General features: G+C 39.4%; 2 protein-coding genes across 2 annotated transcripts; one reads left to right on the top strand and one right to left on the bottom strand.

Moving 5' to 3' along the window:
• Positions 1-6,378: 6,378 nt before the first annotated feature.
• Positions 6,379-16,039, top strand: mmp19 (matrix metallopeptidase 19). The gene is made up of 9 exons (XM_033966982.2): positions 6,379-6,585; positions 9,069-9,145; positions 9,223-9,353; positions 9,790-10,002; positions 11,636-11,881; positions 12,233-12,349; positions 12,979-13,143; positions 13,427-13,554; positions 14,419-16,039. Exons 1-9 carry the CDS (start codon positions 6,490-6,492, stop codon positions 14,647-14,649), a joined length of 1,404 nt encoding a protein of 467 aa, XP_033822873.1. The 5' UTR covers positions 6,379-6,489; the 3' UTR covers positions 14,650-16,039.
• Positions 16,040-19,967: 3,928 nt separating this feature from the next.
• Positions 19,968-51,616, bottom strand: LOC117371326 (transmembrane protein 198-like). The gene is made up of 6 exons (XM_033966983.2): positions 51,126-51,616; positions 25,880-26,172; positions 21,486-22,061; positions 20,978-21,126; positions 20,147-20,303; positions 19,968-20,017 (listed from the first exon to the last, which is right to left on the bottom strand). Exons 2-5 carry the CDS (start codon positions 26,022-26,024, stop codon positions 20,154-20,156), a joined length of 1,020 nt encoding a protein of 339 aa, XP_033822874.1. The 5' UTR covers positions 26,025-26,172; positions 51,126-51,616; the 3' UTR covers positions 19,968-20,017; positions 20,147-20,153.
• Positions 51,617-60,407: the final 8,791 nt, after the last annotated feature.

Consider the following 60,407-nt stretch of genomic DNA (forward strand, 5'->3'; position numbering starts at 1 on the left):
TTCAGTGAGTCGCTCTCACCTTTTTTTGTTGAAAATCAAACACCTAAACAGGACCATAAATGCTCATATTGATCACATAACATATCACATATTGATCAAAATCCATCCATTCTCTTTCTCTTATCCGGGGCCAGGTTGTGGGGGTAGCAGTCTAAGCAGGGACTCCCAGACTTTCCTCACCCCAGACACATCCTCCAGCTCCTCCGGTGGGATCCCAAGGCGTTCCCAGGCCAGTCCCGAGACATAATCCCTCCAGCGTGTCCTGGGTCTTCCTAAATAAATTTTGTATTTTTTCTTGAAAATCTTTGTTTTGGCAATGTTGGCTAATGTGTGCATTGAGTCTCCACGGCAACTGCTGAACATTCCTCCATAGACATATACGTAGAGCACACCCAACGTGATGTTTTGCTTCCTCAGTTCTTTGAAACAACAATCTTTAATTCTATGGGTCTTATCTGAGCAGTTCAATTCAATGCATTTTCAGATTCACACAGTCTATTACTGAAGCCACAGATACTCTGAGGCTGCTGCTGAGGTTGCCTGGGATACAGAATACACACTTCTTCAATCCTTCATAAAGATGTGAGTCTGGTCACCTGTGAATCTCCCAGATGGGCGTCACTGACTGATTGATTAGCCGATCAGGGACATGCACGGTCTGTCTGTATCAAAACAAATATGACTGCTTATGAGGAAAAAAGAAAGGGCAAAAGTATCACAGGTGACTGAAAAACATGGAGGATTTCTACAAAATGAGTGAGCAAAGCACGAGACTGTTAATCTGAGGTGAGGAAAAGTTTATTTTGTTCTAAATGACAGTGACCAATGAGCTCCTTTGTTTCACATGCAACGCTGAAATAAACAAATCTGATTGGACGATCATGGTCCTGGCTCGAGAGACGATGGAGCGAGTGGGGCCAGAATGTCCCTATGTATACAAAAGTATGAGTTAGTCTGAGTTACCATAGCAACAATTCAACTTAAGTTAGTTATTATTTTTGTGATTGATTTCAAACCAAGCTCGTTCCTCTCCTTCCTTCTCTCCATCTCTCATCTCTCTTCTCTCCCTCTGTTACTCTCTCTCTCTTTTGTCTGTCCCTCCCTTCTTCGCTCTCTTCTCTCCTCTCTCTCTTCTCTCTGTCTCTCTCTCTCCCTCTCTCATCTCTCTTCTCTTTTGTCTTTCTCCACCCTCTTTCTCTCTCTCTCATCTTTCTCTCGCTCTTCTCTCGCTCTTCTCTCATCTTTCTCTCTCTTCTCTCCCTCTCTCATCTCTCTTCTTTTCTCTTTCTTCTCTCTTCTCTCTCTCTATTTCTCCCTCTCTCATCTCTGTATGTCTCATATCTCTTCTCTTTGTCTTTCTCCATCCTCTGTCTCTCTATCTCCTTCCCTCTCTTCTCTCTCTCTTCTTTCTCTCTTCTCTCTCTCTTCCCCCTCTTATCTCTCTTCTTCTCGCTTTCTCCTCTCTTTTATCTCTCTCTCTTTATCTCTCCCTCTCCCATCTCTGTCTGTCAGAGGTGTTTGTCTGTCTCTTCTCTTTGTCTATTTCCTTCCCTATCAAGCTCTTTTCTCTGCCTCTCTCTTTTCTCTTCTCTTTCTCTTCTCTCCCTCTCCTCTACATCTCTCTCTTCCCTCTCGCTTCTTTCCCTTTCTCATCTCTCTGTCTCATCTGTCTTCTCTTTGTCTTTCTTCCCCTCTCATCTCTCTATCCTCCTCCCTCTCTCCTCTCTCTCTTCCCAATGTCTCTCTTCTCTCTCTCTATCTCCCTCCCTCTCTTCTCTATCTCTTCTCTGTCTCTCTTCTCTCTCTTCTCTCCCTTCTCTCCCTCTCCTTTCTCTCTCTTCTCTCTGTCTCTCTTCTCTCTCTCTATCTCCCTCCCTCGCTTCTCTATCTCTTCTCTCTGTCTCTCTTCTCTCCCTCTCCCTTCTCTCTCTTCTCTCTGTCTCTCTTCTCTCACTCTATCTCCCTCCCTCGCTTCTCTATCTCTTCTCTCTGTCTCTCTTCTCTCTCTTCTCTCCCTTCTCTCTGTCTCTCTTCTCTCTCTCTATCGCCCTCCCTCGCTTCTCTATCTCTTGTTTCCCTCTCCCTTCTCTCTTTTCTCTCCCTTCTCTCTCTTCTCTCCCTTCTCTCTCTTCTCTCCCTCTCTTCTCTCTCTCTGTCTCATATCAGTTTTGGTGTGTAAATCCGTAGGAAGCAGCTGAAGATGAGTGGCTGCCTGGTGTCAGCAGATAGTCGGATTTGTCACTGTGGTGGTAAGAACTAAACCAGCCAAGTTTATGGTTATTTATAGAAACATTAACCAAAAAGGAATGAGAACAGTGACCAGTAGTTCCTTCTTATATTTTTAAAGTTTTGGGGTTTTATAAACGTTAGCATCATCTTAAAACACTAATGTCCAAGACTATTCAAGTTCCTCATGTCAGGCTATTTTGACCTATCTGACCACGAGGACTGTTTCCATAGTGACTAACAAATTAAAACAAAATATCCTATCTTTTGAATAATAAATAAAGTTGAAACCCGTGATGGTAAATGGTTTCATGGTGGGTTAAGTGTGTTGCCCAAGAACACAGCAGTATTCAGTCATCGCACCACCAAGCTTCGGATAAGGGGACAAACGCTCTACCAACTGAGCCACTGTCGCTACTGATGAACAGGTTATAAGCATTTCGTAACATTGATATGTCTGAAACAAAATTACTACTACTATTACTACTACTACTACTACTACTACTACTACTACTACTACTACTGCTACTACTACTGCTACTACTACTGCTACTACTACTAGAACACTAACTACTACTGTTATCACTGGTACTTTTACTGGTATGCTACTCACTGGTACTACTGGACTACTCCTGATACTACTATTGCTATTGCTATGCTAATTAGTGATGCTAATAATAATGTTACGATGGTCTACTATACCTTCTCACCACTGTTACTACTACTTCTCAGGGGTGTAGTACCCTGTTCTGGGCGCTGGGTGTATATGATCTTGATGGGCCCGCACTACATGCTGTCTGATGAAAAATGCCCATTCCACACTTTGTCAAGACTACTACTGCTATTACTGCTTTTTTTCTATTCCAGATGCTGTAACGAGCACTAGGACTGTTACTATTACTTCTACTGCTACTAATACTATTTAAACCTACTGCAGCAACCACCATTTTAACTACTAAGAGAATCACTTTTATAGAGTAGGTTCAAATACAGTAGTTTATAGTAGTTCTTGCTCTGCTATTGGAAAATACAAGGAATCTTTACACAAACCCTGAGTTTAAGAGTGTCCTTAAAAACATCTGTTACCCATAATGCTTTGTTCATTGGCCCATCTTGACAGCAGATGTTAGCTCTCCATTAGGGTTCATCCAGCCATATCTGAGCGGGCGAAAGTTACAAGATAAGTAGGTCGGCTCCCTGTCTACTTGTCTCTAGTGTAGCATTTATTCAATTACACCTGTTTTTACTGCTAACAAAACGCATTGAAAACACTTCACCACAGATCTGACCTGTAAACTCGGCCTGATGGTGTCACTCGTCTGTTTCTATGGAGATGGATGGAGATGGATAAGTTGCATTTTAGGTAAAGCAGTAACATCTCCAAAAGGTCGAGCTCCCAACAGGAAAGTTACATAGTGTAGTTATGATAAGAATTCGAACCACAAACCTTCGAATCAGTGGACAAACGCTCTACTGTCACCTAAGTTATCTGAATAGTACATTTAAAACAATTATTTACAATGAAAACCACAACTATTACATATTTTTCTGCTTAAATCTTAACCAACTCAACTAATCCTACTCATCTTCACTCGCCTTATCTCAACATTTAACTATTTTCACTGCCAAATGCCAATCTTCACTTCCAACGCATTTTTATTTGTTTGTTGGAAGGGCATCTGATGCATTTTATAGACTCATCGTACAGACGTGAGTGTGTTTGAGTCCACTGCAGTTGCGTCGGAGCGTGGGTGAACAGGGGAATCTGGAGGTCTGGTGTGAGCTGTGGATCTGAGCCTGAGTTATTTCTGTCCAATCGACACAAACACAGAGTCTGGCTCTATAGACGCTGTTTTATCTCTGTCACAACTATGTGTCAATGTACAGCCTCCCTCAAAACTCATGGTGGGAAGGAACTATATATGTACTCCAAAAACCTAGCAGTAGCAGTGGTAGCAATAGTGGTGGTAGTAGTAGCTTGTGGTGTATAAGTCGCACTGGAGTATAAGTCGCACCAGCCAAAAAAATGCATAATAATGAAGAAAAAAACATATATTTGACATGTAAATCGCATCTGAGTATAAGTCACAACCCCGGCCAAACTATAAAAATGCCCATGTACCGCTATGGAACTTTGGACAATGTACAAATGGAAGATAACAGCTGCGTTCTGGCCATTTTAAGGCCACATTTCTTATCTACAGTCCCTTTCATCTCAGGAATGTGTAACCATCACTCTGGGGGTGGTTACACATTCCTGAGATGAGGGATATAAAACATTGTTTCAATCTCACCTTGTTTAGACTCTACTTCAGACACTGCTTAGAACACTACTAGACTCCTTTTTAGACTCTTCTTTGAATGTTGCTGGATGCTGCCTTTAAACCGACTGTATTGCTGTAACTGTCAGTAAAGATCTAGAGAACGATCCCTGTGCCTCTGCGCCTGCTCTTCATGCAACAGAACAGAAACCGACAGAACCTACCTAGACACTGAGGGATTACACAGATACAAAGCTACATGGGGATAGAAAAGAAAGTACTACCATTTAATGTGGAAAATCACATTGTATTGTCCAAATATTACCATTTATTATCATACTCGGTATTGATTGTCGAGTATGGAACCCCTTTGTATTGAACTCGAGTTTGAAATTTTAGTATTGTGACAACACTAAAATATATACTTATTACTGTCTCAGTGCAATCACAACACTAGTATGAAGTAAAAGCAGTAGAATAAGCACTGAATGCAATAATAGTACTTACCACTACTGCTTCTATAGGCCTGCTGCTACTAGTACTACTACGACTACTACTACTACTATCACTACTTTATTTACAACAGCTGAATTTTATCATCACTATCATCATAAATGTTTCTCCTGTCTGAAAAGGTGTATGGTGTTACTATGACTGCTACTACTACTACTACTGCTATAACTTAACTATTAAATCTATTGATACTTTGCAGCTGATGTCATCAACATCCCCTGGGGGTGTGATGCTAACTGTAGGCACAGCTCTGTCTAAGGCTTTGTAAGACTTTAATCTGAGTTTTTAACACAATCTAAGCAGAAAGAGCTGACTTCACTGGTCAGGCGAGATCATTTGTGCGCTCAAAAAAGCCCCTCTCGAATAATATCACGGTTACAAGTTAGCTAGCATTAGCCTACACCTACACAGGCCCATGAACGCTCGTATTGATCACAGGCTCCTGAAAATGTGCTGCTTGAATCCATTTTGTATATTTTCTGGGGTATTCAGATGATCTTAAAACTTTTTTGGCAGTGTTTACTAATGTGTGCATTGTTTCACCATGGTAACTGGTAAACATTCTGCCATAGACATACATGTAGAATATCCCCAGCCTGATGTCACGGCAAAGTATCATTAACTTAAAGGGCCCGTATTATATTATTTTCTGATCTGTTATAATGTTGTTTCCTCATCACAAACAGACCTGGAGTTGTGTTTTGTTTCATTTACACATGTTTAACGCACAAACCCTGTATATTTAGGCTGAGTTCTTCTCTCAAAACACTCTGTTCCACCTTGTGATGTCATCATGTGGTAATACAGGAAGTGCTCCACTGTGTTTTTAAACTCCACACACCTTCACTAAAATAATTTGGATCATTTCAGCTCTGGAACTGCCAATCTCTACTGAACTAAAGATAAAAGTAGCTGTTAACTTGAAAACTACCACTTCATGACATCACAAGGTGGAACAGAGCATTTTGAGGTTTGGAGATGTAGACAGACTAATAATAAAGTGTTACTCAAACATGTGTGAATGAAACAAAACACAACTCCAGGTGTGTTTTTGAGGAGGTAACACCATTATAACATGGTTTAAATCTCACAGAGTTAATTTTGCGTGATATGGGACCTTTAATACCAGAAGGCTGCTATGACTGCTGCCTAAATTTTACAAGTTCACAAGTAAACTACCACTGTAAAACTACTGTGACTACTACTAAGTACTACTATTTGAAAATACCCGTTATTTCTCAGGTTGACTTCACTCTGGTCTGAACAGCTGTATGATGTGTGGCCTGCGCTGTTTTGTGTTGTAAGCTCATTCTTCACACATGGGTCATCTCTGAGTCACAACTATGAGGTTTAAACTGGCCCCAATCTGTGTGAACAAACAGTCTAAGAGAGGGAGGGAACGAAAGAGGGGACCGGGAAGACAGAGAAACAGAGGAGAGCAAGAGAGAGTGAAGGAGAGACAGAGGAGACGAGCAGGTTGAAGGAAATCATGGACTCGTCTGGATTTTTGGGGCTGTTTTTGCTGCTTGGAGTCTCCGGGACGTTCTCAGCTGTCGTTCCATGGTTGGAGTTGGATGAAGCAAAGGTACTTGTGCGGTTTTATTATTTATATGCTAATGATGCACTGTGTAACTTCTCTGGTGCAAGGTCCATCACCTGCTTGCACGGGACCAGGTCAAATAGCAGGTCAGATCTGCGGACAAAAAAAAAAAAATCACAAAAACATATGTAGTTTAGTGAATGCAAGACAAATTCCGATGAAAAACAGGAACATTCCCTGGAATAACATCTAAGTGGAGAAAGTTGGCGTGCTCCCATTATAAAAACACAGTGCGCTTTTGAACTAGGCTTGCACAACAGAATGAAAAAGTACTTCAGTTGTTAATACTGCTAATATTAAAAAGCACTGCAGGTTTCACTTCTTCAACTTCTACAAAAAAATAAGTTAAAATAAAAAATCTAATTCAGAAATGTGGAATAATTGTAACCTGGATAGCAAAAAAAACAAAACAAAACCCCAAAACAAAACAAAAACAAAAAAACTGAGGCTTTTTACAATACTTTACTAGAACATAGGAAGGACAACCTGGTCAGACTCAACAACGTCGTGGCTGCAGACCTCCACCCAGAGGACCCAACCCCACAGACCTCCACCAGGACGCACCTCCACCCACACATCCCTCATCATTTTTATTAGTTTACTCTTTATAAGCAAGTTTTTGTTATACTTTTAGTTCATTATTAAATATTATTAAGAGCCTATATTACAAAAAATAAACTTGTGTGAGGTTTAAGCCATGTTATAATGTTGTTACTTCACTTCATCAAAAACAAGCCTGGAGTTGTGCTTTGTGTCATTCACACATGTTTGAGTGACACTGTATTATTAGTCTGTCCACATCTCCAAACCTCAAAATGCTCTGTTCTACCTTGTGATGTCATGAAGAGGTAGATTTCAAGTTAGCAGCTCCTTTTAGCCTGCCTTTTGTTCAGTAAAGATTGGTAATTCCAGGGCTGAAATCATCCAAATGATTCTGGAGAAGGAATGGAGTTTAAAAACACACTTCCTGTATTACCACATGACATCACAAGGTGGAGCAGAGTTTTTTCGGTTTCAGAGAAGAACTAAGTATACAGGGTTTGTGTGTTAAATATGTGTGAATGAAACAAAACACAACTCCAGGTCTGTTTGTGAGGAGGAAACAACCTTATAACATTATAGATCAGTAAAATAGCGTAATATGGAGCCTTTAAAAAAAGCTCACTGAAATGTTTGTATTTATTAGCACTTCAGAGATTGTACATTTAATCCCCAGTGCATTTTAAAAGGGTCCAAATCTGATTATGTTTGTGTTGTCTCTGCTCCAGTCTAATCGCATAGTGAAATTAGCAGTTTCAAACTCATTTAACTGTCAAAATGGAGCCTACAATGGAATAAATACAAAAAACAGAGGCATTTTGTCCGTGTTGTGTTGCCGTAGGCTCTGTGTCTGGTTCATGGATCTACTAAAATAACTGGTTAAGGTGTTAAGTTAAGATTTGGCAGTAGACACAAGTGTGTAATGGTGAAGGTTAAGGAAAGGGTTCGGCCTTGTCTTGAATATAAAACATTGTTACTTTTCATAACGTAACATTGAAAACAGAAGTCCAGAATCAGTGAACTCTTGCGATATTTTGGCATGGCCGCTGTTTGTGTACCTTTAGAGACGTCTGGATGGAGGTGAGTCTCATGAGGGTTGTCTGGGCGGAGGTCTGCAGTAAATCTCTCTTGTTCAGGCAACAATCTTTCATCCGTTCCTCATCAATGTGTTTTAGAATTTTTAAAATTTTTATTTTTATTTTTGAACTCTACTTTTCTTCACAGAGACATTTTACTGGCTATTTTGTACAGAGAGATACAGCAGAGAAAGAGTATTATGCTGTGGTGGATGAAATACTTGTAGTAGTTACTTACAGAGATAAAAAGTTACTCCAGTACAAGTAAAAGTATAACATGAAAAAATCTACTTACGTAAAAGTATTTAAGTACCTGTTTAAAAGTGTGCTTAAAGAGTAAAAAGTAAAAGTATTTCTGTTAAAGTGTTAAATATAATGATATTGATTAAAAAATGATACATATTTTGGTCAACGACAGCACAATTTTTCTTATGAATTTTGTGTATTTATTTTTATTTGCTCAAAAACGACGCTTGAACGTGAAAATTTTATTCAGGATGTTACCACGAACATGGTAAAAATACTCCCTCATATCATAAGAAAAGTACTTTTTACTTTTCAGTCCAGTTCAAAAATAGTAGAGTAGAAAGTACAGATACTGCCCTCAAATGTAGTGAAGTAAAAGTAAAAAGTACACACTTCAAAATCTACTTAAGTAAAGTATAGATACCTAAAAATTTACTACTTGTACTTCCTTACCTTCCACCACTGGCATTATCTCACCAAAAAAAGTCCTACTTAGAAAAACATGAAAAGTTTATATTTCAAGCCTAATCTTTCCCTTCTGTGGAACCACTTCATTCACTCTCGTGTTCAACGTTTATTACTTCTAAAGTGAGTTTTCTGCTCCAGGCGTATTTGAATAAATTTGGCTACATGGAAGACTCAGCCGACCCCAACAACCTGGAGGACATCATAGAAGCTCTCAAGTAAAACCACATGTGTTATCATTAGTGTCACTGGATACAGTTTAGGTGTACTGGTCTAAATATTGTGTTGTGTTCAGGGTGTTTCAGAGAGCGAACGACCTGCCCCCTACTGGAGAAGTGGATGAACAGACTCTGGAGGTGATGAGAAGCCCGCGCTGTGGCATTGAAGACCCATTCAACCAGAAACAGCACAAGTACAGGGTCATGGGTGAGACACACACTCTGTACTTGTGTTAAATGTGTCTGTGAATGTGGTTTTTTTGGACACACACAAAACACACTTCTTCACCCAACACGAAGAGGTGGTAAAGTACGTTTATTTGTAGAGCGCAATTTGAGGTGCAAGAAAGTATCATTAAAACAAAGAAATAAAAAATACTTCTCAGCAGCAAAGTACAGCAATGCTTCTTCTATAGCCACAGCTGCCATGGAGCAAACTGACCGAAACAAGACTGCTAATCTGTGCCAGTGGCCTCTCCAACCATCACCATCGTTCAGAATCACATATTAGATATTTATTTCCCTCACACAAAAGACACGCTGCCTCTATAACAACATTTTATAATCAATACTCAATCTTTTCTCTTCTTCCCCCTCTCCTCCTTTCTTCTAATTTCTCCTTCTCTCTCTCCCTCCCCCTTCAGGCCGTTGGAGGAAGCGTTCCCTGACGTACCGGATCATGTCCTGGACTCCGGACATGCCGAAGTCAGCGGTTCGCTCGGCTGTCCGCGCGGCATTCCAATACTGGAGCGATGTGGCTGCGCTGAACTTCCGGGAGGTGGATTTTGGACCCGCAGACATCCGGCTCTCCTTCCACAAGAACGACGCTCTCTGCCCCGTGCCCTTCGACGGACCAGGTCTGTGTCTTTACAATGAAATATGAACTTGAATCAATAATAAATATGTATAAAAAGTTCCTCTTGGTCCAATGACGGTGGAGCTGATGTCAGGAGCACTTAAGATGACTCCTGTCCAAGTGGAGGAGCAGCAGGTCTACGCCAAGCTCCTCTGTCTATCAGGGGACATTTCCCACAAAGAAGACCTCGAGTTACTTTACTTTCATTGGTCAGAAATGTATCAATATTGCTCATTAAAAACTATTCCACCTTTGCGTCTCCATGGAGATGTTCTTGCTTTGCCTACATTGTGGCATTAAACGCTTAAGAATATTCCTAAGTATGGTTTTAACTTTCTATTTTCATTTAGACTTAAAAACTCAAGAAAAAAGTACAAAATGGATTTAAATAACACATTTTCAGGAACCTGTGATTAGTATGAGCGTTCATGGGCCTGTTTAGGAGTTAGCTTGTTAGCTAGCTTGGGACTGTAATGTTATTTGAGATGGACTCGCCTGTTGTAGTTCCAACAAGTCCAAGTTCCAAGTCAGCTCTTTCTGGTCAGATTGTGTTCAAATAAAGCTCAAATGAAAGTCTAATAAAGCCTCAGACAGTGCAGTGCCTTTAGTTAGCATCGCACCCCCAGGGAATGTTGACGACACCAGCTGCAAAGTATCAGTAATTCCATAAGGTTAGAGTTCATTTATAACCTCTTCCTCTCGGGTGAATGTTTGTTTGTCAATATAAATTAATCTTAAATTATCTTAAATCTAATCTGATCTAATCCCCCCTCTCTTTCGCTCTCTCTCTCCCCCTTTCTCTCTCGCTCACTCCTGCCGCTCTCTTGCTCACTCTCCCACCTTCTCTCTTCCTCTCCGTCCCTTTCTCTCCAATCTTCTCTCATTCCTTCTTCCCCCCCCTCTCTCTCCTTCTCTCCTCCTCTCTCTCTGTCTCCCGGCCTCTCTTTCTCCCTCGCTCTCTGTTTCACCCCCCCCTCTCTCTCTGTCTCTGTCCTTTCCCCCTCCTCTTTCTCCCTCCCTCCCTAAATGTCCTCTCCCTCCCTCTCTCTCCCTCCATCTTCCCCTCCTCCCTCTCTCTCTCTCCCTCCTCCCTCTCCCTCCCCCTCTCTCCTCTTTCTTCCTCTCTCTCCCTCTCCCTCCCCTCTCTCCTCCTCTTTCTCCCTCTCTCTCCCTGTCCCTCCCCCTCTCTTCTCCTCTTTCTCCCTCTCTCTCTCCCTCACCCTCCTCCTCTCTCCTCCTCTTTCTCCCTCTCCCTCTCTCCTCCTCTTTCTCCCTCTCTTTCTCCCTCTCCCTCCCCCTCTCTCCTCCTCTTTCTCCCTCTCTTTCTCCCTCTCCCTCCCCCTCTCTCCTCCTCTTTCTCCCTCTCTCCCTCCCTCTCCCTCTCCCTCCCTCCCCCTCTCTTCTCCTCTTTCTCTCTCCCCCTCTCTCCTCCTCTTTCTTCCTCTCTCTCTCCCTCCCCCTCTCTCCTCCTCTTTCTCCCTCTCTCTCCCTCCCCCTCTCTTCTCCTCTTTCTCCCTCTCCTTCCCCCTCTCTTCTCCTCTTTCTCCCTCTCTCTCTCCCTCTCCCTCCCCCTCTCTTCTCCTCTTTCTCCCTCTCTCTCTCCCTCCCCCTCTCTCCTCCTCTTTCTCCCGTAGGTCGTGTCCTGGCTCACGCAGAGGCCCCAGAGTCTGGTGTGGTACATTTTGATGAAGACGAGCTCTGGACGGAGGGCATGTACTCGGGCACAAACCTCCGGATCGTGGCGGCTCATGAGGTGGGGCACGCGCTGGGACTGGCTCACTCTCAGTACAGGGGTGCGCTCATGGCCCCCGTGTACGCCGGATACAGGTCCAACTTTAAACTGCACCATGACGACATCAGAGGCATCCAGGCTCTGTACGGTACGACTCTTTATTAATAAACAAATGTTATTAACGTATCCAGGCCCGTAGACAGAAATTTCAGGGCCTGGGACAAGAAGCCTCACATGGGCCCCCCTCTAATATAAATGAATAAGGTAAAGTCTAGTCCTGGGCCCCTAAAACCCTGGTACCAACTTGGCCTGGGAGCTGAAAATGACCACTTCTGTAAATTGGATCTGTTTTATATTTGTCAAAAGTTTCATTAGTATCTTGCTCTGATGTTTGTATCTTTTTTCCAAGTTACAAGTTCCTCCCAAGTGACTTAGATCAAATGTACAACAGACAGTTCTCAGGTAAATAAAACTGACAACCCCACCCATAATGTTCCAGGTAAGAGGATCCCCAGCGCCTTGTCCAGCCCCTCTCCTCCGGTGCACCTTCCGCCCACCGCGAGCCCCAGCCGCATCCCCAACCCCTGCACGGCCAGACTGGACGCCATCATGCTCGGTAACCCACGGCAACAACACTACAACATGAGAGTGAAGACTTAATTAGTTTGTTAGTTCCAGTGTTTTATCTGTAGCTGTAACTTTTCGAGAGTCTACGCCACCTGCTAATCTACATGGGTCAAATATTTCTTTACCTGGAATGTTCCACAGTATGGCATTAAAGGGCCCGTATTACGCTATTTTCTGAGCTATGTTGTAATGTTTTCTCATCACAAATAGATCTGCAGTTGTGTTTTGTTTCATTTGCACATGTTTAACACATAAACTCTGCATATTTAGGCTGAGTTTTCAGACAGAAAACACTGTTCCACCTTGTGATGTCATGTGGTAAAACAGGAAGTGAAACGCTATATAATTTCACTAGAATCATCTAGTTGATTTGGTTGATTTCAGCCCTGGAATTGCCCATTTCTGCTGAACTAAAGGTAAAAAGTAGCTGTTAACTTGAAAACTACCACTTCATGACATCACAAGGTGGAACAGAGCATTTTGAGCTTTGAAGATGTAGAGAAAAAATAAAGTGTTACTCAAACATGTGTGAATGAAACAAAACACAACTCCAGGTCCGTTTTTGAGGAGTCCATTTTGCGTAACATAGAATCTTTAAACGTTTCTGCTTTGCGTCAGGTCCGTGGAGGAAGACCTTCGCCTTCAGTGGAGATTACGTTTGGACCATCTCCGATTTCGGACACAACATTCCCATTCGGATCGACCGTCTGTGGAAGGAGCTCCCTGGAAACCTGAACGCTGCCGTGCACTCACAACGAACAAACAAGACTTACTTCTTTAAAGGTGAAGTTATTTACAGTCGCATCTCAGTCATGTTTTAGATTGTATTTGATTGGGATGACTGTTGTTGTGTCCTTGGGCAAGACACTTCTCCACTTCCCTGTGTGGGACATGGTGCGTGTGAGTGTTTGGTTGGTTGTCAGTGGGGCTTTTGGTGCAAACTGGAAAAGCATTTTATAATTAGAGACAGTAGCTCAGTTGGTAAAGCGTTCATCCACTGATCCAAAAGGTTGTCAGTTTGAATCCCGCTCTCAATATAAACATCACTGATTCTCTTGGATCTCAGGTAATACTGTTTGGAGGTACACAAACTTCCTGTTGGATTATGGATACCCCAAAGCAGTGAAGAAGATCCCTGCCAACATCGACGCGGCGCTCTATCTCGAGAAGAACAAGAAGCTCGTATTCATCAAGGTAAGAAATGTGTCTATGGAAATTGTGGTAAATTTATGTACCACAAAAATAACTACTAAAACTACTACTACCTGTATTAGGTTACTAAATATATTACTACTACAATAACTCCAACTTTACAAGCACTTAATCATACAACGCCCAGTTTATCCAACATACAAGGCCTACTACTATTACTACCATTACTACTACTAGCCTTCTACTACTGTGGCTACAACTGCTACAACAACAACTACTACTACTACTGCTGCTACAGTTGCTTCTTATTACAACTTCTGTCTACAACTGTTAATACTACTACTACTACAAGGTCTACTACTACACAGTCACTCAAATCGTGTTTTTCCCCAATGCTCTACTACTACCAATGCAGTTTCTTATGTTACTATGGCTACAACAACAACAACAACAACTACTACTACTACTACTACTACTACTACTACTACTGCAGTACTACCAATGCAGTTTATTTTATTACTACTATATATTATTATTTTATTACTTACTACAATTATACCTACTATTAACTACTACTACTGCTTCTAAAACTACTACTACCTGTATTAGTTCTACTACCTGTATTAGTTCTACAATAAATTACTACTACAATAACTTTTGCTACTGCTATTACTACTACTACTACTACTACTACTACTAGGCTTACTACTTACTACTTACTTAATACTTCTGCTATTACTAGCCCTACTACTACAAAGTCACTCAAAAAAAATAAAAATAAAAAATAAATAAAAAATACTACAATTATACCTTTTGCTACTAAACTACTACTACTACTACTACTACAACAACTACTACTACTACTATTACTACTACTACAAAGTCACTCAAATATATTTTCCGCAGGGCTCTAATCACTGGCAGTGGGACGAGCTGAAGTACAATGACATGTCCCTTTACCCCAAACTGCTCTCTATGCTGGTCTCTGGAGTCCCGTCCAGTCCTGACGCAGCCTTCACGTGGACCAACGGCAAAATCTTCTTCTTCAAGGGCGACTCCTACTGGCGAGTCAACGACATGCTGCGCGTGGACCGAGGATATCCACTGAGTAAAAGAGAGCGGTGGATGCGATGCTAGACTTTCACCACAAGAGGGAGCCATAGACTGTGCGTAGAGTGGCAATGATGAGCACAGCCTGAAAACAGCAGTGACCAGAGGGACCTGTCTGGACATGTATTTGGTGGAAAGACACAACTGAGCTAATGTTTTGTTTTTTAAATGAAAGTATAACTTAGCGGCCAATTTAGATGTTTGGTCCTGAGTCAAACCTGCTTCAGTGTTTGAAGAAAAATCCCATAATGATGCAAATGTAGCTGCTGGATTATGGAAAAATAGTAGCTAAAACATAATTAAAATGACAATTGTTTGCTTAGAGAAAAGGTGGGACATCAAACTAAATGAATGTAAATGAAAAATCCTTCTTAGACGTTATAATCATTCTACATATTTTATATACATTTTATATGAAAATGAGTTGTGTACCTTCAGTTTCAGACCAAAGTTTAGTTTGTTTTCATACCTGACAGTTTCATCTGCTCACCAGCACTATTCCTGAAAGTGGTCACGTTAATGTGATGCATATGCTCAGCTGATTTATACAGGTTTTGAGGCTTCCTATGGTTGAGGCAGGACGACAGCGCCATCTGCAGTCTGACAGTATCCCGGGCATGTGACAGTAGAAAGGTTCCTTCATCCTGGTTTATAGTCCACTCCACTGGTATGAAAACAAACGAAAACAAACTTAAGCTAACTTGCACAGGTTTTGGGGCTGTCTTCCTTCTTTACAATGGCATTTAAAACTAACAGTGAATGAAATAAACCACAGATGTCGTCAGGAAGTGCACATTATAATATTGTTTCATACATATTTGCATACTTGATAATAGATGTACCTAATTAAGTGGCCAGAGGATATGGCATAGACTACAGTCAGAAGTTGGTAGTACTCACGATACATTTACTTCTACTTGTACTTCTCAGAGTAGTTTTCAGTCACCATACTTTTACAGTGGAACAGTACTGTTACTCAAGTAAAAGTTGTTGTTCCTCTTCCCTCTGTGACTAAGTCTACAAGCGACAAAAGTTTTATGTCGACAATATGAAATGATTTGAACGTTTGTGTTTCTTGCAGCGTTCCTTCAGATTACATTATATTTTTCTCATTTATGTGGTGATCCATCTCAGAATACCTCATTTTTTGTTCAATATTCAAGATTTTGTCCTTTAAAATCCAATAACTTCAAATTACTAAAGTTTCCCACTCACAAATGTTGATCTAAATGTTGTTGTTTTTTTTTTTATTTGTGACATGATTCAACATGGCTTCCTCCTCCTGAGTGAAATGTGCCTTTAATTATCTGAGCTAATTCCTTTGGTCAAATGTAATGTGTGTCTTAAAGGGGAGGTTGTATAGATGTTGACAAAATAATGTTCCACCCAAATAATAAAGATTGATTCACTTTTCCAGACCTCACCAGGGTAAAGCGTTCACTAACAAGGCTGTGTTCACAATTGGACTAAAGCTGAACTAAACCAGGACTAAGCCAGGTCTAAACTAGGTCTAAACTAGGCCTAAACTATGTCTAAACCAGGTCTAAACCAGGCCTAAACTAGGTCTAAACCAGGTTCAAACTAGGTCTAAACCAGGTTCAAACTAGGACTAAACCAGGTTCAAACTAGGTCTAAACCAGGTTCAAACTAGGTCTAAACCAGGTTCAAACTAGGTCTAAACCAGGGCTAGACCACGTTTAGACCAAGACTAACCAACAGTGCCATTTGTGACAATACAGAACCAGGAAAAAACCAGGACTAAACCCGGACTAAATCGGGACTAAACCAGGACTACACCAGGACTAAATTAGCAGTAAACCAGGACTACACCACATGACTTAACAAGGACTAAACCAGGACTAAACCAGCACTAACCTAGAACTTAACCAGGACTAAACCAGGACTAAATTGAGACTAAAGTATCTTTCAAACAGGAAGAAATCAGGTCTAAACTTCAGGACTTTACCAGAACTAAATCTGGACTAAACGAGCTTTCAAACAGAAAAAAATCAGGACTAGAACTAGATTGCTTGTGCCTATAGTAACTCACTTTGAGGTTAGCTTATCTCGCGTTAAAATCAGTTTGCAGAAATGGAGCAGAAATTTAAACTGCTCCAATATTGTGTAAATCAAATTAACCACAGAATTAAATTTCATCTCATAAACGACAGTGAGGCTAATTCAAAAAGACATCACAATCCATCACACCGTCTTAGAGCTGCATGTTCTGTGGTTATGATGAAGTAAGCTAGTTAACATTTGAGGCTAAATTGTTAGAAAGTATGTAGTATTATGACATAAGCCAGGCTCTGTTTGTTGACACTAATATTACCATAGAAACGAGGAGGAAACCCCAGCCTTGGCTTCAGCGCCGCGGGGCAAATGTGGTGAGTGACGCTGCGTAGAAACGGTTTGCAGCTGGTGTCAGGTAAAGATGCCGTTTAATCTTTCATCAGAACAGAATAGGAACGGTTGGATCTATCATGCGGGTGTGATGCTAACTGGAGGCACTGCTCTGTCTGAAGCTCTAATACTCAACCAATCTGATCAAGTTATTGAGAATGTTTCATTTTCTAACAAAATTCAACTCAAATCTTTAACAAAATCACTACATTTGAAGCTTAGATCTCAAATACTTTCACTTTTTTATCTTTTATTTAAGTAACAGAATTGAGTACTTCCACCACTGGGCCTCAAGTTAAATAAGCTTCTTCATTGTGAGATAGGGCCAAATGTGACTCCAGTTTTATTGTACAATACGACTTTTGGGATAAATCAATGGACCTGTTAACTAGAATATTCTCATTCAAATCCTGGTCTGCAAAAATACTCCACAAGGGGTCAGTGCAGAATCAAAAATACTATTGCGAGATAGGGTCAAACTGTTCTTACGTTTTACTTAGTGTTTTAGTTTATGTTCACTTTAGCAAACCAAGAGCCAAGTTGAATTTATGTATCAAACACTTTATTTTTAGAAATTTCTATCCACAATATGTACAAAGTTGGGCAACAAGTGCACTGCTCCTGTGAATTAAAAATATCAGAAAATTAAACAATAAATCTACAAAAAACAGACAAAAACATGCTCCATCACTACCTTGTATTTGCTCGTTACATAAATTAACTTAAAATATATTTAAACGCACACGCTACTGCAACTGATACTAGCTAACTCTTCATTTTTGTTACTATTTTTGCATTTTTAAGAACAAATCTATGCCTAAACGTAACTTCCATGCAAAATCCACACATATTTGAACGACCGCACACAGTTAAACCAATAAGACTTAAAATAGCACTGAATGAAGATCAAGACAAACTCAACATCACAAACAAAACAACTAAATTAAAAGGTGCAACATGTAACTTTTCTATTGGAGGAGTCCGCAATCAACTCGTCTCCATGGAGATATTGTTGCTTTGTCTGAAATGTTCGACAGTATGGTAGTAAAACAATATCCGTGGTGACAAGCTGTAATGCCTCCCAGCAGGCCATGTTACAGGTTAGATCTGCGAAGTGTATGATTACGGTTCGATATTGTGGAACATACTAGAGGCAAGCTGTATCCATGGAGACAAGTAGGTGGCAGATTAGAAAAGTTACAATGTGCAACTTTCAGGCTCAAATGTATCAACTGAATACATATTAACAGGAAATGGAGGACGTTGCTATTTTAACGTTGTGGGTGAACCATGAGACAACTCCAGAGGCTACACCGGGATGAGGGACATTTTAAAGATGCCCTATGGAACTTTTCTGGTGTTTTCTAGTGCACCTTTAAAGCAGAAAAGTCAACTGCTTTTTTGCTGAGAGAGAGTTTCACCATCACAGTAATGCTAACAACAATTAGCATGCGAACTGCGTGCTACGGCTTTACAGGGTTGCTAAGTGATGATGTCACTTCCGAGTTCAACCGGCAACTTCATCGCTGATTTCTGTCTTTGTTTTTAACACTATGCCACAGCGCTGCTCAGTTATTCATCAAACAAGAGACAATAACCTTTCAAAAACCTCTGTTTAACCACAAACTTTGTCGGATGTAAATAATCTAGCATTATATTGGATTACCAGAGTGTAGCGATCTCTCACTAACTGCCGGTCACTGCTAATGCTACCTTAGCCTAGCTTCTTATCTCAACCTTGCACACTTTCTGTCACACTTAAACTTTGTTAGCGTTAAACATATTAGAACAGCCCAATTTTGAAATGTTTGTTGAAATGTTTTGTCTTTGTTGAAAACTCATTTGTTTTTGCAATAGTTTTTAACACGAGCTCAGCGAGATTCTTGTGTTGCATTTGTATTTGTATTGTTTTATCGTGTTTTTTCATGTTTTGTTTTATAAGATGTCACTTTACACCGTCTTTGTGCAGCACTTTGAGAAGCTGTGTTCATTTTTAAATGTGCTTTATAAATAAATTTGACGTGACTTGACTTAAACGGCAACTACAATCCCTTTTTAACAGATGTGCCGTTACTAAAAAAATATATATATATATATTGTTTTCAATTCTTGGACCCGGAAGTGACACACTAACACTTGAATTTGAGTCCCGGGTTTGAGCAAACAAAAATATACAAATAAAATTACCAGAAACCTTAAAAAACTGATTCAGTAACAAAAATCAGCACAATTCTTTACCAAGTTCACAACATCTGACTCTTTAGCTCTCAATATCTGAGTAAAGTACTTAGGGGTACTTCAATTTTTGTATTCAAGTTGTATTTTAAATGTGTTTTTACTTTACCCCCGTATTTGTACTTTTAAAAACTGAGTACTTCTTTCATAACTGTCACCATCTCATGCTTTACTCCAAAATGTAAAAGCGAATTTAGTCAACACGACCGTAATTTCTTCCACAGATTAAACCAATGCAGTGGTTTAAAACTCTCGCAGCAATTTTCATTTTTCAAACAACACCATGGTCCTCTACAACTCAAGTGTGTTTCCATACTTAGTCAATGGAGATAAAAACAAACAAACTGTTCTTCTTTGAGCTTTGATAATGAAAACATTAATGACCAGAAACAGTTGTGCGCTGTGGAGCTGAGGGGGGCAGTGTATTCAGTCCCGTATAGTTTTGAATGCTTCTCAAAACGTTCTTGTATCAGTGGTTATTTCACTTTTTTCTTAACACAAAATAGTCCTGTCATTCTGCAGTCTTCTCCCATTGAAAAACAAAGATATTTTCTACTCTTAAATTAATCCCGGAGTTAGTTTTGAGAGGCAAGATTTGAGCAGTTTGTAGCTGTAGTTCATACTCTCATCACAGTGGGAGTTGCTCTCTTGGTGCAGTTGGAGGTGCAGTTCACACTCTGACCACAGGGGTCGTAGCAGTGAGGGGGGGGTGGTAGAGTCGATGTCCAGGTCCAGGTTGATCATGGTGTGGTTGGAGGTGCAGTTCACAGTGTGACCACAGGGGTTGTAGTGGTGAGGATGATGGGGGGAGGCATTTGAGCAGTCTGTAGGTGAAGTTCACACTCTGACCACAGGAGTCATGGTGGTGAGTGGGGGACAGCTGGAGGTGCAGTTCACACTCTGACCACAGGAGTCGTAGCGGTGAGGGGGGCAGTAGAACCGGTGTCGTAGTCCAGGTCGATCATGGTGTGGTTGGTGGTGCCCATGCTGCTCAGAGACGTCCCGGTGCCCATCTGTCTGTCTCTCAGACTCTGCAGGTAACTCTGAGACAGAAGAATGACCCCTTTAATATTACATTCAGTAAATCTCAGTCTCAGTTTAAAGGCCTGCGCTCTTACTGTTTGGAAAAAAAAAACATTTACTGAACCTGTGTCACCAGTGCCTTAGCCCAAAGATAGAGCCCACATACAAGTTTTTCCTCATTCTCATAGGCCTCATGTGAAAGCTCAGAACCTCCAGAATTCACTGACTGAGCTACAGAGGCTGCACTAGCACTGATTCATGATTGGCTGCAGGTGCTGGGGTTTAGGTAGTGACCATTCAGATCAGAGAAGAGCCCTTTTAGTTTTAAACTAACTGCATTTCAGCTTTGAAACTGGCAACACAAATGAAAGAATCATGTGAGGCTCGTTCTGCTTTCTGATTGGACAATTGTCTTGTGTCTCAAAAATACCAAATGCAAATTGCTTTTAGGCAGTTTTACATACAGCTCTCAGTCATGAGACTTACCTTCATTTGTGGAACAAGCTACAGGACATTTTGGCTACAGTACCACTAACACTTCATAGACCCATCACATGTCAAACAGGTCCATATCACTGTTGTGTCAAAAACTACTCACACTATGATTTTCTGTATTTTCTGGTTAAAGAACAGCCAGAGGCCATTTAGAAAACTATGAAAAATTATATTTCATCAGGCCCTGGTTTGTACTGACCGGAGCGAGGAGGTCCCCTGCGTAGCGTTTGACAGGCGTTGCTTTGCGGCGGTAGGTGCCCTCCTGTGCTGCCCCCTGCTGGTGCTTTTTAGCATCTTTCTCCCGGATCCTCATGAGCTGCACGCGCTTCTGTCTGCGGCTCAGCACCACTGCGGAGACAGGGAGGAACGAATCACAGATTTTAAATGTGCACTATGTAACTTTTCAGATAGGAAACAGATCTATTGAAAATGTATTGAAATGTATGAATGTATTAAAATGAGAGGATAAAGATGATGATTTATTTTTTATGTGAAGAGAAGCTGGAGTTTAAAAAGCAGAACCACAGTGACAAAAAAAACAAACATGAATGGACACAAGTAGGTGGCATACACTCAACCAGAAAAGTTACACAGTGTACCGTATATTAAAACATTACATCTCAAGACATATAAAAGAGTTGGTTTTGTTCAGTATCATTGTAGTTCATGAATGATCTGATGAGGTTGTGTCAAGTCTATTTCCTGACCTTCAGTGTGAGAGAAACTATCGTCCGTGAGCTTCCACTGCACCAGGACCCCGAAGAGGCTGAGCGCGGGCCACATGCCGAGGATCACCCAGCTGTACCAGCAGAGAGGCGTGCGGGGCGACAGACGCAGACACTCGTAAATGTACGTGCCCAAAACCAACATCTCCACAAAGTAATCCGCGCAGATCGTCATGATGGCCGCCCCGAACACCGCCGTGGACAACATGGTGAACGCCTTCTGCCATTGTAGAGTGAGCACCGCGAACAACATCCCCGAGCCTAACAGCGCCCCCAGAGGCACCCAGACGGTAGTGGGGGTGTAGAACTGCTCCGTGACCAGCAGGGCGGCGAGGGCGAGGAGCAGGCCGAGCAGGAGGCCGGTCATGAACAGCCCCACGCTCCGGACCATCATAGTGACAAGCCCACAGAGCAGCCCGATGCCAAGGCCGATGCCAGCACTGGCCTCCACGCTCAGCTGAGTGTCCAGCACGTGCTCCTTATGACACAGGAGGAAGATGATGACGGAGCCGAAGATCAGGCCGGACAGGAACATGACGGCTTTGAAACAGCGGTAACCTGCACAGAGAGAGAGAGGGAGAGGGTGAGGAAACGTGAGAGAGAGGGAGACTACTATTGAAAATAATACAAGGGGCAGCAAGTAAAAAGTAAAAAGAACATCACTAAAAATGTCTAAATCCTGCTCCGTCTTCAGTGGTTGGCTGGATTGATATAGTATCTGAAATATTTAGGATGGGAAAAGTTAACTTACACATTAAACATTCAAAGGAACACATTTTATTGTATTTGGAACAAGTGGATAAAGTACATCACCCCAATTAGAACAGACTTTTTGTGACTTCTGTGACTCTTATTTTACTGTGCGCTGCTTATTCACTTGTTGATTGCATTTTGTTTCTCCTGTAAGATCCCCTGTTCTTGTTTTTACGTTTACTTTTTTAATATACCAAAATAGGATGGGACCAAAGAACATGATATAGTTATGAAAAGCACTTTTAAGGGACTCTGAGTAATAATGTTTGTTTCATACTATATTTGAACTGGAAGGAATCTGTCTGTACAATGTGTGAATAAAAATGTAATTTAAAAAAAAAGAAAGAAAATACCAGGGAAAGCCTGTCACAATAACAAAATTTTAAGCAGGATATATTGCTCCATCCTTCAAGTAATTACAGAACAGTTTTGTATGAATAAAAGCTCAAACTTGATGTTCTGGGCCAGTAAATGTTCTTACTGGTTCGGCCAATATCCAAGTTGAGCCTATGAATTGATGTATCTTTGAATTAATACACAATCTATTGAATTTTCCAGGATCAGCACCGATAACCAGTATAGTGCATCCTTAAATACAAACATAGTATTAACAATTAACTGACAAGTGTTCACATTATACACAGTTCTAGATAAACTTTTAAACAGCCTCAGAGATGGCTCCTGTCCAGAACATGCAAGTTTGTTTTACATTTATGTTCACACAATACTTCAGAAGTGCTGTAAACAAGTAAAAGGACTGTAAAATTAACGTCTATGTATCCCCCTTACTGGTTTGGAAGATTACACTACAACTTTCTAATATTTTATTTTTAATCAGCACTTTTTGCAGCCTTTTAAAACAATCTTCAATTGTTCAAGTTGTGTTCATTTAACATGATGTAGATCATTTTCACCAAGGGCCACATCACAACAATGGCTGCTCTCAAAGGGCCAGATGTAAAATAAATCTAACTAGTTTTTTAACATGTTAATGAACTGTTTCTGTATTTATTACTTTTAAGTCACAAATATTGCATATGCATTTGCCTAGATGTAAAAATATGGCTGTGTAACTGTGTATCTCCTGGTAAAACAATATTTTAAGACCATCATACCTTTTAACTACCCTGTTGAGGGCCACATAAAATGATGTGGAGGGCCACATTTGACCCGCGGGCCTTGAGTCTGACACGTGTGCTGTAGATGATATTGTAATTTTGCAGATCTCAACCAGTAGTAAAGATGTATCAAATCAAAGACTACACATCTTAAATTACGATCTGAGCTGAATCCATTTGTGTTTGATACATCAGTGAGTTGTTCTTGAATTCTCCACCAATACTGTACATGCATCCCTTTGTATGGTTTACATGATTTACATATGTTTTTAGTCAAATTTACTCAACATATTTTGCTTAAGAGCAGCACTTTGGTCCGGCAAGTCACCAGGACGAGAAAATAAACAGACACTAGAAGAGCTGAGGGTGTTTGGACAGCGACAGTTAAACTTTAAAACTCTAGAGTCACATGTTTGTGTTTGACCAATCAGACGTCAGCACACTGTGAGGTCATCCTCCTGCACAGATCCAGATGTCTCCAGTCTCTCTGCTGTAAACCAAACTCCAGTGAAGTTTACACCTCCTCTGTCTCCATGTGCCATTATGTCATCCTAAATAAGTCATCGGGTCGGGCCTCCAGCATTCATCACTATTTGAACTGTCGCAATTAGCAAAAGCTGTAATTATGTAGGTAATAAACTGTCGACTGCAGAGAACTAAATCTCCCTGTGTCTCATGTAGGGATGGGACAATAGACAATAATATTATTTATTGTGATAAAAAGGGTCGACAATAATCATTCGTGGAACATTTTATATAATCGTGATAAAGAAAGATGATCGTCATTAAATCACCAGAATGTGCAGAAAAAAAAACCTACTTATCCACAGGGGAGTCGACGGGGGGACAAAGGCGTCTGTTTTCCTGGGGCTTACAGGCCTAGAATTAGACTCTCTTTTTATTAATTTGGATTAGAGGGGGGCCCTAGTGTCCTGTCCCAGGCCCCCAAATTTCAGTTAACGGCCCTGCTCATCCAGAATATTCTCTCCAAGATCGTAGCCGTTTTCACTGACGATAAAGTACAAAACTATAACAGCTCTTTAAACATGGAACTTATTCATAAGATTAAAATTATAATTATTCATATCCAGAACATTTTAAACTGTCAGCATAGAGATGAGGAAGTGACGCTACCAGGCCAAGTTACAGGTCAGATCTGTGGAGAGGCGACCACGCTCAAGAGTGTTTTTCAGGGTATTTGTAAGCAATGAAAACACTTGTACTTGAATAAATACAACATTGATTGCAATCTAGACTGACTGAAAGCGTAATGCCATTCTGTAGAATATTCCCTGCAAACTAATAATGTATCTAAAAAAACAAGCAGGTAGCAGACTCTCCACGTGAAAAGGGGCACATAGTGTCCCTTTAAAATAAACCAAAATGGGTGACTGCAATTTGACTAAGCCTGTCACTATAATTACTACATCGACTTTGCTTAATACAAGACAGATGGGGTACAGTACTTATCATGGGTGCTTTTTCATTGTACTTGTTGGGATTTTTTGGTAATTTTTTTCAATTTTTCTGAAGATTTGAGGAGTAGAAAGCTGAATAAATAACTTCTAGGACTTATTAAATGTTCTATTTATGTATTAATTGCAGTTTATGTTCATTAACAATACTCTACATACAGAATCATTTTTTTAGGGGAATCCACCCTGGGCTTATTGCATCAGTGACATAATGGCTTTCAATATATAAAATGTCTATATTTTATTCAGCAATATATCGTACTTCAAAATGAAGCACTGGCCGCTCTGGTTCCTGAAGTTAATTTTGCATTAATTTGTCCCATAGACTTTTCGAAAATTTAAAATGTTAAGAGTTTAAAGGGGTCATGGAGGCTAACCAGCTAATTAATATCCATAACACTGTTGTTTTAAGTTCAAACAGTAAATTTAAAACAAAATATTTGGTGAAATGCTTTAATAACTCCATCCATTTTCTTCCACTTATCCGGGGCCAGGTCATGGGGGCAGCAGTCCAAGCAGGGACTCCCAGACTTCCCTCACCCCAGACACATCCTCCAGCTCCTCCGGTGGGACCCCAAGGCGTTCTCAGGCCAGCCATAGTCCCTCCGGCATGCCCTGGGTCTTCCCCGGGGCCTCCTCCCGGTAGGACATGCCTGAAACACCTCCCTAGGGAGGCACCCAGGAGGCATCCTGAACAGATGCCTGAGCCACCTCAGCTGGCTCCTCTTTGTGCTTTGCTTTAATAACTCATCGGTTTTCAGAAATAGATTTTAAATAAAGTTATAGTTCTTGTGGTCATTAGTTACCAGGTAGCTGAACAACCTGGCAAACTTTATTTATTTATTTATTTACTTTTGGAACGTCTATGGAGAAAATGAATGAGAAATTTACTTCTGGAACCAGGTGTGGGTGGTCACCATTGAGCTCCTTTTGTTATAGTGACAAGCCTAAATCTGACTTTTTTTTTCTCTATATCCTGTCACCCTGAAACCAAAGTCTGTATGTCTGAGCAGCACCCATGGGTCCTCACCAAAGAAGCAGTAGATGATCCCAAACAGGCAGCACATGGAGCAGATGACGGCTGGGATGACATCATACTTCCTCTCGATCTCCAGGCTGCAGTCCACAACCGTGTGCGCCCCCAGACCCTCGGAGCCAGAGTCAGAGTCAGCCATTCTGACACAGGAGAGGACGGGGGACAGAGGAGAGAGAGAGAGGGGCAAAAGGGAGAGAGGGCAGAGGGGGGAGGAGGGGTGGGGTAGACAAGCAGGAGGAGGGCAGGGAGCACAGCCGTTATCTCAGGTCCATCTGGGCGACGGACGACTGCAAGAAAACACAAAGGGAGATAAGTCAGTCACCTCAATAAGTTTGAAGTGAAACTAAACACTAAAATCAACTATTTTTGCAACTAAACTATAGTGTTTTAATAGTATTATATACAGTTAGTCCTTTTTTGGCAATTTTAGTGCAATTTCAAGTACTAGGTGACATCACACATGACTATCCTGATTACAAACACCTGGCTGCAAGGGCAGAGTTTGAAGTGTGGACACCTGTTAGACCAATCACACCGTTCCTTATACCTCCAGGCCCTGCCCCTTCTCCCCCTCACTGATTTCTTTTGTCCTCAGGTACTGAGGTTAGCAGCTCTATTTCATGATAATAATAATAATAATAATAATAATAATAATAATAATAATAATAATGATAATGATAATGATAATGATAATGATAATGATAATAATAACAACAACAACAATAATAATAATAACAATAATAATGTCTTACACTTGTAATGTGCTTTACAGCCTTCTCAAAGTCTCTCAAAGCGCTCCACTGTCATTACTCATTCACTCCACACTCTGAGGTGATAATATACTATTATAGTCACAGTTGCCCTGGGCCAGACTGACAGAAGCGAGGCTGCCAATCTATGCCAACAGCTCCTCCAATCTCCACCAATCATTCACACACACACACACACACACACACACACATCACATTCACACTAGGCAATGTGGGTGAAATGTCTTGCCAAAGGACACTATGACAATACTTGGTCCAAGTGGCACTTTTTTCTAGTACTTAGTAATAAACTATAACATACATAGATTATTATTTTACTTTGTGTTAACTGTAAACTGTAAAACTGATTTAAAATGGCTTAGTAATAGAAATTGAACCAATGAAAAATGGATACACCGTATTTCTGAACTCTACCCCACCCTGAGTCGAAACTTTTTAACAAACACAAGTTAGTACAAGGTGTACTAATGGGGTGATGGGGGATAGAGGAAAACACATTATCGTCGCACGCAAGCTTCAAACACAGGATCACTCAAACATGCACAAATACGTCACAATACAACAGAGTACAAGTAAATAACACACAACAACACAAGTCAAGTTACAGGTCACATCTGTACATAAAAGACAGATCAATAACATCTCCATGAAGGTGGACCCATCTTTTCATCAGAACAGTTACATTGTGCACCTTTAAAGTCCCATCTTATGCATCTTTTAGGCTTTGAACTACTTTTCAGAAACTTTACAGTGATACTATTTAGTGTTACTGTTGAAATGATCATAATGCTAAAGTAGAGCGAAAACTGAGAAGGACTTCCTGGATTCTCCACCTAATGACATCACAAGGTGGAACCAAGTATTTTGAGCTTTGTAGACGGAGATGGACTAAATACAAATGGCTACTCAACATGCACAAATGAAACAAAACACAACTCCAGGTGTATTTTTGACAAAGAAACCATTACGACAGCCACATGCCTAATAACATTGATTTGATAGAATCTAGGGTATTGAAAAAGTGAAGACTCTTTTGAGACTGAACACTGAGGATTAACCCTGAAGTTGTGTCCATATGTCCATAATCATAATCTGAGGCCCCGTTGGACTACAGCTGTCACAGACTCAGATGCAGAGTGTTATGTTCCAGCTCTTCTCCAGATGGGCTTTGTCTGGAGTGAACAGAGCTCACAACGTTATTCATTATTCATACAATAAGGGTGCGTTCACAGGACACGATCACCACATCAAGATCAGGACTAGGGCAGGACTAGACCGGGACTATAAGGGGACTAGATGGGGACTAGATGGGGACTAGACCGGTACTAAACCAGGACTAGACCAGGATTTGACCCGGACTAGACCAGAATTGAACCAGGATGAGAACAGGACAAAATCAAATCAACATTAGGATTAAAACTGGTCCCAAACCAGGACCAAAGCAAAAAGCACCATGAAAAAGTATACAAAATAATTTTATTGAAATTAACTGTATAGAGTCAGCAATATAAACTGTATTTTAAATGTCAGAAAACATGATGTGTATTTCGGAAGTAAAAGTGTCCAATGATAAAAGGCTTCAAAGATGGGGAACAGGGGCCTATCGAACTAACCTACATAACTTGAACCTCATGATTCAGAGATTGGGTCCACACATTTGTCATATTAATCTCACATCTTAAACTCCTTTCAGCTGTAACAGTAATGCCTTTGGGAATTGAGTAATCCCAGAACTTTTTGAAGCTATTGTGAAAAGTTCATTAGTGATGAAAGAAAAGATATTGAACTTGTTTACCCCACCTCTTTGCCCCCTCCCTCTCTCTGCCCTCTGCCCCAAATCTGATTTTTGGAATAATTAGAGAGCAGTGGGCAGACCCGATAGGGGGTAGGTGGAAACATAATTTCTCTGAGCACTCAAGCCTCAAATACAGAACAAAACTGTATTGTGATTACTTAAACATGCATGAATCAATCAAATTAGGACTGCAACCAATTTCGATTAATCGGTTAGTTGTTCAGTTTGTGGAAGGCCTGAGAATATGCTTTTTTCACTGAATTTGACCCAAATGAAGTACTTTAGGGCATTGTGGTGGATTCGTGACAACATATTTTGCTTTAAACAAAAACACAAAATTTACACTTCCCTGTGTCATCTTCTTCCAATTCTGTCTCTGAGTCTAAATCCCGTCTCTCAGCTCAGGACATGCTTTGGAGCCTCTGTTTTGCCTAGAGATAGACCGATATGGGTTTATTCATGGTCGATGCGGATACCGATCATTTAGAATCCAGAGCAACCAAGAGCCAATCAGCTCTGTCGATATTTTTGTTCTGAAATGTAAAACAGATTTTGATTATTTCCCCCTAATTATGTAATTTATTATTGTAATTACTACAAACTCCTCCTCAGCTCTTTTTTACCCCAAACTTATAAGAGAGCTGTGTGGTCATGTTTAGTGCCATTATCTCTTCATATTAAAGTGTCAATATAAAGCTTTGTGTGGACTTTAAGGCAGCAGATCGACCAAAACTAAATATAGGCCTGTGCTGGAGATTTAAGGATGATATTTATAATAACATGAACATGACAACCCTAATCCAAGAGCACACAAGAAAAAGATAACGTACGAGCAAGCTGAAGATTTTTTTTTTTTAATTAAAAAAAATCTTCATTTCTTAGTACTTTTCTTCGTACTTTTTTAAAAACAATTTCTTAGTACTTTTCTGCTTAAAAAGTTATTTTTGCATGAACTCCCCTGCAGGTGTAGTCTTGAGAGTGCAGTTTGGGTCAGATACATACATAGTTTTAAGAGCTTCTGCCACACCCGCTTTAATGTGAACCCATTCTATGTTGTGATACGAAACCCACACACAAACTCACACATAGTCCGACACACAGACCCACACACAGACCCACACGTACCTGCGCGCTCATTGTCCCATTATGTCCCTGTATCTAAAGGCTTTATTCTGCTCCTGAACCGATGGGTGGGTCTCTTTGAGCGCTTTGGCACGACACCCTCATTACCTCATCACACGCTCAGATCATGTTACGCTCAAAGTTAAAACATTTTTCCTACAGTTATGACCAAATGTATTAAACAAGACATATAGTGCTTTTGTCTGCTATAAAGTTATAATTTATGACACCTTTGGATCATTGTGTTATGATTTGGACAGTTTAAAATCAATGCCGAATCCTACGTGTATCACCGATTAAGAAAATAAATAAAACGGCAGAACAAAGTGAGTACAGAGCAGGGGCGATGGCATCTTGAATACAGGACAATAAAGATGACTCCAACATGAATGACTCGCTCCAAAAACAACTTTGACAGGCTGAATGTGAAAGAATCAACTATAACATGGTTAAAAGCTGTAAGTGTTAATTATACAGAACATGTCTCCAATTCCAGTTTCCTTGAAAACGAGATGCTAAAATGATGAGGAAATCAGCTGACTACAATTATCATATTAAAACGTGTCCAGAGTCCAGGCCAGAGTCCAGACTAGGGATGCACCGATTCGATACTTCAATATGACATTGGCTGGATGGGATATCGGCCTACACAACAAGTTTGGATCAGTTTGGTCTTTTTTTGTTTTTGTTCAATGGAAATAAAGCTGTATTCAGTCTCGTCCGATACCCGATATCAACCGATACCAGTGTAGATACACTGCCTGGCCAAAAAAAAAAAGTCACCACCTGGATTTAACTTAGCAAGTAGGCACAAGCTGGTCTAGGTTCAGCAACAGTCTGTGCTCAAAGAATGAGGTCAGCAGACACCTGAATATACTGAATGACCGGGTTATTCCATCAATGGATTTTTTCTTCCCTGATGGCACGGGCATATTCCAAGATGACAATGCCAGGATTCATCAGGCTCAAATTGTGAAAGAGTGGTTCAGGGATCATGAGACATCATTTTCACACATGGATTGGCCACCACAGAGTCCAGACCTTAACCCCATATCATGAATAGCATGCATTCTTCTTCCTGTGAGTGGGGTCACCTCTCTGCAGATCTGACCTGTGAGTGCGACTAGGCTTGGCAGCACTACCTTGCTTGTGTTCATGGAGATAGATCATACCACACTTTGGGACATTCCAGACAAAGTAATGACATCTACATGGAGATGAGCACATGGCAGACCCTCCACCAGGAAAGTTACACAGTTTGCTTAACTTTAAGCATTTGTTGAGCACAAAAAAATAAATAAATAAATAAATAAAAAAAAATAAAAAATAATAATAATAATAATAATAATAATAATGACAAAAAAAAGCTTACTGATCTATGTTATAATGTTGTGTCCTCATCACAAACAGACCTAGAGTTGTGTTTTGTTTCATTCACACATGTTTAACACACAAACCCTGCATATTTAGGCCGAGTTCTTCTCTCAAACCGAAAACACCATCTTCCACCTTGTGATGTCATGTGGTAATACAGGAAGTGCTCCACTGTGTTTTCAAACTCCATACACCTTCACTAGAATCATTTGAATCATTTCAACCCTGGAGTTGCCAATCTCTACTGAACTAAAAGGTGAAAATTAACTTTTAGCTTGAAAACTACCACTTCATGACATCACAAGGTGGAACAGAGCATTTTAAGCTTTGGAGATGTAGCCAGACTAATAATAAAGGGTTACTCAAACATGTGTGAACCTCACAAGAGTCAATTTTGCATAATATAGGACCTGTAAAAGTAAACGTATAATATAATATTGTTTTGTGTTTGAAGTTGAAGTAATTTCCCATGTGGATCAACAAAATCTGAGTCTAATTTGCTAACAAAAATAGAGGAATTTAGGGGCTTTTTGGATCACGTTGGACATATCTTGAGCTGCTGAAGGAGCAGAAGAAAACCGTGCTTCTTCTGTCCCTCCTTTTCCACTGACCTCGCCTGGAAACAATGAGCTGGAAAGTTTCTGTTCGTCCAGAGGAGCTCAATCCTCTTTATATTTATCCCAAAAGTCACATGACCACACAGGTGCGTCTCAGGCCACACTCAAAAGAGCAAGTCAGTTTTATTTCACAAGTGGCACACTGGAAACGGACAAGCTCATTGGTCACCTCTTATTTAGAACAAAATCAAATCACAAAACGCTGATAATCTGGGGTATTTTTTCCCTTTCTTTGTTACACTTTAACCACCATTTTGTTTTGATATGGGCTGACTATGTGTTTCTCTGACTGGCTGATTCACCGGTCACCTGGGAGATACACCAGGGGCAACATATGACATCCTAATCATTCACCACAATGAGTTTATAAGCACTTTTCACAACTGTTAGAAACCAGCTAATAGCATACAACAACTAGCATGCTAATGGTGCAGGTGCAGTACACAGCAAACTCTTGTTGACCTCATGCTTATATAATATATCCATACTGTGGTAAGACATACTTTGTTCAAATACATGGGGAAAAATAAGGTACAGTGCCTTTAAAAACTTCTAGCTCTATTGGATTAAATTTGATCCACAAGCAGAGACCATCTACTTGTCCAAACTAATTTCACACAAATGTTGGAAGTTCGATCCCCCACCACTCCCACACATTGTTGTTGTGCCCTTGGGCCTGACACTTTGCACTACATGTGAAGAGTGAAGTCTTTAATTTTTAAAGCTGCTAATACATTGTAATGCACCTACACCTGTGCCTCGTCTTACTGGACTCTCTGGTGTCTAATGTCCCTCCGCCTGCGACTCCTCTGCCTCTGTCCATAAGAGCTGCACAACTTAACACAGAAAATATAAACACATGCCACTATACGCAAACAAGAGAAGGAACATGGCAAGAAAAGCTGACAGAAGAATTGAGTTTATTTAATACAATTTTTTTTTATGTTTGTTTAATCTCAATTAAGTTTAGATGTTGATAAAGTTTGACTAAGGTGTACTTAGGCCAATAATCACTATATAAACTTATCTGTTAGATGGAACAATACTTTTTGTGGGGCAATATTTCTCGTGGTACTTTTCTTTGTAATACTGGGAAAATGTAGGTTATGTTTCTGAACTACGATGAGAATTTAGCTTGAAGGTTGAATTATGACTATAACTACGGGTATTTAAGTGTTGCATTCAGAGAAGAGTTCAAGAAGCTATTTTTGTTGGGAAAGACAATCCTTCCTTGAACAGGAATGGGGGCCTTAGACAAATAAACAATAGAGCTAGACAGATGCTAATAGGTGTGAAAGCACTCATTAGGGGCTTGAATGACTATGCTAAGTATGACTGAGGCACAGTGCACACATAGTGTAGCTCAACAGACATAGGCTACAAACAGAAACTGTAAACAATAGGTGTTTTTAGTTATAGTCTAGTAATCTAGTAATCAGATAGATATAAGGCAGTGTCTGACCAGAACTGAAGATGTGGCTTGGATGAGCAGCAAAACGTCTTCACTCCTACCACTTTTTGTCCAGTTGACAGATTTAACATTTTGCTTTTACTATGGATCAGACCTGGATGCCTGAGGGATTACACAAACATTGCATTCAGCTATTTATCTTTTGCAGATTATATTTTTTAACAATATTGTACATTTAGAATACATTTTGGGGAGAATTCTACTTCATGGTTTGGTTCCAATATTACCGTTTATCGTCTATATTTACTTCAGTAATATATCACACTTCAAAATGTGTTATCGTGACAGGCCTAGGTGTACCATGTTACTTTTCTAGTGGAAATGTCACTGCTTGGACTAGAATGCTCCACAGTATGGCATTAATCTTCTACATCTCCATGGAGACAAGCAGGTGATATAAGGCCAAGTTACAGGTCAGATCTGTGGAGAGTCAAACCTGCTCACAGTAAGAATGCGTGTTTTCCCTCTCTCTCCGTCTCTGTCTCCTCTGTGGGAAACTAGAGTGATTGTAGATCCAGGACAAAGAGAGAGGGGCCCGAGCAGTGCCCTGTAGTGACCCGGGGAGGAGACCAAAGATGGCATCAGGACAGCAGCGAACTCCATGGAGACGACCACAGAAGAGTTTAGTTTGAGCGAGAGAGGAGGGAGAGGGCAGAAAAGTTACATAGTGCCACTTTAACAAACTATTTCAAGGCAACTGACGATGAAAATAACTCAATATCAGAAAGATATGTTCAGACTGCAGCAAAAACACAGGGCATCACTCTGAACAGTCTGCAAGATATTTATTTCTCTGGAGCTGAGAAAAAGCCAGAAAAAGTTCATTCTAAGCAGTTTCGGGTGGTCCAAAGTTTGTCCGCACTTACCTTATGCATTCAGAGCAACCTAATTATTCACCAAGATGAGTTTATAAGCACTTTTCACAACTTTCAGAGACCAGAGTGGAGTTTTGGCATCATGATAATGCTGTTAACAACAACTATCATGCTAACAATAAAATGATTTATAATTAGATGAGGACTGTACACAGCAGACTTATTTCGACCTTAAGAGATACTTATAAAACTGATCTGTGCTGGGCAGATTTTGTTGAAATACATGGGGAAAAAAAGTGTCTCGATCCTTTAACTTTGAATTCTTGACTTCTTGACTTCTTCTGCTCAGCTGGTCTATTACTTCAAACTATTAATTCAACTTTTAACAATATGATAACAGAAATGTTTTACTCACAAATTCCTGTCATCTTGTTGATAGATGCTTTTTTACTGACCACAAATCTAGTTACTTACAAGGACAAGAAAATATCTACTATTACTAGAATTCCAACTTTTCAACTTCACATCTGAGTTACAGGCCCATGATCTTTCTAACATGATCCAAAAATATTAAAATGGCCAAATACTTAAAATTCAAACAGAACTGCCAATACCTCTTACAAAACCTATCCACAACTTTTACCCAGGCTCAAAATCATTATTTCTCCTCATGTGCACTTACCTCTTCACTTACAGTTAGTCTAAACTCTGTGTTGTTTTAACGCAGCTCTGTGCTCTACCCTTGCTCTACCCTTTGGCTTTAGGCCGTTCTTAACCAAAGCCTTCCCTGAACAAACAGAGGGGGGAGTAACCGCTCAGCTGCTGCCACCAGGGGCGTGTCGGGCTCGGGTTCCCCACATGCCTCACCCCATCCCTGGGCATGTGTGGTCCTGGCCCGGCCTCTGCTCCTGGATGTGACGGCTCAGGGCAGCTGTGGTTTGGCTCAGTGGACGTTTCTAGGAATGTTCAAATGTACCAGTCGCACAGCTGTAGAGGAGTCACGTCAGCCGAGCGGCCCACATCTGGACAACAGCGATCTCGGAAAAAACGTTTGGGAAAGAAGCAGTTCAAAGGGTCCATATTACACTCTTTTCTGATCTGTTATAATGCTTCCTCATCAAAAACATATCTGGAGTTGTGTTTCGTTTCACTCACACATGTTTAACATATAACCCCTGCACACTGAGGTAGACTTCTTCTTGCAAACAGTGAAACACTTCACTGTTCCCCCTTGTGATGTCATCATGTGGTAATACAGAAGTGCTCCTCTGTGTTTTTAAACTCCATACACCTTCACTATAATCATTTGAATGATTTCAGCTCTGGAATTGACAGTTGTTGTTAAATAAAAGGTAAAAGGTAGATGTTAACTTGAAAACTACCATGTCTGTCATCCACTTGTCTCCTTGGAGATGTTATTGCTTTGCCAGGAATGTTCCACAGTTCAGCAGAACTGGCATTAGTGGCTCATTTTAAATACAGGTGTTTCTATTGCTAAAAAAAATACATTAAAATACATGCATTCTTACTGTTACTGGGGGCTCACAGTGCAAAAATCTGACATGTGAGTTGGCCTATAGTGCGACACGTGCTTGTCTCCATAGAGATTGTTAAGTTTAATGCTTTGGAACATTTCAGGTAAAGCAATATCATCTGTATAGAGACAAGCATACACTCCTACAAAAAAGTTACACTGCCCCACTTTAAATTCAAAACACAGAAATAGAACTCATTAAAATGTTTTGATTCTGTTTTAAGTCAGGGGGAAAAAAAAACGTTGGCTCAATACGTAACCTTTCTGCAACCAAATAGTTTCCATGGCGATGTTACTTTGCCTGGAATGTTCCACAGATGGCAAAAACATATCCATCTATTCAATCAAAAGTGTTTTATTGCAAGAAAAAATGCTTGGTGTGATTTGCCCTGGTGTGATGCCCTGGTGTGATTTGGATCGCCTCTCCACACCGGTAACTTGGCCCGATGTCATCAAAGATATTGGTTTAATGCCATACTGTAGAACACAGTCATGGTAAATGGTCACATTTTTATACAGTGCTAGGGGCGAGGGGAATTAAGTGTCTTGCCCAAGGACACAACAACAGCTTTCATTTGTAGAAGCTGGATTCACGCCACCAACCTGTGGGTCAGTGGATCTGACTCTACCAATGATATAAATGTTGAGGGATTTGAACTGCCACCCTTCAGATCAGTAGTCAAACACTACCAGCAGAGCTACGGTCACCCAAAAAAAGTTGCATTATGGACCTTTAAGTTGTGATTTGCTTCAAAGTATTAGAACCAAATGTTTTTTCAGCCATTTGGTCTCTCTGCCAGGACACAAATCCAACAATCAGAAGATTCATATCAAATGTAAAATGATAAAAATAAATTCTTAACAAAACAACGACAAGGCGTCATAAACCCGGAGGCAGACTGGGAGGCTGCCTCTTTGAAGAATTTACGACAGAAGTGTGACCCAAAATACAACTCATTCAGGCTAAAAATGTAACATGGCCGTCTCCAGCTCTAGTCCAGGGCAGAACCAATTTGGACAAATATCTAGGAATTCACTGATCCGGCTTTTTCATTTCCGTTATCAACATATTCACAGATACTAGTGTAGGGACGGAAAATGACACTTACTTCCTTAAAACACGGTGAACTTATTACACAACAGATCCAATAGTGTTAATGCAGCTGTTTTTATCCTTCAAACAACTACTGAGCAGTTAATCAATAAATATCAACATCATTAATTCAATATTAGCCTGTAAATAGTCCAATTTAAAGGTTCCATATTACCCATTACCCATATCACTCTTGTGAGCTTTAAGCCATGTTAGAACATTGTTACCTCCTGAAAAACATACCTGGAGTTGTGTTTTGTTTCACACATTTGACTAACATGTAATTATTAGTCTGTAAAGCTCAAAATGATCTGTTCCACCTGGTGATGTCATGAAGCGGTCACTTTCAAGTTAACATCTACCGTTTTACCTTGTATTCAGTAGAGATAGGCAATTCCAGAGCTGAAATCATCCAAATGATGCTAGTGAAGGTGAAGTGAAGAAATCAGCGTAAATATGAGTTTGTGTGTTAAACATGAACGTGAAGGAATACTGAATGTGTCTTTAAATTTGGATAAATTATTGTTTGGGCTTTTATATTCTGTGGACACAAGCACTGAGGTGGGACGTTTGTTTGGCATGTTGAGTTTAGCAGCACGGAAGTCAATAACTAAAAAATGGTTAAAGGCTGAAGCCCCCACCCTGGACGATTGGCAGAACCTGGTGAACTCACTGTTTATTATGGAACGGATTACAACATACAACAGACCTCAAAAGGACAAATTTGACAAGATGTGGGAGAAATGGAAATCTTATATTCTGCTTAGAAAACCAGAATACGTCTGATTCTGTGAGCGTTTTTGTGTGATTCTTAACTGTACACCCACTGTTCGCCTATTGTTTGAATGTTGTGTTTGTGCTTTATGTATGTTAAGTAAAAGTCTTGAAAAATCAAATTTAAAAAAATCTAATAAAAAATAAAAATGTGAATGAGCTAAGTAAAACCAAGTAAATTATAAAAAAAAAATTAAAAATAAATAATAAAAACATTAAATAATCATCCAGTTATTAAATTTTATATTTGAGAGCTATTAAGAGAAATCCCTGCCCATAATAACAACTTGCTAACAAGGCAGAAAGGGTAAAAATCCTCTACATGTATTTAACCAAAAACAATACTTTTTTCTTATCAAAGGATGTCAAATTTCAGTGAGTGTCGTTCCAGATTGATATTCCAGACCTAACCTGAGCTTTCATATCTCTGACCAAAGAGACGGAAACCAGCGCCTCACTTCCTGTAGCTCCAGCAGGAAGTAACGGAGGCGTTCAGAGGAAGTGACCTTGTGTCTGTGGAGAGGAGACAATTATCACCATTATCATTAAAAATATCACCTACTTGGCACAAAGACAACACAACAGCACTGTATGGGTTAAAGAAGTGGTTTGGTTTTCATATTTAGCTGCAGTTTAGTCCCTGTTGGTTTTGTTTTAGATTATTCCTGGCTCATGGTTTACATAAATCTGGTTTAGTTTTAGATTAGCTCTGATTTACAGCTGACTTTGCCCTAGAGAGGTTCTGGTTGTAAATTCTCACTCTGGCTCTTGCTTTAGTCCATTAAAGGTGCACAATATGTAACAATGTCTTCATGGAGATATATTTTTATGTGATCAGGGATGTATCAGAACATGATATTAAGTTTATCGCCATGGAGCCACCCCGCCATGTTATAGCCAGGTTAGATCTGTGGAGACTCACTCACGGCAATAACGCATGTTTTTTAAGGTATTTTTGAGCCGTAAAAACAATTGGGATAAATACAATATCGCCAAGTATACACCTGGCTAAGCAATAACATCTCCATGAAGGTGGGCAGGATGACAGGCCCACTTCTAGAAAAGTGACGTTGTGCACCTTTACATGTGTGATTCTGTGGTAATACTAGCTCTAAATAGTTGCATGAGAGTAGTAACTGGTTTTAAAGGTCATTGGTTTAGGATGCTCTAATGGTGGAACACAGTTGTAATCAGTTTGGCCTGTGGAGGAGATCTGGAATAACATTGAGCCTCTATGGGCTTTGATACAGCGTGATCTGAACCATGACTGAGAGCTTATGTAAGAAACCAGCATACCCAAGGCAAAGGTCAGGTTATTTAGTTACTTCATTCATTATTTTGGTTATTCATTTAAATGTTTAGAGCCAAGTTTCAAAGCAGAATTGATTCACTTATCTTGGGTTGGTTCTATACTGAACTTCTATGTCTACTGTCCATGGAACTCCCACTAAAACAACTAAATTTATGTTTGTACAAAATATTTACTTTAGTTCAGTTTTGTTTTTGCGACTTGTTTTTGCTTTAAATGTGTTTTGTATCATCTGAGTCAAATTAATAATTGGCTAAAATTGTGAATGTTTGGAGCAGTTTTCACCAATGAGATGAGAGATGTTTGGGGTTTTTTTTAAAGAGGGAGGAATTTTAATTTTTCTCCCATGTTATAATGTTGTTTTCTCATCAATACTAATACTAATATGTAACATTTCTATTTTAAATTTAATTATGATGTGAACGAGTCGGCTTTTTTGAACGGTTCCTTAACGTGAATGCTTAGAACCTGACTGACCTCATTTTTTTTAAAAGAACCAAATCTTTATTCTTTCTAGTTTTTGAACCTACACAAAAATGAGCACTCATGTCACTTGAGATTAGAGAAAAAAAAAAAAAAAATCTGACATCATAATAACAGTTTTTATATTATTATTATTGTAGTGTAATGTTTTATTTTGATCCTACATAATTTCAAATGGTAAACACTCTCCCACTCTCAGTTTGAACCATTTCAAACACTTCTGAGCCTTGGTCGTGTCTCTCTGTGATTAGTTTGTAGATAAAGTGAGTTCTCAGAGTAGATTCTGTCATATGAATAAATAGTAAAAGAGCCAGTCTTTTGAATCCAAAAGATTCGGATCCCATGAAAGAACCGAAAGTCCCATCACTATTCTATAACCATGACCCAACTCTGTTTCCTATGTGAGGAAGACAAATAAAATATTGCTCTTACTGTTAACAACTGTAATGTTGATCTGTTGACATGATGGCCCACATATTTATGTTATAATTTGGTATTTTGATTGTCAAGATGTTTATCCAATCAGAAAGCAGTATAAGTTGGATCCTGAAGGCTTAGTCAGAAAGACGGGAGGATTTTGTGTGTGTTTCATTGTGTCATATTATGATCAAAACACTTTTATTGTAATGTTAAATGTGTTAAGTGCTATTCTGGGCACACATGAGCCATTGTCTCAAAGTGAACAGTAGCATCCTCTCTTGTATTGATCCAGTCTGAGCACATGGCATTTATCCAATGTGCTTCTGCCTGATCATATTACCACTTTATTCAATTGTGGCCAACCTCTTTATCAAATCACTTTAGGTCCACTCAGCAGAAGAAACACGCAGAGCCCATAAACTATTACCTCCAAAAGCAGAGACAGTGAGACTGTCACTAGCCGTACAGTATAGCATAATCGAATCGAAATTGCAATACGAAAAAAAGGGCAAAGAAAAAACATACCCTTTTTGTAAATATATATTTTAAAAATTCTCCATTTTGAACCTCAACAAATTTATGACATTCTTGTATTAGTTTATCAATTAAATTTCAGTAACAAGCTAGCTAGCAACACTCAAGTTTAGTCAAACTTTTTTCAGTAAGGGACTCTTGTTGAAAATCAAACACCTAAATGGGAACATGATCACAAGCTCCTGAAAACGTGTCGTTTAAAACCATTTTTAATTTTCAATTTCACACAATCTAAAAAGTTATTTGGCTGTGTTTGCTAATGCATGCATTATGTCAGACTGAACTTTTCGCCATCGACATACATGAAAACCCCCCACTATCCACTGCAAAATATCAATATAGTAATTAAGGTAGTCTTCTTCATATCTGGATGGCAGTAGCTTCAGTGTATCAGTCAACCACCAAATGTTAAAGCTTTCTGATCTATGGTGCGGTGTGCCTCAGGGCTCTGTCCTCGGCCTGCTCTAGTTCTTATTATATGCCTTCCCTCTCGGCCAGATAATCCAGCAGTTCACTGAAGTCTCTTATCTTTGTCGATGATCTGCAGCTTTACTGCTCATTTAAGTCCTCTGAGATCCACAAACTGAGCTCACTGTCCAGCTGCCTGTCTCAGATAAAGCAGAAGTTAAGTGACAACAGCTTCCAACTCCATGCAGAGAAAACAGAGACCTTCATAGTTGTCCCAGATTCTTGTTTTGACCTTTCAGGCCCTACATGGACAGGCCCCCATGTATGATGCAGATCTGATCAGACCTTACAGCTTGACTCGGAGCCTCAGGTTCTCAAGGCAGATCCTGCTGATGGTCCCTCGAATAACTTTCAAAACTTGTGGAGCTACTCCTTTAAAGCCCTCACCCGTCAGCTCACACACGCGTCTTTTGATGACATTTTACTTACAATGGTGACAGACCTACAGACTTCCTCATTCACTGTCTGTGTCAGCATTTCAAACCAGACAGACCAGACCATACAATGTAAAATTACTGTTGTAACATGTAAGAGACTGCAGGCAGTCAAATACAGAATAATTTGACAAATGCAACACGATTTATGATCTGTTCAAAATTAATTGGTTGAATGTAGGTCACAGAGGTGATATTCTTGCCAAATGCCATTTCTGTGTTAGACTGCTACCTTGGATGTCTATGCCAGTTTGGTTGGGATTATGGATAATAATGGTGGTATGGTGGGAGTAATTCAAAGGAATAAATAGACAAAAAATACAACTGTTGTTTTGAATTATTTTTGCAAAATTTGAATATGGAGTATAAGGTTTTAAAAGTCAAAAGCTGCTAAAAGATCAGATTTTAAGTTATGTTTTGTGGTTCATTTAACAGTCCAGTTTTAGAGTTTACAGACACTCAAACCGTAACCACGACTGTTTGTGCCATGTTTTAACACTTTTTTGATGGATTGTGATAATATTGTCTGAATATTGTCATTGGGAGGATAAAAAACATCTTGACAACACTAGAAGTGAGTCAGCCCAAGCCATTTTAGCCTTTAGCAGCTATAGGTCTGATGGGTGTAGTGAGAGTAGCTAGGGTGAGTGGAAACTACTGACGGATTTTGAACTGAGAAAAAATGTATGAATGTTAATGATTGCCACAAAATACAACCTTTTTGAAAGCTGTAGGTCCCTGTCAGCCAAACAGTTTATTTTTACATTGCGCTGTAGAGGAAAAATGTATTCAGGGCTCCAGAGGAGTTTTTTCACTGCAGTAGCAATGGACTTTCCACTATAGTCCAACTCACAACGGGTTTAAAGAAGACATGTTGTGGATTTGTCTGCTACATAGTTATAATGTATGACACCCCTGGGCCGTAGACATTAAAGGTCATTATGAATCGCAATATGGGTCTAAATCACAGAAAAGAACACAGCTGACTTCTGCGTTAGAAAATTGTGGTATCAAACGACATCACAACAAAGAGCTGTGTAGCTGCTGGCCCCTCCGATGGATAGCTGCAGATCATGATAGTCATTTTGGTAAATTAAAAAAAAATAAAAATTTACTCACTATGTAACACTGCCGAATCCTTTGTTCTCCAAATGTATTTTTTTTAATCAGTGATACAAAAAGTAAGTACATCACAGTGGCATGTATGGAGGTGGCGATGAAAAGGGGAAAACTCAAAACATGCACGAATCACTCCAAATATTTCAGAGGGTAAATGAGAAGGAAACAACTATAATATGGTTAAAAACTCTAAAAGTAAATTTTGCATCAAGCTCTAAGATAGCAATACTCCAGCCAGATATAGGTCCAAGAGTGAAACAAATAACATTTTATTTACATCTTCTTTAAATAAAAACACACTACATATTTTTATGATTTTGACTGGTAACATCTGCGTGTCTCTGAAGCCCAGCAGAAGGGCACCAGGCCAAAGTGACTTAACATTTGAAACCTCATAATCTGTTCTTTTCATGCCAGCCTCAGTATAAACAAAAAGCCCATTCAGCAGAACACAGGGACTTATGGAGGAACAAAGACAGGCCCTTGTGAGAGCGGTCACATGATCAGGGTCAATGTATAATGCCATATTCAGCTATGCATTTGTCTGCATAGTAATATAGTGCTCCTAGTCCTGCTAATAATCCAGGAACGAAGTTTTTAACACAGTACAAGCTTTCAGTAACAAAGGCAGAAATAAAAATGACTTAATTAAAATAGTGTAATCATTTTAAAAACAGATGTATCAGTTTTATAAATTTTCATTTTATATATTTTACAATAATTTGAAAACACATAAAAAGAAACAATTTCCAAAATATGAAATTCTATCTTTTTGGTCTTCGGTGTGTACAGGGACGTGTACTGCCGGACACAGCAAAACACCGCTCTCACCAGAGGAAAGGCAGAGATGGAAAACATTCAAAGCAGATGTGACCTTGGCTCGTCAGTCGTTTTAGCTAGTGGTTGGCTTTAGCATTGTTGATAGCATTCTACCTGTATTTTCTACAGATAACACAATTTTATTTAGTATTTGTTTAGTTCAAAGTTGAGGGCACAAACCACAAAACTGGACTTTTAGACAAATGTACATAAAATTTATGAAAACGTACAGTATGCATATGAATCCAATGGACCACATCTCCTGCCCACTCAAGTGCATACACATCTGGTCAGACCTATAGCCAAAGTTTACCGTTTAATACACAAACAAAATCTTGAATCTTGGTAATCCTATGAGTAAACTAACTAATTAACTGAGCTTTAAAGACATTTTGCCTTTCCACAATTAGCGTCTGCACGTTTTTTTCATGTATTTGAGTAGAATTTGTCTGTATAAGCAGCTCTCACCAACCGCATCTAATTATAAAGCGTTGCACTCTCCGATAATCAGCAAGTACATTGTTACAATGCAAGCTGTTGTTGGTATTACAGTGATGACAAAACTCCACTATGGCCTCTAAAAGTTGTGTAAAATGCTTATAAACTCGTTATGGTGGATAATTAGAATGCTCAGAATGCATAAATTAAGTGAGGAATAACTTTGGACAACTGAAAACCATTTAAAACAGACATATATATATATATATATATATATATATATATATGGACAGAGCTAACCTGCTAGCTGCCATGTTCCAAATTTGTTCAAATCATATCGTTTCCATTCTACAGTGTATATTCTTGCAGCAGGAGGAGAGGCCATAGGAGGGGCCCTTCCTAACGGTCCATTAGGGTTAGTGGTGAGAGCAGAGTGCACTCACAAACATGGACAAGTCTGCAGCCCAACTCTTCAATAAACTTCAGAATCAGGGCTGGACTTTCAGCGGTTAGAAAGACAATAATCCCTTCACTAGGCATAAAAACACACACATCTTTCACTAGGTATAATTTCACCTAGTTGGAGTCTGCATGTTCTCTCTGTGTCTGGGTGGGTTTGGTTTAGGGACACTGGTTTCCCCCTCCAATCAACCCAAAACATGTACAACAGGTCAAATCCTCCAGTTAAGATAGTCCTGACCAAGACTAGCCCAAGATCTGGAGATGAGTCCCTGAGTGTGGCACAGCGGTCACCCACTGCTCCTGATGGGTTGCTCCATTGAAGCTTGGGCCAAAAGCAGAGAATGAAATTTTCCCACGCATGGTAACAGGGACAAAGTAAATTCTTTCATTCTGAAGATTCTCATAAATAACGGGAGGTGGAAAGACCAAAATAACACATTTAGACCCCTTCATTCACATAAAAGTTGACTTGCTTGTTATAATACATTTTGGCAGGTAGAAACACATTTAGCATTTGAATTTGTCAATTTATTAAAGCCACAGTATCTAACTTTTTAGCCACAGTACAGCATAAAACTTATCTTCACTGAGAATGTTCTGAGTACTTTCTTTTTTACTTTCTGTTTCCATGGAATCTGGCAGGTGACGTGCCTTTAAAATCAGGGGTGTCAAACTCATATTCACAAAGGGTCAAAATTTAAAACTTGGACTAAGTCGCAGGCCAAACTAAATAGTTATTGAAAAATTTCAACATCTGCATGTTTTTCAGAAGGGGTGGATTAAATTTCAGTGAGGCGACAAGTAGCAGATGCTAATGAGTGTCAACTGAAGTGGTGGGGGCTAGCGCCAACACATTTGCAAAGCATTCTGGTATTCGTAGTATTAGAGGTGCATGCGCTACATGGGCACGGTGGCTGGCGGGCCAGCTCTAATACATATTTGATATAATCTCGCGGGCCAAATAGATTTATATCAAGGGCCAAATTTGGCCCACGGGCCTGAGTCTGACATGTCTGCCTTAAATAGTAGTCATTGTACTTTTGGTTTAAAGTTGTTTATATGTCTGATTTTGGTTCTGCATTTCCAATTGTCCAGTAAATCACAAAAAGTATGAGCTAATATTGTAACAAGGGTTTTTATGTAAAAAATAAATATTTTTGAAAATCTAATTAATCAAAGTGAAATAAAGTTACTACAGCCAAACTGGAACTCTACCATCATTTGAGTCTAACAGCTGATTTCCAGCTCATATAGCATTCAGAGGGTGAGTAATAGATTGGCATGGCTCTGAGTCTACCCCTCTAAAGAGGCTCTGATGTGGGCAGACACTCGACCATTGGCAAAGCAAATGGAGCTATATTCAATTGAGACCATTTGGCTACAGCGGGAGACGCTGAGTCACACAGGACACTGCAGAGCAGAGGAAGCTAATACTGAAGCTAATCATGATGCGTCTATGGCTCTGTCTGAATGCTCACCCCAGTCCCTACACTACATAATTCTTACTTGTCCAGCCAGAACCAAACGCTTTGGCAAAACTTTACAAAGATGAGTGGATCTGGAGCCGTATCCTGTCTTCCTGATTTCAGAGGGCGTGATTGACATGCAAATTAACCAGAGAGACGCATGGGCCGTTCGTGTCAAAAACAAACATGTTAAAAAAATGAAGAAAAAAAAAAAACAACAACATAAAGGGCTGAGAAACAGAGCAGGTTTTTGCAAAATTAACAATCAAACCACCAAACTCTTATTCATCTCAGGTAAAAGAAGTGATAAATGTGTGTTCTGAATGTTACGGGAGTTTTTGAAAGGAGACATCTTCTGCATTTGAAAAACACCTGATACAAGTGAGCGACTATGGTTGGACAGTCTCAAGTTTGGACGGATGATTTTAACCCTCTGTTGTCCCATTCCAGACCCTTCTGGATTCGATCAGAATGTAGAGAGGGGCTGGTCAGGTAAACATAATTCAGCCGTACTTTAGCAGACTGTTCAGTGCATTCATTCACAGAGCGATTAGTTAAACCAAGTCATATCTATAGTAAAAGAAAAATATTAAATATGTCAACTGGACAAAAACGTTGTAGGAGTGAAGATGTTTGGCTGCTCTTCCAAGACGCTTCTTCAGTTCTGGTCAGATTACTGGTGGACACTGCCTTATATCTGTCTGAAAGGAGGAGTCAACTACACTGAAACTAACACACCTGTTGTTTACAGTTTCTGTTGATAGGCTAACTATTGAACTACACTAAGTGTACACTGTACCTGAGTCATAATCATCCAAGCATAATCATTCAAGCCCCTAATGGCTGCTTTCACACCTATTAGCATACTGGCTAGTCTTATTGTTTTCTTTGTTTGAGTTAGGTCTGAGGATGGAGTTATAGATGGAGGATAGATGATGTCTAAGGCCCCCATTTCTGTTAGTAAGTAAGGATTATCTTTCCTAATAAAAATTGCTTCTTTACTCCCCTCTGAAAGCATTTCTTTACTTTGGCTAAGATCCGTACCTAATGTCTAACAATTATTGCATGGAAAAAAATCTGTTATCCATTTCAATGAAAGAAAAAGGAAACAATAGTCTGTAATATTGTCATTCTCAGGCCCATGTGTGCCTCTCTATCATTTACCCTCTTTGTCAAGTACCTCCCACAGTGAAACTCAGGATCCTAAAATACCACGTGTGTCCTTTAGTTCAATGCCAAACCTCCTCATGTCTCACATAACCAGTGTTTAAGTCCTAACGCAGCCCGAGCCTTGGTCCAAATGAGTAGATCAGTTTATGTGGTGCCCTGAGACAATGGAGTCCTCTCCAGTGACCCTGTTCCCAGGTTTTGGGTTTCAGAGTAAACTTCAGTAGCTTCAGAAGTGTCTCACATCAAGTTTAAATACATTTGGATAGAGGATTACATTACAAATACAGCATATCCAACAGATTTAAAAGCAGCAGGTTTGGGCTGTGCAATTAATTAAAGAAGATATAGTGTGCTTGTATCTGCTACAGGAGTAATCTATGGCACTCATGGATCATTATGTTATAATTAGGACATTTTAAATCGCAATATTCATCTAAAATGACTTAATAAAAGAAAACAAGAACAACAAGAACAGACATCACCGCAAACGCCATCACAACATAGAATCGTGGAGCTGTCAGTCCCTCTAATGGACAGCTGCACATCACACTAGCAAGCAGCAGATTTTTTTCATTTGTACCAAAATGACTATGTGACACGGCTGAATCCTATGTGTATCACTGAGAAAATTAAATTAGGGAAGGAAGTGCGTAAATCACAGTGGGTGTGTACCGGTGGAGGTGAAAAGGGGGATTAACTGGAGCAATGACGTCTTGAATACAGGAGAAAAAAGATTACTCAAACATGAATCACTGCAAAAACATTTTCGAGAAGGTCAATGAGAAGAAACAACTATAACAGGGTTAAAAATTATGAAAAGGCAATTTTCCATAAAAGTTCCAAGGTTTAAGATTCAGTCATTGCTAATTGTAAATGATCAGCTTTGGTGTTTTAATGGAGAGCTCCACGGTCCATCTTCTGTCAGTAACAGCTTGAAGTTTGGAGCAGAGTTCAGGCTTAGGAGGAAGAGTTTTTATTTATTTATTTATTTGCTTTTAATGACAACTACAGCTACTTCAGGAAATTAATATTGTCGCGGCAATGCTAACAACTAGTATGCTAACTGCACACTTCCTGATTCTTGGGCAACAAAACATTAAATAATTACATTCAGACAACACACAGCGGGCTTATTTTGACCTCAAGAGCTGCGTATATATAATGTATCAGCCCTGGGGCAAGACACATTTTGTTGTTCCACAGGTAAGGTGGGAGAAAAGTTAGTTTACGTAGCTTCAAGCAGGTTTCAGAGTAATAATGGGCCACAGCAGCTGTCTTTTGTACTAATTGAAAGGCAATGGATGAAAAAACAACATGTGAAGTCTATCTTTCATCACTGCCTGCTTCTCAACCCTCCTCTCTCCATCGCTCCTTGCCTCTCCTCTTCCTCATTCTACCTCTGTCTTGCTTCCTCCCACTCTCCCAAAGCAGGGTAGGGCTTCCTTTGTGTATAATGAAAAGGGGCGACCCATCTCTTCTCGCACTCTCATTCTCTCTCTCTTTCTCCCTCCGTTCCACGGCTCTCTCTTGCTCCCCGTCTCTCCCTTTTCTCCTCTCTTCTGTCTCCCCTCTCCCTCCGCCACCTCTCTCTTGCCCCCCCCCCTCTTTCTCTCCTGTCCTGTCCTGTTCTGTTGCACTCTCGCTCTTCTTCCTCTCTTCTCTCTTGGTATCTCTCCATTCCTCCCCTCTCTTCTCTCTCTGTTCTTTCTCTCTCTTGCCTCCCTGGTGTCTCTCTCCTCTCTCCCCATCTCTTTTTTTCCTCTTTCCTCTCTATCTTACTCTGTCCCTGCATGTCTTCCCACTCCTCTTTTCTCCCTCTCTTCCTTTGTGCATCTCCCTTCCTCCTTCGCCTCTCCTCTCACTCCTCTTCTCCTCCCTCTCTCCCAAAGCAGGGTAGGGCTTCCTCTGTGCATTTTGAAAAGGGGTAAGCCATCTGGTGCAAACTGACAGAGCAGGTCAAATATACGAGACAGTGTACGTGTGTATGGGTGGGTATTTATTACATTGTGGAGACCAAAAACTGTACACACACTCACATCGCGGGGACTTACTTGCCTTATGGGGACAAAAACAGGTCCCTATGTTGTATGTTGTACTATGTATCTAATTTTTACTGTCTTAAAAATGTGAAAAACAGAACTAGTTTACTATTTTAAACAGTTTGCAGTGGTCTAGACTTCGTCCTCATTTGACTTATGCTTTCTGAACATCATAATTATTCACCAAGATGAGTTTATAGCACTTTTCTCTACTTGCAGAGGCCACAGCGGAGTTTGGACATCACAGTAATGCTAACAACAACTAAGATGCCAATGCAAACTTCCTGATTACCGCACAATAAAATGCTTTCTAATTAGATGCTGCCAGCACACAGTGGACTTATTTTAACCTCAAGAGCTACTTATACAATATATGTGTACTGGGGAAAGACACATTTTGCTAAAATACATGAGAAAAAAATCAGGTACATGGCCTATAGGATCAGTCTGCAGGAAATGAATGTAAGTCAATACAATGTCCCCAAGAAACATGGAAACCCAATGTATGGAGTAGTCTAGGTTTGTCAAAAATATCAAAAATTAGATACTAATCGATACTAAAACTAGTATCGAAACTAGATACTCATTTTAATACAAAAAAGTCACAGTCACAGGAGAGAAATTAACCTTTCCTGAAGAGCTTTAGAATGCTCTTGAGCTGTATCAGAACAAGTATAAGACACATAGACTATACACCCATATACTATTACTATTATTACTTTTACTATCATTGTGGTATCAGAATCAGTATTGAGTTCATGTCTTAGTATCGAAAATAGATTTTGCGATGTTAATATTGTGACAAGACGAGTATAGAAAGAGGGGAGAGAGCCTAAAGGAGAAGCACTAAGTACAGGCCGTGTGTGGGACAGTAGGGTGTCATCTCATAGTAGCAAAGAGGCACTCCCTCCCACAGAGCCCACAGGATCAGGAACACACACATTTGACTCACAAATGCACTTTGCAAAAGACATTCAGCCATAGGAACAGGGTGAGGAATTGTTTGGAAAAAGTATACTGCCATTAAGTAAACATAAAGCTTGCCATTGATGTGATATCAGCATAGTGGCCATACTTGCATATTTGTATGAACTTTGATTAGAAACGTGGGACTTAAAGGTGGAACAGTTTTGGAGTGTTTTCAGTTTGAGAGAAGAACTCAGCCTAAATATGCAAGGTTTGTGTGTTAAACATGTGTGTATGAAACAAAACACCAGGTCTGTTTGTGATGAGGAAACATTTGGTAAGCTTTGTGATTATATTTGCGATTTACTTTCCGATTTCTAGGATTCTATTCAAAGGTCAAGTTTTAAAACACGTCCAGATGAATTGACAAAAACATGAACTGACATCTAATTACAATAATCACATTTCAGAACATGTCTGTACATATCTAAGCTACAGGGTTAGCAGTTTTTATCCAGAATAATACCTGAGATGTTGTTTGTGGAGGTAAAAGTGCTAACCCTGTAGATTTGACCTTTACAAACATTTTTTGAAAAGTAGTGATTCTTGCCATCCATATTTCAGTTCTCCCAAATGCCAAGGCTTTTACACATATTTAAAATGTGCTCTATGTGGAATTAATTATTTTACAACACATACACTACACATTTAATCACTGAGTCCAACTTTTGACAGAAACTTGGTAGTAACTATTTTGTAAATACGATTCAGATGTGATCAATGCTTCCAGATTCACTGAAGTCCTATGGCTAATATCAACATCTTTAATTGCAACTACAACAAGCAAGACTAAACCAGGCTGAAAGACAGAACTAAACCAAAACCCACTTCAAATGCAACTAGGGAAAAGGACTGAACCAGGACTGAACCAGGACTAAAACCAAGACTAAAACCAAGACTAAAACCAAGACTAAAACCAGGACTGAACCAGGACTGAACCAGGACTGAACCAGGACTAAAACCACAACTAAAACCACGACTAAAACCACGACTAAAACCACGACTAAAACAGAACAAAACAAGAACTAAACCAGGACTAAAACAAGAATCAAAAGACTCACATAAAAGAACTTCACTACCAACCTACTCAACTATAGCACCAACAACAGCACAACCGTCAGCAGCAACCCTCTTCAAATAAAACAGAAATAAGATACTGTATAGCAGTTACATTTTTTACTATGTCAAAAACACCATTGTCGTATGCAAAAGCATAGATTGGTCCAAAACTACTTTTTACTGCAGCATAATATCAAATTATAACAAACAAAATGTAAAGTTTGACCTAAAACAACTCCAGAAAACATCAAGCCAGTCAGACAAAGTTAAAATCACTTCAAAACTAGTCATTAACTTATTTAACGAGACAAGAAAACCTGAGATTCCTGCTGAGAGAGTTAACTAGTTAAATCTTTGCTCCTTTTATGGTCCAAGTGGCAAGAAACATATGGATGGGCACTCACCAGTAATGTCTTAATCATCCCAAGTCATTACTACAAATAAATGGTGTAACAGGCTCAAATCTGGCTCAAATCTGGTTTATTTTGAAAAATAAGAAACCCCAAGAAGCGGTGTGTCCTATTTACAGTTTTTACAGCCAAGATAAATCACTGAAGTCTGGTCTTGTGTTCTCTTTTGTACTTGTTTTACAATGGATCCAAAGAATATGACAGCTTTAAAAGTAGCTTAGGTTTGAGTACACTTTTGCAAAAATCAAGATTAGCCGTTTTATTGTAATTAAAACTTACCGATTTGCCCGTTTGGAGCTTGTTTGGGAAGTACTTCTGCAGCTCGTTCAGTCCTCCGTGACAAGTCTCCGCTGCCGCCGTGTCAAGCTGGAAAACTAGCCGAGCATTCAGGGTCCCAAAGCGGCTACGGGACGAAGCAAAACCGGTTCTTTAAACTTCTCTTAACCCGCGGGCTGTTTTTTTTTTTTAACGGTTGAGTTGAATTACACCATCTTTAATCTTTCTGAGTCATGCAATTTAGCTGGAAAGGAAACTGTTTATCTCATCCAAAGCGAAGAAAAGCGTCCCTCAAACTTTAGCTAACTTTTGTGGAGGTCCCCAGTTGACGCCACGCTCAAGCCCGAAAAAGTCCCACCTCCTCAGGGGAAAAGCTAACCCAACGGCCGCCCCTATGCTAGCACCAACGTTTTTCTTTTCTTTTTTTTTTTTTTTTTTACTCCTCTGCTCACGTTGTTGGTTAAAACGCGGTCAAAATAACAAAAGAGGAGAGAGGAGAGAGTTCCCCCTTCGTGAGGCTGTACGGGGCTGAGCTCTCATCCAAGCCGAGCCGTTGATTCGTGGGAGCGGGGAGCAGGAGGAGGAGGCGGAGGGCGCTGGAGGATCCCGGCTGCGGTGGACACGACCTAATAATTATCATAATAACAACTTTTATACTATCAGTTTGACAATCTTTTCACTTTTTATGAGAGTTGATGGGAAGCAGGTTAGGACCAGCTTCTCCAAACCCCTTGGGGAAAGTCGTGTATTAACTTGGCAACTATTACAAAGGTTAGAAGAAGGAAAGAAAGAGGACGTGTCAGTTATTCAGACTAGCATTACCAGTATGAAGGTTTTACATATAATAATAAATATGACTTAAACATATATACTTCACATTAAAGCTTATTCAACTTATCAATTTGCTTTGGTAATTTTGGTTTGGTGCATTCTGTGACATTTTGCGGACTTTTTACCATTCAAAAGATAGGATATTGTGTTTTTAATGGTTTATTGCTATGGCAACAGTCCAGACAGTCCAAGGTTACTGTTACTGCACTGCATTGGACAGAAAGAAAGTGGAAAAAAATGAAAATTATTCAAACTAGCATTATCAGTATGAAGGTTTTACTTAATAATAAATAATAATATTAATTAATATAACAAATGCATAAATCAGATTCAAGTTTATTGCTTTGGTAATTTTGGTTTGTTGCATTCATAGATTTCAGCTTCCTGTTATTTTGAGGACTTTTTAGCATTCAAAAGATACAATATTTTGTTTTTAATTGTTTATTGCCATGGTGACAGTCCAAATTTTTCATCATTTTGAAACTCATGGATAGTCTAATCACCCTTTAAAACATAAACATACAAAACATGTCAGTGCTAAACACATTAAAAGACTATATTGAATGAACTAACCAAATTTGTTCAGATCAAGTGTAAGGATTTGATTGTTTTAGCTACGTAGGCCTAAACTTCATAAGAGTTTGTTAGCCTGTTAACCATAAAGAGTTGAAGAAATTGCTTATAAACAATATTTTACTATTTGCATGCATACACATCTATATTTCATCTCTACTCAAGCCATCAACAGTGAAAAACAAACTTCATTTTGTACATTTGACACTACGTAGGGGCTACAAATACAGATGAGGAAGAGGCCAACATAAATAGTAAGACAACAGGAACACAAGCCACTCCTAACCACACACAGAGAAACAGTATTTGAGGCCTGGAAGATGCTGGCTCTTGCAAATTTACTGCAACAACTGATAAAGAGGTCAAAGGTCAGCAACTGGTGACAACACAAGCTGCACTGGCCTGACAGCAGCTCCCAGACGTTAAGATTTAAATGACAACAGCTCTACCCGGTGTGGAGCTGACTGAAAATTATGCAAATATTAAACATGGCTGCCAACTGTTTAGATCTGTTAATATGACATAACTGATGCATTTACATGGCCTGTAAAAATCAGATCGAAAAATCAGACCGAACTACTAGAATCAATAATTAGTCTGATTTTTGGTCTGTGACATAGACTGTATATATAAATGGACATAGCTAACGTGCTAGTCGCCACGTTTCAAAATTGGAAGTGAACATGGGCACATTTCTGGCTCCATCGACTCTGGCTCCAATTAATTTTCTATTAAAAAAAGACTCGTCATTTTGGTCTTAAAATCTTCGTATTAACCCGCTCTACATGATCTTGGCGTTTTTATTTCGCTATTGTGTCAAATCAAGATATGACAAATCTGGAGATGTGTGTCAGTTAATTAGTTGATTTCTAGAGGAACTGTTGAATCTGAAAGACAGAAAATAACTCTTTAAATACAACATTTCAGTTTCATTTTTTGTCTTTATCACATCAGTCTCATCATTGCATAATTCACCTTGTCAACACCTGCACCTGTGTGAACCTGTGTGAAATGTATAAGTTCAGAAATAAGATTACAATCAGAGTTTGGTGTGCGTGTGAACAAGGCCACTGTTTACATCACATTTAAACAGCAGTGGAACAAGTACCTGTGTAAAAAAATACTCAAGTAAAAGTAAAAGTATCACATGAAAAATCAACTTACCGGTAAGTAAAAATATGAAAATACCTGCTTTGAAATGTATTTAAAGTGTAAAAAGTAAAAGTATCTCACACAGAACTGAGATCTTATAAAGCTTCAAATGCAGTGGTTTTGATACAGTTGAATCTTTTTTTTTAAATATATATTTCTGTTACAGTGTTAAAAATAATTCCTCAGCCTTTTCAGCAGGTCTTAAACAATTGTAGTGGAGTAGAAAGTACAGGTACTTGCTCTCAAATGTAGTGAAGTAAAAGTAAAAAGTATCCAGGTAAAAATGTACACAAGTAAAGTACAGATAGATTTTTTTTTTTTAACTTCAGTACAGTATTTTACTAATTTTACTTTGTTATGTTCCACCACTGCATTTCAGCAATTTGATAACTCCAAAAATCAGATAATGATCAGATTTTTGTGTGTAAACATAGACAATGTGACTTACATGGTGGTGCTACTTTTTCCAAAATGAGAACAGTAGTACTCTACACAAAAGTACATAGTTCTGTGGGCTTATATAGTCTATTTGTACTCTGTATTTATACAGTAGTTTAGTCTTTCAATCTTTTTAAGTATATTAATTCTATTTGTGTTGCAACACTTGGATTCCCCCGTTACACAAACACAGCTTCTCTCGTACAGCTTGAGTAGGCTCTTGAATTAAGTGTGTTAATCTGCTGTAGGCCTGTGCTAAGTTGTGTAAAGTTTACTTAGGAAGGAAGTACTTTGGCAACTGCAACCACAAATAGGTCAAATAGCATTATGATAAAAGCTATGAGTAGTATGCTACTCTGCAACTTACTACTACTACTACTACTATGTCTACTGCTACTTTTACTGCTCTACTTCTACAGCTTGTACTATTTCTACCTCTTCTACTGCTACTTCTATCGCTACTACTACATCTACTGCTACCTCTACTCCTACTGCTACTACTATGTCTTCTGCTTGTACTACCACTACCGCTACTGCTACCTCCACTGCTAATTCTACCGCTACTTTTGCTGCTACTTCAATTGCTACTACTACTTTTATTACTACTGCTACTACTACTATCACTACCACTACCACATGTACATTAGTTAAAGGCACTCTCTTCACCTTTAGAACTAGCTTTATTATACAAATAGTCTACTTTTTTTTAACCTCTATATAATAATAGCAGTAACAGTAGTAAATTCATACAGTCAAATCCATTCTCTTTATATTTTGCACAGTTTGTTCCATTAACGTCATGTACCTCAGACTATAGACTTGCTAATGATATTATATTGACCTATAATAAAACGATGTGCCGCTCCCTCAGGCCCTGGTCCACTGTTGTACTCTTCAAAGTAACCTGTGCAAAGGCATAACGCAGGATTACACGCCTAATGAGAGCAAACAAACCCAACCACGCCTCCAACTGCTGCACTTCAACAACCAGGTTAAAAGCCCTGTACTTTTTCCCATGTATTTGTGTGTCTTTCCCCAGTACATAGATATTGTATAAGCAGCTCTTGAAGTTAAAACATGTCCATTATGTGCTGTCTGCGTCTAATCTGGAAGTGCACTGTTAGCATGCTAGTTGTTAGTAGCGTTACTGTGACGACAAAACTCCGCTTTGGCCTCTGAAAGTTTTGAAATGCGCTTATAAACTCATCATGGTGAATAATTATAATAGAGCTAAACCAATGTGGTATTCATGGGTTTGATTTCCTGTTTACTGCTGCTATTTTTCACAGCTCAAAAGATAAAATATGTTGTTTTGTTTTGAACTGAGCTAACGTTTCATCAGTCTGACCTCCTTGGATATAAACTGAACAAGATCACCAAATAGTTCTCAAAGATAAATTGTATTACCCAAAGTTATCACAGATATCACAAACTGTTCGCAAATGTATGTCATGCCAGTGCAGAGAACAATAGCGAGTGGGTTTAGATTTAGTTGTTATTTTTAAGATAAATGAACACTCTCCTGTTTGTTTGTTTGAGGTTGCCAGACCAGAACCACTTCCTCAAAGGAAACAGGATGCGACTTCATAGATTAGTTTTATGTTCTTATTGCCAATCAAAAGTTAAATCCTCTAACTACTTTGGGCTTGAGGTGTACTTGATTTTTTTCCATGTTTTTGAGCAAAATGTGTCTTGCCCCAGTACAGATAAAGTAGCTCTTGAGGTCAAAATAAGTCCGCTGTGTGCTGCCTGCATCTAATTAGAAACTGTCTATTGTCAAATAAGCAGGAAATGTGCATTTGCGTGCTAGTTGTTGTTAATTTTAATGTCACTGCAAAACTCTACTATGGCCTCTGTTGTGTTGTGAAAAGTGCTTATAAACTCATCAGGGTGAATAATTAGGAGGCTCTGAATGTATAAGGTAAATGAACAATAACTTTGGACTACTGTAAACTGTTTAAAATGAACTAATTCTGTTTTTCATGTTTCTAAAGCTGTAAAACTTTTCATGTTTCATCAAAGCACATTCTTGTTCATTTCCAAGCAATGTCGATAAAACTTTTTTCTGATTCCACTTAAATAGTGGAATATAAGTATATAGTGTCTAAGAGTAACAATAATTTCTTCAGTCTGTCATGGGTAGGTGAAGTGTCTTGCTCGATGGCATAACAGTATAGATGGTGCAAACCTTTGACCTACAGGTTGGTGGGCAGTTGACACAGAAAACATGCATACTTAGTGCAGTATTGCATTGAAAGTCATGTACAAGTTGTAGTAGTACATATTTAATAGTAGTATTATTAGGATGGTTGTCAAAGTATCGAAAATGAGATACTAATCAACAGTGTCATGGCCCCTGTTGTGCCATGTTTTTATTAATAATAATAATAACAATGTGTGTTCTTGGAGGTGACCCGGGTGCACCAGGGCACAGAGCATCCACCCGCGTATAAAAGAGCCCTGCCTCCTACGCCCGTTGCTGCTCCTTTTACTTGAATCTGCATGCCATCAGCCAATCGCCTCAACGCACTTTAGCACAATTTGCAGATATTTATTGTAACTTACCAAATAAACGATCCAGCAGAGAGCTTAAAACCTTTTCAGTCGTGTCTGCCCCCCTCAAACAAATACTAAAACTATATTGAAACTAGATACTCATTTGAGCAGGTATTGATTCTTAAAAGTCACATTCATAGGACAGAAATGAACCTTTCCTGAATATTTTTAGAATGATCTTGAGCTGTATCTTTCACAAGTATAAGACACATAGACTAGTGTACAGCAATGGACCACTATGAACCTACTGGTCACTGAGGGATTACACAGATATAAGATACATGGGAATAGAACAGAAAATACTACCATTTAATGAGGAAAATCACATTCTATTGTCTAAAGAAAGAGTGTTTTTTTATTATCATCACGGCATCAGAATCGAGTCTATTCCTTAGTATCAAAATTGAGACATTTTAGTAGACTTGTATACAAATTACTTTAGTAAAAGGAGTAGTACCAAACTAGATTTTCGATTTGGCCATTTCCTATACAAATATGCAACAGTGATTCTATTCATAATCTGATATACATGAACGTCAAGGCTTCGCTGTTTCTACTTCGCCGTTTTTGTTTGTGGCCTAAAACAAAACAGACTTTATCCCAAGGAACAATGCCACAAAACAACAGTTCACAAAAAGCATGGTTTTAATTTCCAGCCGTGATTACACAACACTGATCGTATAGCGTCTGGTCCTGCCCCTCAGGTGTTTTCTGTTGCCTCATTATAAACCCATGACTCATGTAACGTAAGGCAAATTAAACACAGACGGCACTATGGAAAAGCTTAAGGACATGTGAAGAAGAAATACAAATATATACGGAATTATAATGATTTACGGTTTATTATTGAATTAATGAAGTCTCAGATAAGTAAGTGGGTATTTATGACCTGGTTTAATCCCGGTTTTTGATTTATAGTTTTAGGGTGTGTTAATTGTTCTGGTATTGCAAAATCAAACACAGACTGCACTATAGAAACGTTTAAGGACATGCGAAGAAGAAATTAAACTATATATATGGAATTATAATGATTTCAGGTTTATGGTATTATTGAATTAATTATTTTTGACCTGGTTTAATCCTGGTTTTAGACACTTATCCTGGTTTACACTTGTCATGGTTTGGTCCTGGTTCGTGCTAAATTTAGTCCTGATGTAGACTTGGTTTTGTTCAGTTCTGGTCCTAGTTTAGTCCAGGTTAAATTACAAGTTTAGTCATAATTTGGGTGTGAAGTGAAAACAAATGTGAAGTCTAAATATGCAGGATTTGTGCGTTAAACTTGTGTGAATAAAACAAAATACAACTCCAGGTCTGTTTGTGATGAGGAAAGAACATTAGAACAGATCAGAAAATAATGTAAAATAGGCCCCTTAAGACTCTAAGTTTTTATTTTTGATTTGGTTTAATCTTGTTTTTGACCTATACTTTTTGAGTGTGTTACTTGCCCTGGTTTGGTCTTGGTTCAAGCCTAGTTTAGTCCTGATGTAGACTTGGTTTGGTCCGGTTCTAGTCCTAGTTTAGTCTTGGTCTAGTCCTAATTTAGATGTGATGTGTGAGCAAGCATCTATAAAGTTTTAATCCCAGTTCAGGCCATTATACAGTCTTGTTGGCAGTTCATGATCTCATGTTTGTTCAGTTGACAGTTAAACTTTCTGAGGTGATACTGTTTAACTATTCATAGTTATTTTATTGAGTTTGGTGATTGAACTGTAGCTTTCATAACTGGGACCCACCCTCTAAGTCTTTAACCCAGTCTCTTGTCTTGTAAACAGCACACTACTGGAGCAGATAATGGGAAGCACTGGGGAGTACGATGATAAAAATCCAACTGTGATCTGATCCATGTGAGTCCTGGTCTTTGCTGGAACCTGGTTATGTCCTGGTTCCAATTTGAGTCAACCTTAATAGTTCTCGTTCTGTTAGCTCTGTAGTTTAGACCTTAGACCTCTCTTTTTACTCCCAATACCAAGAAATTGCCTTATGTGTCTTAGTCTTGCTGGTTCTTGGTTAGTTCAAGCCAAGGACTGGATGATTTTAAGATTTTTTTTTTTATATTTGAAAGTATTTAAATATATAATACACATTGGAATAAGATTTGAGTGTTCCCTGGCTTAGTCCTTTGTTTAGTAAGGATGATTTAGTGTACACTCACACTTGCACACACAGCACAACAAAACAAGGACTACACCTGAAGTAAAACAAGACTAGAATGGGACCTCATGAACCTAATCAGACTATATAGGATCAAAGCAAGTCTACATCAGGACTAAACATGGGCTTAAAGGTCCTATATTACGCAAAATTGATGCAAAATTGACTCTTGTGAGCTTTAAGTCATGTTATATTGTTGTTACCTCCCCAAAAACATACCTGGAGTTGTGTTTTGTTTCATTCACATGTTTGAGTAACACTTGATTATTAGTCTGTACATCTCCAAAGCTCAAAATGCTCTGTTCCACCTTTTACCTTTAGTTCATTAGAGATGGGCAATTCCAGGGCTGAAATCCTCCCATTGATTCTAGTGAAGGTATGTGGAGTTTAAAAACACAGTGGAGCACTTCCTGTATTACCACATGATGACATCACAAGGTAGGACAGAGTGTTTTCTGTTTGAGAGAAGAACTCAGCCTAAATATGCAGGATTTCTGCGTTAAACATGTGTGAATGAAACAAAACGCAACTCCAGGTATGTTTTTGATGAGGAAACATTATAACATAGATCAGAAAAAAGGGTAATATGGGTCGTTTAAGACAGGACCAAAACAAAACAAGGCAGAACGCACCCTTTGGCTTGCTACTTCGAAAAGCCAAATATTTTCAGATGACTCATAATAACTCCTCTTTGCTCTTTAATTCTTTGAGTTAAATCTCTCTAAAAACCTGCCCCAAAACATTTCAAGGCTGGTATTTTCTGGTTCCTCTCTCTGGACCCACCCTTTGGTCTGCAGCCGGCTCACGTCTCCTCTGGGCTGCAGTAAAGTTTGTAGATACTGGGGTCTTTTGGTTTTCGACGGGGGGCAGAGCAGATGGTGACAGGAAGTTTCTAACGTAGTCCAGATGTGAGAGGCCGAACCCAACCCCCGCCTCCACCTCCGCCCGAGCTCCAACAGCACGTGGACTCCCTGCAAAAACCTCACATAAACAATTACATGGGGAAGATAGATATGCTTTGGTGTTTTTTCTTTTAGATGTGGTAGATTCATTTGACTCCTGAAAGAGATAACCGTTTTCCATTTAGTCTTAATTAATAAAAAGACAGGGCTTTTAAAGGGCCCATATTACACTGTTTTCTATATGCTATAATGTTTCCCTATCACAAATAGACCTGGAGTTGTGTTTCGAGCGTTGGAAATGTAGACAAACTAATAATAAAGTATTACTCAAACATGTGTGAATGAAACAAAACTACAGACATGTTTTTGATGAGGTAACATTATAACATGGCTTAAAGCTCAAAAGAGACAATTTTAAGTAATATAGGACCTTTAAATATGACTCATTGTTTCTGTTGTTATATTACCTTGTGCTGGCCAAGTGCTGAATAAAATATAGCTACTAAACCTCTTTTGTCGGTAGTGTTTTGTCGAAACATGTACCAAAAAAATTAAATTAAATTAAAAATAAACCAACTCCCATTTGCCTGATTTACCAAAATTGTTGCAATATTGTGGTAGAATGTAAAAAATAAAGAGCTTTTAACCATGTTATGTTGTAACCTAATCAAAACACACCTGG

Source organism: Periophthalmus magnuspinnatus, chromosome 5, assembly GCF_009829125.3.
Source record: "Periophthalmus magnuspinnatus isolate fPerMag1 chromosome 5, fPerMag1.2.pri, whole genome shotgun sequence".
Taxonomy (NCBI): Eukaryota; Metazoa; Chordata; class Actinopteri; order Gobiiformes; family Gobiidae; genus Periophthalmus; species Periophthalmus magnuspinnatus.

Coding starts and splice junctions, on each gene's coding strand:
- mmp19 (XM_033966982.2), top strand. CDS start 6,490: ATGGACTCGTCTGGATTTTTGGGGCTGTTTTTGCTGCTTGGAGTCTCC. Junction 6,586..9,068: donor TGGAGTTGGATGAAGCAAAG/GTACTTGTGCGG, acceptor TTTCTGCTCCAG/GCGTATTTGAATAAATTTGG. Junction 12,350..12,978: donor ACTGGACGCCATCATGCTCG/GTAACCCACGGC, acceptor GCTTTGCGTCAG/GTCCGTGGAGGAAGACCTTC.
- LOC117371326 (XM_033966983.2), bottom strand. CDS start 26,024: ATGGCTGACTCTGACTCTGGCTCCGAGGGTCTGGGGGCGCACACGGTT. Junction 21,127..21,485: donor TAGTTTCTCTCACACTGAAG/GTCAGGAAATAG, acceptor CTGTCTCCGCAG/TGGTGCTGAGCCGCAGACAG. Junction 20,304..20,977: donor CAGGGGACCTCCTCGCTCCG/GTCAGTACAAAC, acceptor CTTCTGTCTCAG/AGTTACCTGCAGAGTCTGAG.